The sequence below is a fragment of the Onthophagus taurus genome, chromosome 1 (genome assembly GCF_036711975.1).
Source record: "Onthophagus taurus isolate NC chromosome 1, IU_Otau_3.0, whole genome shotgun sequence".
Classification (NCBI taxonomy): domain Eukaryota; kingdom Metazoa; phylum Arthropoda; class Insecta; order Coleoptera; family Scarabaeidae; genus Onthophagus; species Onthophagus taurus.
This window is the reverse complement of record NC_091966.1, coordinates 10,436,035-10,508,123: the sequence shown is the minus strand read 5'-3', so window position 1 is coordinate 10,508,123 and position 72,089 is coordinate 10,436,035. Positions and strand designations below refer to the sequence as shown.

General features: G+C 34.3%; 2 protein-coding genes across 3 annotated transcripts in view; one reads left to right on the top strand and one right to left on the bottom strand.

The window, feature by feature from the left end:
- The window catches only part of LOC111420477 (scratch), a 23,849-nt gene extending 22,167 nt beyond the window's left edge, over positions 1–1,682 (bottom strand). The window contains exon 1 of the mRNA XM_023053479.2: positions 898–1,682. Within this exon, the coding sequence (XP_022909247.1) occupies positions 898–1,120 (223 nt within the window). The 5' untranslated portion in view covers positions 1,121–1,682. The remainder of the gene's footprint in view (positions 1–897) is intronic.
- A 22,148-nt stretch (positions 1,683–23,830) lies between these two features.
- Positions 23,831–56,002, top strand: LOC111420525 (zinc finger protein 235-like). Of its 2 annotated transcripts, none has more exons than XM_023053541.2 (3): positions 23,831–24,648; positions 46,652–47,367; positions 47,515–56,002. In XM_023053541.2, exons 1-3 carry the CDS (start codon positions 24,501–24,503, stop codon positions 48,049–48,051), a joined length of 1,401 nt encoding a protein of 466 aa, XP_022909309.1. In that variant the 5' UTR covers positions 23,831–24,500; the 3' UTR covers positions 48,052–56,002. The 2 variants fall into 2 exon arrangements, with proteins under 2 accessions (XP_022909309.1, XP_022909308.1); XM_023053540.2 differs by having other exon boundaries at positions 47,512–56,002.
- The last annotated feature ends 16,087 nt before the right edge of the window (positions 56,003–72,089 follow it).

The window sequence follows — 72,089 nt, the reverse complement described above, 5'->3', positions numbered from 1 at the left end:
AATGCACGGCACATTATGGTTTTATTGAGGCTTTTGTATTTTTAAACTCCGAACGAAGTTTTCAACACCGGAAATAAATTCGAATCATCGGTTTTCGTCATACATATATAATATGCAGTGTTACTACATAATGTAAACTGTAGGGTAATAAAACATTGACACCTTTATTAATACTCTATGAGTTAATTTTGGTACCTCAAATATTCTCGTAATATAAAATAAATAATAAAATATTTATATGTAGTAATGGGAAAATTTATATATCAAAAATACAAATATAAATTTATAGTTTAACTACATATTTTATTATTATAATTTTACATATTAATTTTACTATAAAAATATTCCTTTCTGTAGTTTTGACGATTTATGATATAAATTACGCAAACCAAATTAAATTCAACTAATAAATATAAACATTTTTAACATTATTATGGCTAAATGTTAAAAACAAAATCAAGATTTATGCATTATTTTTTACAATTAAATAAATCAAAATAAAATTAATTATTGTAAAATTAATTAATATTAATCAAATAAATTAATTAATCTAATATTTGTGTTAATTAAAATAAATCTTAATAAACTGCTTAAGCTTTCAGTTAAACATAAATATAAATTTTTATTTCTTGACATACATAACAACGATATGGTGCTATAAACTTTCTGAACTTCCTTAATTTCCTTAAATTATTAACATTAAGTGTACCTATAAAGTTTTAAACTGTTGCTGTAATTCTCACAAATTTCTTGTATAGTTTCAAAGTTAAATAGCCACCATTACTTCCCAGATTCTACTTTTGTAACATTTTTATTTTAATGATTATACATTTTAATATTATTAACTTATTTCAAGGTTTTAACTTTCAAATTATTTATTATTTATTTTTGACTTACCATTATAGATTAAAGTGGTTCCGTGTGGTGATGTCGGTGGAGGGCTAGGTGCGGTGGCTCCTGCCGTCGGACTTGATGGTCCCCAGCAGGAAGTTCCAGGAGCCTCAGGTCCGGGAACGGAATCCCCCACAACGTCGATTTCTTCCTCATCCTCCTCCACCTGTTCAGGTCGTTCCGGCCATGGATAAGCCTTCCACTTCTTCGCCATGAGACAGCGAGGCATGTTGGAGCTGGTGCTATCGCGGCAGGACCACGACACTACCGCGACACTGTTTCTCTGTCCAGGGCGACCACAGAACCTTTTGAATCATAAGGAGCAAGAGGAGACCACACTTTGATCGTCTTCACTCGTTCGCGAGTAAAGAACGCGTTAGTGTTTAATGAGTGTTTTAGTGAGAGTGATTGCAGTGGCAGGAGCACTTGTTGTTCTTGTTGATATTGGCTGAAGAAGCCTCAAGATTCATTTTTCTTTTTCGTTTTTTATTACTTGCTTGTTTTAAGTTTTACGCGCGCACTTATCGAAGGTTTTAAGTTTTTAGTTTAGTTAAAAGTGTTTTGAAAGTGTTTAATGAACTCGTTGTTCTTCTTCGTCTTCTTATGTTAAATTTTTTTGTGTTTATTTTTCTTTTGTGATATCGGCGCGCGAGTGACGTTCTTCCTTGAAGTTTTAAAAGGAGATTGTGTTTCAATAGTATGTTAAAAAACGTTTGCAGTGTTGACAAGAGAGGAGAAGAAGACAGAACGAACACAACAAACTAAACTAAACAGACCCCTCGTGGCTTTGGTGGCGCTCTTCGAGCCCTCCGAGCTTTTATAGGGCGCGCGCTGGTGGGGGGTTGGTGAGCTTTCGGTGTTGCTTCTCTCCCTACTACTTCTACTACTCCACACACTACATGCGCACCCCTTCCCCACCCTCTCCTCTTCCCTCTCTCTACCAACCGTTTTGCATCCTTTTCTCGCGCCCATCGATTGAAGGGGTGAAAAGTTCGGCCGCCCAACGTCTCAACACGTGGCAGAACATTAGAGCGCGTGCCAGAGGATCATTACACCCCGAAACCAACCGGTCGCCCTTCGGTATGGCCCGTGCCGGTTTCGGGGGAGTCGTGTGTGTGTGTGGGTGTACGGGCAGGGTATACCTGGCCGGTCGACCACCTGATAGCGCCTCGGCCACGTGCCCGAGTACGACACCGGTGCCAACTGGTGCCCCTCGAGGAAGCAGACTTCCTCCTGCGGTGTTCAGTTGCAGCTTCCGCTAAGGGGACTTACCGTCATTGAACTAACAAACATATGGAAACCCTTCGATACCCTACTATGTTACCAAAATATACATTATATTATAATTAATGTAGAAAATTTAATAAAATAGATTCATTTGAAACATTCTATTGTTATCGATGAAGAAGTATATCAAAGAATTCTGATTACTTGTAAATGAATAATTAATGCTTAAGTCGATAAATAAATATAAATTATAATATGGGTAAAAGACCAAGGGATAATCTTCATTCGTTAATGCACCAAAACGTTTGCTCTTTTTTTTTCGATGATATTCTCCTCGGTTTGGTTTATGGGCTGAGACACTTTTATTCTAAATAATCAGTTTAGGGATTTGGTACAAGTCTTGTTTTATGCATACAGCTGAGCGGCTTATTATACAAAGACTGTATGGTGGTTAATATTGAATTACAATTTAGTTGCTAATTCATTACTATTCAGATGTCGAGCCATTAAAATATAACCTAGATATGGTCGTGATACCCTCTTGTCCTAAAAAGGGTGAGCGTGCATCAACTATGCACAATAAGAGTGAAATTTCTGAAGATGTAAAGAAGAAGCAACAAATAATTGATTGACTGCAATAGAATTAAGTCTGGTCTAGACACTATAAACCACCTTTTCCAAACATGTACTATAAAACGTAATCAAAAGGTGGTCAATGACGATTTATTTATAACATGATAAACATTAGTGCACTGAATGCGTATGCTCTATGGATTCATCTAAATGCAGATTGGAAAACTAAATAAGATGAGTAATTCCCAATCATCCACAGAAAAGAAAGTCGAAGCTTGAAACGATATAGATGTTGGCAATGCACCAGGAATTCTGACACAAAGTATTCGAAAAATTGTAATCGATTTATTTGTAATATTCATCAACAAGTCACTTACTGCATTAAATATAAAAACAATGATTAGTTGTTAGGAGATATAAAAAGTGATGACGATAATGATCAGGCAGACGAATTAAAAAGTCTCTAAAGTGTCTAAAGTAATGCACATAATAGGTGGAAAGCATCTGCTCATTCAAAATCAATGTATGACCCTTGAACCATCTATGAAACAGTCTATGGCTTTGCATTGAACTTTGCACCGAGTTAATAAAACTGGCATGATAATATATCTGTCAATAGCGTTTGGGGGATTACAGCCGTGAATGCTCACAACCCACTTCTTCGCTACACAAACCGAAGCAGAGACCAATTAGACACTAAAAATATCATTAGGACCCAAACCATACATTACAAATTTTCTAGAAATGTATCCTCAGACGAACAAGTTGTTTGTGAGATAAAGAGTAAGATCCTTGATGATCTGCGCTAGACGACCTTGTAGTTCTCGATGATTTTAATGTTGAACTATTGTCAGATTCTTAAAGTTGGTTGTTGGACCTGACTGTCTTCTCGTGTAATTGCTTATTTATACACATATTTATTTGATATGTATGTATAGTTTATAATGAGGGAAAGAAATGGAATCCATAGATCATTGCAACGGCATTGGGTATTATGTCTACTCCAAATTTTTATTTTAACAGTTATAAGAGATTATAAACAACTTCAGAATGCGTTTACAGCAACCCTGTACAGAGAAATGAAGGTATTCTTACAGTTTAGATTAGAGTCTCTCTGGATGATCAATTTGGATCATCATGCTTGCGCATGTTAAAATTAATAAGATTAAAAGATTTTAATATAGTATCTGATGACTTAAGTTATATTTTGCTTTTAGAACAAACTTAGTAAGGAGAAGAGATGACAACATGTATTATGATATTCCTTAAGTTTCTGTGTGGAGAATCTGTTTTCGTTCAATAAAAGTTTAAACTAAATCTACGAAATCCAATTGTTTTTTGTTATGAGCAGTGGATGGGAGTTTCCACGATATTAGATATGTTAGACAAAAAGGTTTAGCCCATATCGATGTTATCAAGCCAAAACGGCGTAAACAACATTTACCTGATTTCTCAGGAAACATAAAAAAGTTTCATCATGTCGTATTCAAATAGGCATTTGCTTAAACTTTAAACCAATATTGGAACGATTAAAGCTTATTAGCGGTTATGCCGGTACGGATGAAGATTTAAAAATCTTGTTGTATCGATGTTACATCGTTGTATCTAAGTAGAAAGTTACCATATTGGCGTTTATGCTGATTTGGCTTGGCAGCGACGAAATGTTATCTTCTAAACGTGAGTTGGTATGGATACGTATTCTTATATATGCTAAGAAATACCATTTTTATATGCTAAACAACATGTAATACCTTTTAAAGTTCAACAATTTGAAATGCAGGCATGCAGTTGGAAATTGGATTAATATAATTGGAGAAAATAATTTAATAGATACGATAATACGAGATAATAGCGTTAGAGGTTGCGATCTTCCTTGGATTGAACCAGATACAACTTGAGCCTGGCATCCACGCTTATAAAATATTTGTTTAGATAGTAACAGAAAGTAGTGGTAATAACTTCCGGCCAAAAATAATCCTTTTATTTCTTCTTAATTGTGGCATGTATTTTTAATAAATGTCAAAGATGATTACATAAATGTATAACCATGCTTGATTATTTTTTAATGATTATTTGACCATTAGGTATTATTTACAGGAATCGATCTTAATCCATAAATATTACATAGTTTAATAATATAGTTAACAGAAAATTAATTCTATAGTATAAATTTATTAAGAATACATACTACGGACACAGTTTCATATAAAATGAAGGACCTTATTTTTCTATTCTAACAACTTATTTACGAATAATTGTCAGCATGATATTAATATTTACAGTTCGTTTAAATTACAAAATAAGTGAGATAATTAGCGTTAGTGGGTGTGTATTATGGACTTTTAAGAGAGGTGTAGAAACAGAAAGTTCGAAAATAAAACAAAAACATTTTTAAAGTTAACGAACACGTTTCCGTTTTAATGTAGCCATTAATTAAAAGAAAATGCATAAAACCAATAAAACACATGGCGAATTACGTATGCACGAGCGGTCAACACGGTGGCAACCACATGTCTCTGCCATAATTTCCGAACGAGTAACGTACCCGGCGGCGGTGGCGCGGTGTACACTAATTTATTCAAGGAAAAGGCGGCAGCAGCACACGCCACGCGATATTTTACGTCGTGCTCGCTCATTATCGGCCTATTTACATAAATATCAAACGAAAAGCGGCCCGAAAAGTATGCCTAGTTAGGAGGACGGGTTCGCAGCTACCAACCAACCCCCTCAACTCACGGACGGTCGACGAAGAATTCTAACTTTTATTGTCCGCCGAGATTTATGTGCCCGTCCTCGACGCTATCTGGAAAATCTCCGGGAATGCACGCGGAATGTTTAATGAAATAAATACGGGAAAGAGGGTCGACCTGAGGTTTGCTCGTCTGCGTCGTTTGTCTGAAGTTTAGAGGTAATAGCGAGAGAGTGCGGCGGTGTCGGTGTCGGTTAAATTAACTTTTGACAGGCACACCACCTCCAACGTTAATTGCCGTAACTATTTACGAGCGTGCGTAAGAGTCATAACCCGAGACGATTTTTTCTGTTCTTTTTTATATTTAGATTAATAAAACCTATTTCTGTCGCTGCGAGGGTGGCGACTACGTTGAATGAAATGCGAAAATAGAAATACTTGCTTTTATTACGAGGGCTGAAATTTTATTATTTAAAATAACCGTTGACGTGCTTAAGTAGTGACGTGCTTGAAACAACCTTTTTTTAACCTTTTTTACACGTCAAGTGTTTTTTTATCGAATAGCCAAATTTTCAGTTGTATTATACATATAACTTTCAAGAAAATTTCATGTTCCATTCCAATCTTACTTTGAATGTAACTTGACGGAACTTAAAGTTGCTCCTTTTAACATTTAATTCAAAAAAAGTTAAAAAATAAATACTTTATATACCTTGCACGTTTTGAATAGGTTTCATCAACAACTAAAGCACCTGTCGCAATGAGTCATACGTTCCAAGCGACGAACGCGGATAAATCGATTTAACATCGACACGGAGTTAAAAAAAAGAAATAAGAAATTCCTCCGGGTCGATATCCAAAGCGACCTCGTGTAAAACCCGTTAGATGGCGCTGAAAGTTGTCGAGGATTTGCTCGTCAAACACTCGCCCGCGAAATAGGTAATACGGCCGGATGATTGACGATATCCATAAAAGGATTTTAATGGATGACGAAGTGCGTTCGGGATAAGGAACAGGCCTTCATCGAGGAAACCCGTTAGGGGAGCGACGCGAGTTTGCGAAGGGAGAGAAAAGGGCATGTGCCGAAGTGCGACAAGCGAGAACTTTTCAAAGCAGTCGAGGTGGCAACAGACAACTAAGGGGTCAATCGCCCCATGAATATAGTAGGATGATGAGAAGGTTCGATAGAAAATATGTTTTTACGAAGAGTTGTAAATCCACTGTAAGAATAGTGATATTATCTTAACAACAAGGAGGAATCATAAAAACAATTTCATTGTATTTAACAAAATAATTTCTTAAAATTCTTCTCCACACATATAGATTAACTGATATTGCATGTAAAGCATTCAATTTCAAGTTGTGTGATGTATTATTTTCAAGAGAATCGGCATCAAAGATTTTATCACAACTAAAAATTTCTTAAAGACTAAAATTAGGTATGAAAATTAATTTTAAATCAAATATAAGTAAAATAACTGTTCTAGCTAAAACTACTCAAATAAACTTAGAAATCAAAAAGTGCAAGTAATCGTCAAAATCTTAGTTAATATAAAACACAAGTTTCAGTTTAATTTCAATTCGATATAACCCATGACGTCCCATTTGGGAATATCTAAGGGGCAATTCTAGCAATTTCTACATATCTATCTATCGGGATCGATGGCTGAGAAATGCAAATTTAAAAAACAGTGATAATTGCTAAGATAACTTTTATAACCTGAATTTTAATGAAGAAATAGTACTAGAACCGAAAAAAGCTCTAATGAACTGATACTCAGATCATAGGGGAATTTAAAAAAACATAAAGTTCTGTCATTTAACCTTCTCTGATAGCTTTCTCTGCTGGTTTCAACCGCAAATAATTTATGTGGGAACTGTAAATGTGTAAACTCAATTAGGGTGAACATCTTCGATATTTTATATTGAAACGAATTCCTAAATTGTCTCAATTTAGTTTCTACCACCCGCATTAGCAGGCCATCTAGATTTAATTTTCGATTGTATAGCACAATTTTATTGATTGTATCTACGCAAAACATTGAGATCCATATACTATTATAATAGAAACCCATTATGGATCTTTGTATTTCCTTTGTATTTTTTATATGAGGATTTTTAGAACCCTACGGAAACGATTCTTAACAACTTTTGGGGATTAAATAGGTTGATTATAGAATCGTTGAGGGTTTGATAAGATTTGGCTCAAGATTGCAGTGAAATCAAAATTATGACAAGTTTGTTTAAAAAACTATGGCACGAAACGGAAATCACAAACAAATCGTCAGTAATATGATAAATGTCAAGAATAATGACATAAAGTAGAAGGGGTAGACATTTTTTGGAATTTGGCAGTAATATTGACTAGTAACACATAGCAACTGATTAACATTTCGTAGCTCCAGTGATAACGGATTATTTCACCTTTCTCAGTTTTTCTAACAATTTTATCAGGTGTTTGTTTTACGAAATTTTGTTCAAGATGTTATCATATCTAGAGGGCACCAACGTAGAAATTAGCTTCAATTAACCGAATTCGACAGAGGTTATACTTTATATTAACGTTGCAGAAGGGGAATCCGGGGAAACGTAGAACAAATGAGATGCAAGACAGCTATCTTCGACTTGTGTCAACAAGAGATCGATTCTTCAATAACAAATTACCTGTTGATCAATGGCTAAGTATGAAGGTTGTCCTGTAAACTGTCGAACGGTTTACAGTAGAATCAGAGCTTTCGGCTTGCCATCCTATCCTCCGTATCTTTTGTAACCATTAATGGCTCAACACCAAGAGCATTGTTTGGAATAACGTAGGTTGTAATTGCACTGAAACCTATAATGGCATACATACAGTCAGACGTGTACTAATCAGAAAAATAGATCATCGTACAACATGATAAGATAGCTTTACGGCAGTTAGCAAGTAGTAGAAAAATAACTCATCGATTTAGTTACTTCTGTTAGTTTGATAATAGACAATGCTGGATGTTCTAAATTGGTAATACTAAATCAGGAATTCTTGTTGCAATATTTCTAATTGCATTAATCTGCTTTCAACTCAAGATCCGTAAAGATACACGAATTAAGAGCTTTGAAACTATTATAGTTATTCAAAAACCTTAATGAATTGGTAGAAATCCCCAGAGATGAAACATGGGAAATGCAGATAATAATAATAATAAACATAATAATAGTATGTTATCCAGAGAACCAAATTTTTATCACAACAATCAGACCTACTAGTAACGATCAAATAATTTATCATTAGCCGAAAAACTATTTAATCATGTTTCAATAAGAAATGTTAAATCTAATAAACTCTACCGCTAATAATTGTCAGAATTCCTTTCCTTTATTTTGTAAATACATCAGATTTGCCATTAGAAACTTTTTTATATCGGATTTCACTGACCGATAAGGCCTTCTAAGCTACCATACTATCAGGTGAGATAGAAATGTGTTTATATTCAACTGATTTAAATTTTCACTTTTGGTAATCGAAGCAATTGATAAATGATTTAACAATCGAACTCTGATTGAATAACGAAGACCAGAATTAGTTGGCTCAAACTTGCCAAATCGAACGACGTTCAAACCATTATCAAACATCACCTCAAACTTGGAGAAAATGTCAACTATAGAATCTAGACCGGTTTGCTTTAGTTGTTTCATAAGTGTCTACTGAACAATTCTCTAAAAATTAAGCGACCAAGCAGGAGACAGACTATTACCGGAGCTTGCATACAGATCTATTACTTCTGCTAGTAAAGCTTATTAATTACAGAAAAGGATTACGGGCGAATAAGGAAAGGTAAATGAATTGTACATAAAGGTGGCAAAGGATTCCTCATACTTTACATAATTAGATGTTATCTTCCTCTTTTCTAAAGTATCTAAATGTTTGCTGATAAAAGCATCTTAACCATGTTATTTCAATTATTTTTGTTAACTACTTATTTCATAATCTTATACGAACATTATATTCTACACTTCTTTTACTTAATGTAATTCAAACTTAAAACAGCTTCTAAAGGTTACAAAAAATTTAAAGATCTTCCAAAAGCACTCTGATTCCCATTGTAGAAGAGAAGTGGAAAGGTATATTTTATATACTTGTTGAGTAGACGGCGGTTAACGTGCCGAGTACTTTGTAAAGTTTGTTTTGCAATTGAGATAAGGCCCCGGGACCGTTAGGTAACGGTGATTTATTGGTCTTATACGAGAGTAGCACTACTTCGTACTTCTACGAGGTAGACAGTCAATGATTTAAGGTATTTTAAAGTCGTTCAGACCATTATCTTGTGATTTTTACTGAAAAAGGCAATATACATTATTTCGAATATAATCGGTACTTGTAATTTGTATGAATAAATTAGTAAAATTATTTGGTAATTACTGTATCCGATATTCGTGCTTAAAATTAACAATAATTATTGAATTGAAAACATGTAATTTCAGCAATTAAAATTTGCAATATTAATACTGCGGTAGATTCGTTTGAATTCCAATAAGGATAAAGCAGAAAGACAACAATAACCATCGATGCACAAACAACTAATTAAACGTTATTAATTTGCCAATTCGTTAGGTAGCTTTTGTGATTTGTACAGAGCAGCGTATATATATGAATATTTTATTAATATAAAATAATTATTTAGAATATAAATTAATCAATGTGAATATTATAATATATATTATCAAATTAAAAACTAGTAATAAATAGTAACATTTTAAGGATGAAGTTTTTAAGTTCTTATCAAACACACAACAACTACTCCAGTAACTTTCCAGTTCGTGCCCTGCATCGAACATTTTCCGATAAAATCATTAGCAGTGAATTATTGCAGCTAACTCGAGCCTCCTTATCATTAGCTGGCAATTTCCCCGATGGCATCGCTTGCAATTCCACTACGGACAATTAGCGATCTTGCATTGGAAACCGACGTTGCTCGCACGGAAGCCCTCCTCGGAGGGCACTTTACTCATGGGAAGACGTTACTACCGCAACCTACCGTTATTCCCGCCAGCCACTAAGCAAGCCAACGAACGAGTGTTGGCTGAAAAAGAATAAAAAAGCTCTAACACTTCCAGGATTCTTATAAAACCCGGAGACTCTCCTTCCTGGATCGATAGATAAACCTGGAAAAGTTCGTTTCTGCTTCAACGACTTTCTGTTTGCAGAACTCAAAAATCCTGAAATAAGTTTTTGAGCATTAAATAAAAATAAAATTTGAACATAATGTTTAGATTAATTTGTGAATAGTGATGACAAGTCATCTTTATCTAATTTTGTATGTGGTGTCAATTTATAATGCGGATATCATGCGCCAGTCGGAAGTGTGCACACCGCCGCTCTGCTGTAGCATTTCGATCGACAAAACCGCACGTTTGTCGCTTTTAAATACGCGATTACGGGTCAGGGATAAAACCGCTTGCGCTGACATAGAACGCAAGGATAACGGCGGAATTTACGGCCCTAAAATTTCCTAAAATGCCGAGAACGAACCTTTTGTTCCATGTAGGTCTCCTGCCGAGAGCATGTATGTTGAATAGAAACTTTTAACAAAAACTGAAATGGTCCAAAGAAATCTCTAACGTATAGCAATTAAGTTGAGGTTTTAACAATCTTTTCTGTCCTTGTATTTGCTGGTGAAAACATTAATCTTCATAACATTTCTCTTTTTCTTCATAACCAATACATTTTCCGAGAACAAAAACGATTTTCAGATATTGCATTCAATGATTTTGTTCGTAGATAAATCGTTCAATACGACTCTTTTTTATAGTACCAGTTATAAATACCCTCCGCAAATCCGCTGACAATGATACAAATGCAGTGAGAGATAAAACGACGCGGAGGATAAGCAACAAAGAAAGAGAAAGCTTCGAAATGAAAAAGAGAAAAAAAGGTGGGTGTGCGGTAAATCCAAAATTGGCACGATCTCCGTAGTCGATATTCCGCATTTGACCCGCAGAGCTACGTGTTGCTTCCTCGTTCATCCAAGGGGATTCTCGATTTACGCCAACGCCAACGCCATCGGCATCACTACGATGCCAATGTTGCTAAAACAGAAATTCCCGAGCGTTTAGGGTCCCCTCGGAGAGTGAAATCCGACGGACGGTGAACGACTGGCGCATCTTTTCAGATCTTCCGGTAAAAACCGACCCGGAAGAGGGTAGAACCTAAAATGCATATTGACTAGTTGACGCGATCCGCGTTTTCCCTAGGGAGGAAGAGGATTTTGAACCACAATCCGGATAATGCTTCTTCTTTTCCTAGCCAACCGGTCTCTCAAGATAACGTTTTATCGCAACAACTTTAAAACTCTTAACGTGCTATTTCATCCACTATTTTTAACGTGTTGAATTTGACTATCGATCACATTTCAAAGAAACGATATTAACCGTATTAAATTGGTGATTATTTAAAAAAAAACATTTTTTAAAGTAAGTTCTGGGTAATACCCGGTATTTAAAACTTCAATAATTCAACAATACGGATTGAGCAAATGAAAGCCCAAAAAAAGCGGTGAAAAAAGAGGGGCATTCAGCAGTTCAAAAACTTTCTAAATTACTGGAACAACTTTTCCTTCCGAGAAAAATGTAATTACTTGAAATTAGGCAGAAGCCGGAAGTCCGCCGACAGAAATTATTTTAATCCGCTGACGGCAGGGAGCAGGAGGCCGCAGAAATATGATAATTTTATTCTGGTCTCCCTGCGACCCTCATTCAGCATTTTTTCTGTTTGCCCATAGCCTTTCCGTTCACCGAACCTCCAGCTCCCGTATTTTTATTGCCGTGTTTATGTTCGGGGAAACTCCATAAAAGACGAGTTTCATAAAATAAACAGGAATTATTTACCATAAAAGTGAGAATGGTCGCCGGGTCCGCGAATTTTTATTATTACCATAACTCTAAAATATTGACGGTTTGTAAAATGTGTGTATGCATTCAACAATTCGCGCTACATAAATTTTTTAAATCGATCTCGGTTATTCAACCTCCATAAACAACTTTAATTTAAAAAGTAATATTTCGGTTAAGTATCAACAACAGCCAGAAATACATGACTATTCCTAATCAACTATATGTAATGCTTTGTTGAGCCGTTTGTTGCCAACTAATGCAAGAATAAATAAGTATCTTTCATTGTATATTGGCAGATTGATATTATAGGATTTTATTGGTATTTGCTTTATTTTCTCTTTTAGCTGTATGGAAAACTAAAGTGCGACCGATTCGGTGTTGCAATTATTGTGATTGCTTATAAAAAAGAAAGGAAATGCAACATCTAATGTTTCAAAGTATTATGTAGGCTTTGAAGTGCCCAAATTAAATTGTTTGTTCCTCACTGCTTTTTGTAATATGATCGTTTTTTCCAATATCAGTAATTAAAGATATTCAACATTTTAAAATATTGATAATTATATGTTCAACTACGATATATAATCCTATTCTAGATTTGCATGCATATTTTATTTTCATGCATTATTTCTAACATAATTTCTTAATTAAAGTGTACAATCATAATGAAATTACACGCTGTTTAATATAATAATTCTGTTCGTCATTCCCGCATCATTCTAAACATGCTTTCATTTTGCTGCAAAACTTTTTCATGCTTTACTTACTTCAGTTATGTTCAAGATTTTATTACTGTCTTTGGTAGTGGCCCTGAGCTTTTCATTCATATAAGATAGTAATGTATCTACCTAAACATCTTATCTAGTGTGCCTTAGGGAATTACAGTCACCTTGGGCCTACATTATTTCTAATTTACATAAAAGACATTTCTTCTTGCTTTAAATTTTCTAAATTCCTGCTCTATGCGGATGATAATAAAATATCGTCTGCATGATTACTGTCGCGTTAACAAACTTTAATTGAACTATGACAAATGCCAAAAAATAACGTTTACATGAAAACGCTACCCTATTAATTTTAATTACAACTTTAATGATAGACCTACTTATCTCTACTGACAGAGTGAAGGATCTTGGCATTATACTTGATGCCAAATTGAGATATCACCTTCACATCGAATTCATGGTGACGAAAGCCCTGCGTAACTTAGGGTTTGTTATCAGAATAAGTAGATATTTTACCAATTTTACAAGCATTAAATCGCTTTGTATGGCATTTGTTAATTAGTGTGGAATCCTATGTACGCGGTCTATCGTGATCGCATCGAAGCGGTTCAACGACGCTTTGCACGCTATGTGGCACATAAATTTCATCTACTTTACTGCGATTACTATAGGCGTTGCGTAGTCTTCAACTTATTGTCTCTGCAGCAACGTCGAATTGTTTCTGACTTGATTTTCCTTTTCAAGCTTGTTAATGGCATGCTGGATGCCCTCGATTTTCTGCCTGAATTGAGCTTCAATGTACCACAACGGCTTACACGTTACAACGCCACATTTCGTCTTAACATAGCTAACACCAACCTTTATCAAAACTCGCCATTAGTTCGAATTCTTAATTCCTATGACCAGAGCTTCAACCATGTATCTCTCTTTGCGTTTCTTTACGCTCTTTCAGAGAATGTGTACTAGCTAACGTATAGCGGATGTTTTGTTGATCGCTTTATTGTAATTATGTTAGTTTATGTTACAATTTTTTTTTATGTTAATTTTTCGTTATCATGAGGATGCTTTGTTGGGGATATTCACCCTGTATGCATCCCGAACATGTAATAAATAAATTCATTCGGTTCATCTATCTATTCCAACCAATTCTTGAGTATCTTATTCTGATTAATTTGGTTTTTCATTTGTATGTAACATCCTAACATATAAGACTCGGACTCAATAATTAGAAAACACAATTTTTTTTTGAATTGCGTAGTAGAGAAAGTTAAAACATATTACTTGAAATTCATACTTGCCCTGTTTAAGTTTGAATTTCAATTTTGTTATTCCTCCTGGGAGCAATGGGACTTTGTTATTAGTAGGGGGCTCCTCTCTACATCCTTCAAAAATTAGCTTATCAGGGTGGAATTAGGGACTCTAGAGCCGAACAGGATTCACTAGTAAATACTTACAAGCCTAAGCGGATATTGATGCTAAACTTGTAAGTCGTACGCAGAATGACGTCGGCGATAGTCGAACCTCCAGTACCTTAACACCGGAACACCTAGGGTAAGATATGGTTACTCCGACAGGGGGGTCTAGAGCCCTCTCGGTTGTGGGTTAAGCGTGAGGTCAACGCTCCTACCTTGTAAAAAGAGTACTGTTACGAATAGCTCCAAAAATGAAACCGGACAGTCTTTTCGAAACGGAAATGATCAAAAATGCTAGATTGTATTTGCAATGTAGTACCTGGAATGTCCGAAGCATGTTGCGTTGCAGCTCTATGATCAAGATATGAGATGTTATGTAGGAGAAATTTGAAGAGGCCAGGAGTGAGTGTCGAAGAAGGTTAGAGGGAGGTAAAAATAAGATCAAGAGACATGAGGATTTTTATTAGAAGTTTCTCGTTCAAGATCTGCGACATCATTGTGGTTCTAGATGTAATAAGTCCTATTTGGCTACATAGCCCGGATGTTCGAGCTGCGGCCTACAGGAGGTACTCCAGAGTAACATGTGCCGAAGATTATAAATATAGAGTCAAGTCGCCGACTTGCTCTAACTGTAAGACCTGAAAGAGCGCTTGAGTAAAATAAGCAATCCTGGAGCCGTATGTGTGTGAAAGGAGTGTTAGAGTATTGGAAGCAAATTTAACGGTGTTGTGTACCCCGTTGGGTTGTGGTGGTGGCTTTTGACAAGAGTTGGACAGTGACATCAAAGACGGACGAGAATAGCGCGATGCGGATAGATTAATAGTAGATCCTCCACTTCGCTGCAAATAATCAGATACCATCTAGACATTAATTCATCAAATTGAGGGCATTCTGCAAGTCTACGTTAGCGAGAGGGTTTTGGTTGAGACAGACTCGAACGCACTATCATACCGGTTTGATAAAGTGCTGAATGATAACGGTATGCTTTTCCAGGAATTTGTGTTGAGAAACGATGTAAATGAAGTGGGACAACCGTTCATGTCTTTAATGGAGAATGGAGCCTCGAATATAGATCTTACCTTAACGAGTGGTAAGTGGGGGAATGATGATGTTCTTCTACGTTTGGCCTGTCGAACCTTATAACAAAAGCAAAACAAATATTTTACCACCTTAAATAAGCAGATTGGGCTGCATTCGGGGGAAGTTCCGGGAGTGGAGGGTTGATGGAGGTGGTGTGGAAGGTTATTTGGAGAAGGAAAATTATTTTGGATGTCGTGAGATGGCGGCGGAGGGAATTCAACAAGGAAAGGCAAGATTTAGGAAATTGATAGAAAATCAAGAATGGAGAACCTGCTAGGACAATTAAGGAGTTTCTCTTAAGGACATACGTAACACTATATCTATAATTTCCACAATATACAACATTTGAACTGTAAAGGTTAAAGCTGTTTATATGCCAAAGTTAATTAATCAAATATCTTTGCATCGCGATACCTTTGACTTTTGTTCCACATACTAAAAAGCACCCGATATATGTATATTGAAAACGTACAATGTTTTAGCACTTTCATTATGACCACTACAAGTATTGCCGTCATTGGATAGGGAAAGTTTGACGAAGATCATATAAAAGTACATGAACTCTTTCATCTTTACTTTATCTCTATTGTTCTATTGTTCATCTGATCTCTTATTGACTGATTCATGGATCGATTGTGTATACCGTTGAACTCGTCCTTCTACTACCCTTCAAAAAAATGCTATTTACAAAAATGTTTGTAATTGTTTTATATATGATTTTGTCAGTGTGTAACAAGAAATTGAATAATTTTAGTTTGTAGGGTCTCATCATGTTTTAACAATTTGTTTTTTTGCAGGAATATCTAACCAGTTCCGACAAAGAAAGTATTACTAAAACTGTTATCCATACATCGATCCTAACAAATTATTTCATCATTTGTATATAATACAAAGAGTGTTGAATTATTGGTGAATAAATGAAAAATAAAGTTAACACACGCGTACCTGTAATAACAAATTAGATATATAATAAAAGAATGTCTTGTATGAAAAATGTCAAGAAAATACATCTTCGTGGATATTACTAAAGATTAAAGACTGATGAAAACGAGCACTAGTTATATATCTATGAAATAATGGATCGATAATTGAATGGAATACTTGACGGATTCGTAGTAGAATTTTAATAAGGTGACACTATTTATATCTTCCCCGTTCCCCATTCACGTTACCTGCGTCACTGTCAAGATTATAGGCAACGTACAAACATACATCTTTTAGCATCAGTTGTATTTCACTCTACAAAGATTAATATTTTCTTCTTCATTATTTTTCTCACGAATAGTCAAGATAAATAGTGTGAAAGTTAATTAAGGTTTCAATCACTGCAATCAATGTAAAAACTGAAGACAAAAAATGACACGCAACGTTTAAATCGGAAGCGGAGCTCAATTTGCGAGGCCACATGGGGTGATGTTAGTGTACCATGCTCCCTGTGTCATGACGGGAACGGTAACGCTAATGCGAACAATGCACGAAAGTCTTCGGGGAATATGCGCTTGGAGCGTGGAATTAATTCAATTTTCACCTAGACCGTGTTCCATACTAACATTATTGAATTACCATAGCATCTAGTGCAGAAGGAGGAGTTCTGCGGCCATCCCATGTAATCAGATCTGGACGGACATCTTCAAAGATTTGTATATTAATACAAAATGATAATGTAAATTGCATTAAAAGTTTCACACAAAATTTTCATTCATTTACTTGTTAATTGATGTAACTTATAATAGTATTTGTTACACTTAAAGTTTCAAAGCTGAAAATAAGAGGGGACCAATTCTAATTTACAATCAGTCTCCGTGTCAAATTTGTCAGATAAGCATTTCGGTAAATTGTCGGAAAAAATCCGTTCAAACTTTTAGGGAGAAATTGATCTGAAAGTTTCAGAGGTCCTCAAACTTTTAGACAGCCGTCAGCGTAATGAAAGGTTTGAACCAGAAAAAAACGGGATGATTTATTGTGCGAAATTAATATAGGTCCCTATGGAACTCTGAAGGAAGCCTTGATTATTTTTTTCGCCCCTCAGCGACGTAACAAGCACTCTTAAGGGCTTAAGATAATCCAAGTGAAAGTTTTCCCTTGTTAAAACTCGTGAAATAAGTATTATTATTAGAAGTTTTTATAGATTAAACACTTTAAATATGAATGTCGTATAATTTACCGTATTTTCTCGAATCTAATCCGCACCCTTTTTACAAATTTTGTATGCTCTAAAATCAAATGCGGATTACAATCGGATGTGGATTACATAGGAAAGCCAACTTTATTTACCATCATTGCATTTTTAAAATCGAGGTGCGGATTAGATTTGAGTGCGGATAAGATTCGAGAAAATACGGTATATAAAAAAAATTATATTGTGCAATTTTGCCAAAAAAATTTTATTCTGGAAAACATAAATTTAAATATCTTACCCCAAGTAGTAAAATGAGATCTTATCACAACGTTATGAAATCTACTGTATCTCATTGCGAGCTTATGACGGTCTGCCTGCCGTGAAAAAAAGATCCACGAAGTTATGTGCTGTTTGTGAGGCAATCTCGCTCTCTATGTGTGAACTTTACTAAACTAATTTCGGGGGACAATAAAGAACAGAAGGTAAGTTGGACGTTATTTTTCCATAAAATCCCTTCCAAGCTCTCCGTCCGGTAGCACCATCGCGCGGTAAACTTTTTGACGTAGCGCCCGAGCGAAGTATAAAAAAACGCCGGAGGACATTTCGAGAAAGACCATTACACGGGAATACTTCCTGCGGGAGACTTTAATATAAGTTAGGACGCCATCACATAACTTTGTTAAGTACGGTGTGAAGTCCGCAATTATGACCATTCATTGGACCGTGACGGTATTGTGCGAAACTTTTTCCCCTGCCAACTTCTTCATCTGCCGGTGCGCTCTCGATTCGACCAAACCGGACGACTTCTCTATAATATACGTGTTCGGAATTTTAGGGGGAAAGGGCCACGTGGGACCGGACCACCTTCGCTAACCCCCCTAGGTACGACCCCGTGGACGAGGGTGTAAGTCGTACACGTCGGAAAACTTTGATTTGAAATCGACGAATGATTGGAAATTCATCACGAGAGCGTCGCACCAACTTCGACCCGCTGTCACGATGCTGAATGAAAAATGGTCTTCAGCTACGATTCTTTCACTACCTTTCTGAATAGAATGAACTGGAAAAATAGTTACACCGACTGACTAGTGGAAACCATTTTCCATCAAAGCAATCTTTTGTATAACTAAATCAATGTAACTTTTTTTAGAAGATTGTTTTAAACAAGTAATTTCATCGAAACACATTTACTAGCTGTGTTTGCTAGTTATCTGTAATTGAACATACATGGTATATGTTTAACCTTTTCACTCACAAGGGACATCGGCGCCCCAATTTAAATTTTATTATCTGCAACGTTATATTTGACCTCGAGATTTACCAGAAAACTTGCATTATTTTTTATTATTTCTATATTACCTAATTAATAAGTAATTCGAAAAGGTAATCAGTTACTCAAAAATACTTCTAATAATTTTATTTGTGAAACGAATATGTGAGATGACATCGAGGGTTTGCCCGGATCTCAGAATCTTCCAGCATACTCAGTAAAGCACCTTAGAAATCGAGCTTCCAATCACGATCACATTATCATAAAGTTAGCAGAACATCCTGATTTGGCTGTTGATCTTAATATAGTATATACATATTATTATAGTATATAATATAATTATAGTTATAGTTCATAGTTAACTTCCAAATAATGTTAATTTTGGCGTAACTGAATCAAATACAGGAAAGAAAGAGCGATTGGAATAGTTTGGTGAAAACGGCAAAAACTTCTAATAAAAAACATAGAGGTGCATTCAATTTTTCCGATTCAAGCAGAATGCAGTTTAACATGATTTGAAAATCAAACATGAACATTTATTCTTTTACAACGATACATCAATGCGCAGTTTATTCAGAAGTATTCAATCTGAAACCGAACTGCTTGATGTACTAGATAGGGCAAAAGCAGTTTCATAATGTAAATATGTCATAATTTTTACAAATAGTACCAAATATTATTGTGCTTTGCCATTTCTGATATAAATAGATAGGGAATTAGTTGATAACAAGCAATGGAACGATATACACCTCAAGAACACCGAATTATTGTTACTGTTTATTTCACCAATTTCTGGGTGTTGTTTTAACGCAGCGTGAACTTCGTCGTCGTTCTCCTCGTCGTCATGCACCATGTGTGCGAACAATTAAACGTTTCGCTGTGCGTCTCCTGCAAACTGGCTCCATTAGAGATGTCGCAAGAAGTTGTCGTAATCGACCACTTCTAATCGAATAATCGGAATGCTCATGGACTTTCTCTGCGGCTATTCGAAATTTCGCCATTACTGCATCAAACCACAAACCTTGCAAATTTTGAAAGCCAATATTGAAGTAGAAATCGCCAAATTTGAAGCGAGATGTTAAAATGGCAACTTTTGTGCATCTACTGAGGAGAGGGCATTTGACAAACTTCCACTTGACTTCAACTTAGCATAAACTTCCCGTGAAAACAAAGCCAATTTCTTCGATTGTCACAAAATGGGAGCCAATTCACATTACGACATTACTTTGCCCCAACTAGTATTATAAGAACCCGAATCGTGTTCAGACATTAGATCATAACACATACTGGAAGAAAGTGAGTTGATTTTCAAAAGTTTTGCTCTGCAACGAATAAGAGAAAGAAAATCTGGAAATTTAGTAGAACACAAATAACGAAATATATAGATTTTTTACGTCGTGACAGCCAACTGCGACATTAAAATCATATAATTGGCAAGTGCTTGCTACTAATAGTATTGCTTATTAACACCCATTGCAGGATTAAAAATTTAAATAACAATTCGGTAAGTTTTATATAGCTCATTGTAACATAAATACACAAAGTTAGGCAGAATTCAACAACTGCAGTTTTGATAACTTTGAGATCGTTTATTAGCTTCATGCATATGTTGGAAGTTTCTTAGTTGAACTAGCAAATATTTTAAGAAAAACACATTACAATATCAAAGAAGTATTGAAAGATGTACATTAAACTGCCACTCATCCAATATATCACAATAAAGTCATATTTTTATATTTATTACATTTCATATGAGATTGAAAAACAGTTATTTTAACTCTTAATCATAGATAGCCAGTGAGTAATCATATTTTAGTACATTTCTTTTATCAAATGGCAACATACATTTTAAGGTAAAATTCTGCTTATAACTTTTCCTGAACTGTTCAATTTCTGCACTTCGTCATATGTTGCATCTACTCCTCCATGATCATCAAATCATTTTGATAGCTTATCACTGCATCAAGATTTTTTGAAAAGACGCAAATTATAGATGCTACCAACAGATACTATAGACCTCTTACAGGAGTCTCTAAAATCGTCGATAGTCAACGAAAACCAAATTTAAATCCATCTGATGAATTAGTCAACTTAAGAGCCGACGAAGCAAGCATAGAATAAAAACTATTGGTATGAAATCTACCATCAGCGATCTATTACTGCTAAGAATAGAATATACGAACTGCTCAATATGTGTCAATAATGGATTAAAGGGACCTGCTTCTAGTTCCTCTCTTCGAAGAAACTAGAAGAGTGATTTCGATGAAAAACCCCGTTCTCTACTAAAATCATCGAAACCTTAGCTGCAGATAGCAGATGATTAAACCTCTTTTTCGACATCCTACACTGAAGTCAACGACAACGATCAATAGTGGGTTATTATTAATTACTTTTAAAAATTAATGGGTGTTCATTGTGGTAACTTTAAGAAATGCATAAAATTCTGAAAACTTTTATTTCGACGAACATCCGTTTAACTTCATTAAAACAAGAGTTTGTTTAAATTTATAATTGTTTTGTAATGTAAAACTTCCACAATAAAAAAAGGCATCGACCTAAATTCAAAATAACTATTTTCATTATTTTAGAATTGCTGTGCTAATTTTTGTGGTAGTTTTATAAGCTAAAATGATAATTATAAACCTATCTGAAAACAATTAGTTATACCACACATTTATGCTCCTTTATTCAACTTCATTATTACTTCATCGTCTTTTATTAAATTTTACTAATGTATTAAGTTATAACAATAACTGGCAGACGTATTCTAAAGTTGTGTATCAAACGATATTTCTCATCTTATAAACGATAAGCCTTATATTCTATAATATCATTAGATAAGAAGTTAATAAGTTGATACAGCTAAATAGCAAAGTTTGCCGAGCAAAACATGTTCCATCATATTTCCATAATGTATTAGCCCTTGCTTGTGTGTTTATAGCGACAATATTACAAAATTTTAGACAGAAATTAAGCGTAATATAATATTGTTTACGCGCTTCCGACCTCTCGACTAACATGCGACTATGGCGTTTTATTTGCGCGTGGGGGGGACTGAAACGAAATTAAAACATTCCACGGTTCGGTCGTTGTGCCCGGGTGCCCGGAGGGATATTAAACTGATATGAGTAAGCGATACTATGTCTGTGCTCGTTTGCAACCCCTGCGTCAGACCGCGTGTACCCCACGTATATGTATATCTACAGTAAATATATGGTGTATTATGGCACGTGCTCAGTCATATGCTATCGTCCACTATCCCCTTTCCACGATAGCCTGAAGGATTGTCGTGTCTACGATTTGACCGGAAAACGTATGAATGTCGTTCAAAGGAAACCATATGGGGTGCGTGAACGACCTCAACATTCTACAAGCATTTCCCACAAGAATTATTTAGTGACACCCTGTAAATGCAGACGCGATATAATACTTTTATTTCTATCAGCTATAAATTAAAAAGATTAAATTTGATCAAACTCTTGTCAAACCCCATTTTTGCAAACCCCACCTTCCCAAAGTGCAGCGGTCAATTATTATCCAAGTTTACAGGAAGTGACTTTAATTTAGTCCGTTGAAGTAGAGGTCAAGTGTCATTATGCGCGAGAACCTTCATCCCAAAATCGAGTTAGAAAGTGAATTGGCTCTAAGGAGCGAAACCAGGTCGTTGCGACGCGCCCCAAACGTGAGAGCTTCGATGGTTTCGCGAAGTGGGGCTTAATTGGGACTCGTCGCTCCTGTTCCGGTTCTCGTTCCATAGGCTTGTCGTAGTAGAGAATAGGGACCAAAACCGAAACCCAAATCCACTCTCGGTGCCCAAAACTCAGTTCAGCCTGGGGGCGGAGTGATGTGTGTGGATTGCAATAATAATTCAGCGACGTCGGCATTGCAGAATGCAGTCGTTGCGGACGTCCGTGTGCGTCTGCTGAAGCGATTGCAGCGTGGTGCCGTAGGTAGGTGGGGGAAAATGGCACTAGCTGTTGCGTTGTGTTGCCAATATTTTAACGCGAGATCGTAAAATGACAAGCAAGTACGTTAATGTTGAACGACGTAATGTTTACCCTGCAAATATACAGACACACATAGTTGTGAGTCATCTACAGTATGACACTAAAAGTTTTTGTTTACCATTAATAATTATTTTAATCATACTTTTCTAAGGTAATTATACCTAATCTATTTAGTTTTATATTTCACGTCTAATATTCATCGAATCGATAAAGTACACAGTCCATTCGATGAAGGTCTTAATACCATAAAAATAACGCTATAGTGATAACGTTTCCTTATTACTCAATAAAACGATCGTTTGATAGGCTATGCTTGTACATGAGGCCTTGTACGTGATAGCCAATGAATCGTATATGTGCACTACAGACTGATTACATCAACTCCGACGTTGGCCAAGTACTTATAAAGATTAATGACGTTTAAAGGAGAGATGTTTAACAGTTTACGAACTTCGTTAATTTTATGACGTTAACCTCATTCCAAAGATTCATAGATAAATTTAGCAAATATAATGGTATATGTTCACTTGTTCTTTAGGTTTATACCAACATGCAAAAAAAATTGCATGATATCGTTATCTAAATATAAATTAAAAAAAAGAAATGAAAGAGATAAAATGAATCGTTCGGCAATGCCAATTAAAGAGTAACGGACGAAATGAAAAATCCGAACGACTTCGACAGTGGCGGGTGTTAAAATTAAAGTGTTAGACCGAGCGCTTTACCAGTTGAAAACAAGAGGGCGCTTCACGCCCAACTTTTGCCGAAATGTAAATCGCCACGAGGGAACTTCAAGTCCCGTTCGCAAATATTTGACGACCACTGTACACCGAACTACATTCAATTAGACACCCTCGTCATCCCTCACCTCCGCCGTCTCTAACGCCGCCGAGACCGCCTCCGACGCTGCAACCCTCCACTGCAATTAGTACGACTCGAGTTGTTGCATCCCTAGCAACGTGCATACACGCGCATACATCATGCATCAACCGCAAGGTTGAGCCAGCACGCGACAAAGATAGGTTGTCGCATTCGAAGAGAGAAGGGTGTATGGTTTGGTAACAGGTGTCGGTGGCCGATCGATCGACCACGAGGACGACGCGCATGCTCTGAAAGAGGGGATGGTTCGCTTCCCCGCCCGTTCTCGGCGTCGGGACGCAAGTCCTCGCTCGTTACGACGGCCAAGGGAGTGGTGATCCAGACGGTAAACTGTGTTAGAACTTGAGTTTTTCGCGTGTGACATTTAACCTGAGTGACGAAAAACAAAAAAAGGAGAACCAATTATTAAACACCAAAACCAACCCCCGGACCCGAACGACAAACAACGGACCGTCGATACGCCGAAATTACCCGAAGGAGAGAACAACCGTACGAGTACTAGCTTGAAGCCAAAAGAACCAAACAACCGAAACCGTCCAAAACCAAATTTTGCTAGATACGACTTAAAAACCATGCGAATCGTACGTCACGCATGACGCCATGGTCCTTTCGGCCAGTTCGTTACCTGTTGGGCCACACTCCTCATCGCTACTTGTTGCATGAACCTCTCGGCCGTGTGATGGCGTAGTGGTGAAAGCTCAACCACCTGCTTCCTTCAAACGTTGAAACCTCGACCTCGTTAACATTATTGAAAAACGATAGCCATGCCGCGCTGCTACATGATGAAGAAGAAAGCCTCCAAGTACCAAACCATGATCGGGAAAGAATCCTCCAAGACAAAAGCTATACACGAACATTACCCGATCGAAAAGCATTCTCACGTAGTTTACACTCCGCTTACCAGTCGCCCAAGTAAGTATTCCATTGGACGTGTTTTAATCTGTTGTTTTGACATCGGTCGGCTACCCGTGACGATAACCCGAATTGAACAAACAGATCGATGCTCTTAAAATATTATCGCGGTGAATCAGATCGCTAGGGTTTACGACCACCTCGTCTACCTACTTTTCACCGGTCCTGTTTAATGGTTAAAACTTGTTGAATATTTACATCTACTTCATATAATAGTAAATTTTATATCTATTGATCAATTTTTATAAACAAAATAAAATACTAGCAGCTGTTATTGACACAATGTTTTTATTACCCAACAGATAATGCTTTTATCTATAAATTCTTTTCAGTCACGTTCTCATTTATTTTAACAGTGATAAATTTTCATATTTGTAGTGCTTCATAATCCCCTCGACCTTCATTGAAACCATCGATATCTCTCTTAGGGGGTCAGATTAGTTATTTTTTCCTCTATTTTTATATACATATGTAGAAATATAATTTTTTATCAATAAATCATAAGATATAAAATAGTTATTTCTATATGGATAAACACATAATGAAGAGATTCCGGACATATCAAAAATTCCCTTATATGTATACAAATATAATAAAAAAATTACAGTGCTACAATTATAATTTATCAATAATGTTGTAAATTTGGAGATTCACTGACATTTTGAAGTTGACATAACATCATAATAAATTCAAGGGTGATTTGATAATGGTTGTTGATCTATCAACATATGTCCGCTACTTATGTCAAGTTCGGAATCGTGCATGGTCATGATTTTATAAAATGAATATTTTATAAATTTCTTTTTTTTAAGTTCAAACAATTCCAAATTACTATAAAGTCGTTTTCTTCTAATAATTGAAGCATGAGGTCTTCCCCATAAAGTATTTTCGTGGTTTCTTTAACATAAGCTGAGGAATACATATAATTTTAGGAGGATAGTACATCATAAAGATGTTTCTATTGGCTGTATACAGGTGTTTCATAATATGTATATGCGCAGGATTTCAGGATGTGATAGCTTGTTAAAAAATTTGAAAAAAAATTTCTATCAACTTACCCCTAAAATGCACCATTTTCGAGATACAGGGTGTTGAAATTTATAAAAAAAATCGTTTTTTGCGAATATCTCCGGAACCGTTTATCGTACAGAAAACAGTGTTTGTAAGTAAATAAAATAATAAAAATAAATAAAAAATTTTTTAAAGTCATAATTGGTGAAGATTTTGAATGGGTAGTGGTTGTTTTTCTCCCCAAGTTCTACGCCGTTGAACCGTCAATGTTTTCTACACAAAAAGTTACTGTAGGTCATGAGCTTTAAAGTTGAGCGTTTTCTAGAAAAATCAACTTTTATGTTGAAAAACATGGTCAATTTTCTGAAATAAAAATTTTATTTTACTAAACGTTAGAACAAGTAACAAAAGCAAACGTTAACTTCATAATAGCATAATTAAAAAAAAACAATTACAAATCATACATAGTTAAATTAAATGTTGGAAATTCGCAAAAAACTATTTTTTTTAATTAAATTTCAACACCCTGTATCTCGAAAATGGTGCATTTTAGAGGGTAAGTTGATAGAAACTTTTTTTCAAATTTTTGGACAAGCTATCACATTAGTAACACTGCTTCAGGATGGGTCGATGCATTACCAAATGTCAGATATCCTTGCACCCAATACTTGTACTTCATGTGGCTTTTTAAACCTGTGTTTTTTAACTATTCACCAATATTGAACTGAATTAGCACTCATAAAATTAAAACCTCCTCTCTTTTTTCTTACATTAATTGAGCATCGCTATTGCATTTCTGCGACATTTAGATAATTTTATTTTTTATGTAAATTATAGTAACGTTCGTATAGCTAAATATTGGCATATGATCTGCCTTATATAATGAATTTTAAACTTGTTTCCATTCTTTCCTATGTTTACATTCCTATGTTATTTGATGACGATTTGTTTCTTGCATGTTAATTCTGTTCTTTGACTCAGCTTTGACTTCCTTGCATATTTTTGGTTCCATACAATTGCATTGATACATGTTTGGAGTTATTGCATGTTGATTACAGTCCGGAATATATTGTGTCAAGATTGCAGTAATGAGAAATTTGCATGGAAAGTTAGATCTTTTTACTTAAATCTTGTATGTTGATATTCGTGTCTTAGCGCTTCGCACCCATCCTGATATTTCTACAAGAATTCCTCGTTTTGATATTCCTTTAGTTTAGGTTATAATATACCTTGTTTCATTTCTTACAAAGGTGTTAAAAGCTAGATTGAATATAACCCAATTCTGAGACTTACAGTAGTTTTTAATAACAAAACGTTATATCTCTATGTTTTACCAAACAATCTATTTAAGTGGTAGTCAATAAAATTTTTAATCAAACGTAATACCCAAATCAGAAGCAATACTATCTCTTTTAAAATCTTTATGCTTAGAATTGTGTAGCTGTTCATTTTAAACTAGTTAATTTGTAATAGTTTCTTCATAGCAATTTGAATAGCCTATTGCAACTATTGCATATGATCCTCAAGAGAAATGAGAATTGGAAGCTGAACTGAACAAAACTGCATCCAACAAATATCCTACGCTACATAGGCAGGATTTCTCATAATTTCTGCACAAGACTATTTTCTCGGCCATCAACCTGGTAAGAGCATACTACTAAATTTGTAGTTATAAACGACAAGGATGGTAAGATACCACTACCCAAGAAACCGAACGCTTCCCATTAGGACGACTATGACAATAATGTCAGTCTGATGTCTCATGTTCCCATGATATTTCTGCGCATCATTCACACTCGTAAATATGCAAAATACGGGAGACAGAATCAAGACTGGAATAGACGCTGCGGAAGTTAGGATAGGGAACACAACATCTAATGAAATAGAGATCGGTAGAGGCGTCAACCAGGGATACGTTCTATCTCCTCCCCTTTTTAATATTTACGCGGAAGCGATATTCCAGGAAGCACTAGTGAATGCTAAGGGGGGAATTAAGCTCAATGGAGTCCTCGTGAATAACATACGTTTTACCGATGGCACTGCCGTGTTGGTCGCCAGTGCTTCACATCTCCAGAACATGGTAAACTTCTTCACCACACACAGTGCACAATACGGCTTACATATGAATACTGCTAAGACTGAAATGATCGTGCTCTTCTATTCACCAAAAAATATTTTGGAGCTCTTGTGAATGAAATAAGTGAACCTAAACAAGAAATCCTCTCACGAATGGAGCAGTCCAGAAGAATGTTTATCTCTGAAGACTTTCTACACAAATCGTAACTAAGTTTGCAGCTCCGTGTATATTCGCTACGTTATGTATTTCGCGTTCTTCTCTACCGAGAGTCGCGTCAACACGCTTGAGATATATCTATACCGTTGTAATGACTAGGTAGTCAAACAGATGGGCAAAGGCAAAGGACGGAAGCTTCAGTATGTTAGACATATCATATGGGGGCAGCGCTACGAGATCTTCCGACTCATCATTAACGGAAAAATTGAAGGATAACGGTCAGTGGGAAACGACCAAATTCGTGTCTGAAAGATCTGCCCCGGTGGTTCGGACGTACATCTATTAAAACATTCATACAACATTCACGCACTATTAGAGCTAGTTGGATCCCCAACCGTCGTAAGGAGACAGAGGACTAAGAAGGAGGAAGATGCTTTGACCCAAGCAGTTTTGTTGATATATCCAGCTCCAATCGTTGGTAAAATGAAACAATAAATGAATGAATTTTTGCAGCTAGTTAGTACTATATCGTCGACACAAACGATCAATAAACACTAATTTAAGTAGAAAACTGAACGAATTATATTCATTTATTGACAATAATTCGGAGTTATATTGTTAGCATAAGAAAAATTCGGGCAATTGTTACCACGAGCACGAAATTAAATGCAAACACGAATCATGTACACAAATAAACGGTCCAGTTCAATAGTGTTAGAAGAACTTTTAACACAATTTGTTTTCTCCTACAAATTGCGTTTTAATCTTAGATTTTTAACGTTATTGCGATTGTAAATCGAATGATTTTTGATTGCATTGTTATTGTGACATTTTTAAGATAAACCCTTGAAATCCTTGAAAAGAAAATTAAATAAAGTAAATTTTTATTTTAGATAAGTTTAAAGAGTTATTACAATGTAAGAGCTGTGGGTATAAAGTTTAATCTATGACTCTATAGCATAAATCGTAAAAGTTTCACGTTTATCATAAATCAAAGTTATAACATTTGTAACTCATAGACAAAAACAAACTTGTTCAAAAGCGAGTTCGCTTGTCGCCGTATTTCCAATGCCAGCGAATTTATTCAGGGCGTCTGTATAGTTATCACCATTTTTTGATCTGTAAGATAGCCGGAGAACAATTAGATTAGTTTTTACTTTACAAGAATTAAGGAACAATATCGTTCGACAGATCCACATATCCAGTACGAAATAGGTGGAACACGAATCAATAGAAACTCCTTCCTATCATTTCAACAATAATATTTGAGCGGATATCAATCGTGCGTACCAACGAGATGGCGATTTTGAGAGCAATCACTGGAAACATTCAATGAGATCGGAGAAAAAGCAAGGAAATTCTGAAAAATGTAAGACGGAATATGTAGTAACGTAGATGTGCGCACGCAGGATACTCTGGAATGCGCACGTTTCAGGAATGGAGAGGAAGTGACTACCTGCCAAGGAATTCCAGAGATTGCAGGCCAGCATTCAAAAGGCCGCCAGAACAACCTTATACAAAAATGATAAGATAGCTGGTCCCAAGAAATGCAGGTTGTACAGAATGAATCGAACAGCCACTATGGCTTCCGCAAAGATGAAGCAGAAAATTTCATGGAATAAATCATGACAGAAAATATCCAAAGTTTTAAAGATTTACTTTTGGTAATATGTGGAGTTCATGTTAGATTTTGAAATACTCATTACTTTTCTTGATATTATTTGCTCCACATAATGTCATACAGTGAATTCCAAACTTTGTCTGCTATTTGTATTTTGGATTGATTTTGTTCAATTTTATATCTGGTTTCGCCAATGCTTCACTTAAACTTCTTCACCTGCACTTCGAATCTTAGTACATTCATAAGCTTCATTTTTTCTTCGTTGATCATGAATCCATGATCAATTTGGTGATTAACAGTTTTTATTGAATTCCAACCCAATAAGTTCTTATGCATTACACTTATTAAGTTTTGGTACGTGAATTTACATAAATTTATATTAAACATTTCATATTATTTTTCCTTTATAAAAATTTTTTTAATTCGGCGTTAATTAAAACTGGTAAAAACGTGTTGAAACGAAAATAAATAATCAATAAATAACCGCATTTCTCAATTTCGAGATTAAACCAATGCTGCACACGAACTCAACCACTGTTTTTTTTAAACTACTCCCGTTTCCCATATTTTTTGCCATCGGACCAGTGTGCGTTATTCAAAACTCAAGGGATGAATTAGTAATTGAGGCTCGTTTCGCACACGTCCGTTCCCATTCCGATTTTTGGCCCGTCTACCGATTCAATTCAAACATCGTCCATACGATCAAAAGGATTACTTTCTCATTACCGCGCCTGTCCGGATGCGCGTGCGGCCAAAATCAATTATAAGTACAAATAGGGATTTTTTTAGAAAAAGAGAATGGATTAATGGGCCCATCAAATATTAACCTAACGTAATGAAACAAAAATAAAAAAATGTGTGTGGAAATCTAATTTAAAGGATCGTGTCATATGTTTGAAATGTATGCTTAGTATTAAAATGATATAGGAAGTTAAATTAATGTATGTTAGGTTCGATTTAATCTGCACAGGGTTTATATAATGAATATTGATCAAAATGGAATCTAAAATCTAATGGATTTATTCATATTTATTCAACTTTAAATGTAACAAAGTCTACATATCGTTTTGTTCCATTTCATAACATAAAAATAAACGATTTCTGTTTCAATTATCTATCGAAATGAATATCAGTTGTAATCGGATTGAAATTTCATACGGTCGAATTGCAATGTACTTAAACAAAATTTTAAAATCTACGATAAATAATGTTTCACCTTTTTAGTACATATTTGAAAATGTAATTAGCTGTGTGCTTTACAATAATGCTTTATCCAATTATATGCCTTTATGAAAATTAAATTAATAATAAAATCAAATATGACATCGAATAATACAATTTAGGTATAAATTGCAAAATAAATTAAACCCTCTGTTTTTCAAAAGGGTATTTTTCTGATTCAAGATATAATATACAATAATTGAATTTACTCCGAAATTTGCTCAAATTCCATTGAACTCCAAATAACTACATGTAATTTACGAAGAATCATAAAAATGTTTTAAAGCAAACTGAAAGTTTTCAATTAAAAGGTAGGACCGTAAAGGATTCGAGATAGAACTCCAGTTCTTCGTTCATTCGCCCGCCCATCCATTAGAAATTGCTTTTATCCTTTTTACGTAACGAACCGTACTTTGGTATTAATGGTGGAGGCGCTCGGGTCCGCGTGGGTATCCCCCTTAAATATTACACGGGATATCATTTAAACGCCCTTCTGGCTACGATACTTTTCATGGAAACCGGTATGAATAAATTAAGGGAACCGATTGCGGGAAATGTCCAACGGCGTCACGTTTTGCGGACACCTGCCTGATTCGAAATTAGGATAATTATCCCCTTCGCAATCTGTGAAGGAGGGGACTTGTTACTATCCCAATCACGGTGTGTAACGAGCCCTAGTTAATTATTGAAATAAGGGTGGTAAGATCACCGTGACGTAACTAAATTATAGCTAGTTTAAAATTTGATTATAACCAATCTAATCAAGTAGTACAAAGTAAATGTCAGGTAAACACACAACCAACATGTTATGTACAACATTTTTGGGCACGATTCTCTGCAAGGATACGCTGAATTACTATGTAGAAAATGAAGAAAAGTGTCGATGAAAATTTGTATTAAAATAGGTTCAATATATACCATAAATTTTAGGTTAAAATATTAATGACTCATGTTATGTATTTATTTATATTGGTGCAATTATTGGAGATTCCGAGTTTTAATTACAATTAAAATGTATTTCATAAAAAATAAAATAGAAAATAATTATTTCACTAGAAAAAAATATAAAAACAATTCAACATTCGCAATGTGCTATTGTATTTATACATAATAAGATTTAACTAAAAACGTCGTTTTTTCTTTCCGCCTAAAAAGATAAGCAAATTGTATAAAAACATAGCTGTATCATTCAGAAAAAAATCATTTTCCAAACAGTTATGATCCAATTAAACTTTATGGCAAAGCAATCTGTACCCTTAGCATGCCCAACTAAATGAATACAGAAAAACCTTTAAGAAGAAAATCAAAAGGGTTTATGCAGGATTTGCTTACAGTGTCATTCCATTTGTCACAGAATGACAATATGACAGGGATTGGATAAACTGTCCCTAGCTGTGCTATTCACCAACTTATCCGTATGATTGTGGCCCATATTTCTTGGTTGACCTTACAACCATTTGTGTGTAATATAGATGTGATACCGCTATTGCACTCTTTATTAAAGTCGCTTAACGTATTATTAGCTATGTGAATAGCAGTTCAGTTTGTAAAAGCTTCAAGTAATTGGTACTGATCCATTACTCACAGTCAAAAGGGTCCTTTACGACAACCTCTTAGATAAATGTATCTAGAGACGATGTTCTCTATCGTAATTGCCGATGTCGAATTTCAGTTATTAGCACAATGCTATAGTTACAGTTGTTACAAATCTTGTCACGTTGGGCTAAGTCACAGTTGTGGGAATCTACATAGCTCTCAGATTCATATCCTATGGTCTTCCAATTCTTCTCCAACGTTCCATATCAAATCTATCTAAGGTTACACTGGGAGAGAAACTAACTCAGTCTTTTTAGGGTTAACTCATTACGAATGTTCTTCACATAATAACACGTGCCATCGTTTGCTGCATCCTGTAACACAGAATGGAATGTTATTATGTTAATAAGATCTCTGAATAAGATTGTTACATAGTTGCTGCAACTTGAACAAATGCTTATTGAAATTTCTGAATTCATAGAATAAAGCGTACTGCTGATCGAATTCTTTGTAATTGATACTCATGTAATTTAACGAATGTTAAGCGCAACATCGGATTACCATTAAATGGGCGCAATTTATCTCTATAATGTTTTTCATTAGTGTGCTGAATTAGCTAAATTGCGATTTCCTTTTATACTTTGCTTTATCTAGAAATGCATGATGTGGAGCAACTTCATTGAAGTCATCCCGTTGTTCTCGAATTTTTTTGTAAAATTCAAAATAAATAATTAAAAATAATTTCTATGCCTTGCTACGGTATTTTGCCCAATCTTCACAACAATAAAATCAGATTGAAGCGTTCTTGGTTTGCAGATAAGGTTGTATCGAAATAATGTGGTTTAGACATTGTTGTATTGCTTTTAAAGTTGAGTTGAGACATTGTTGGGTTGAAGATGGGGTGAGTTGACGTGTTGAGATGAATTTGCAATAATTCCGATGAAATGGATATCTTATAGAATGTCTAGATAAGCTGCGACGTTTTTTGATAAATGATGTTATTGTACTGATATGCTCTAGGAATAAAGATCATGTTGAGTTGTGACATTCTTATTCTTCAGAATAATTCAGTTCAAGATAAAGTTACATTTTACGAACAAATCTAATCGGATAAGGCAAGAATGAGATCGACTTGGTGTTTAATATATGTATTAGATTTCTAATCAAAGTGTAAGGTTCCACGACAGAAACATCAAAGAAGATCGACTCACAATTTGGAGCTAGTTCGAAAACTCTTCAATATTTCTATAAATAATAACAAAATTACCATCGAGTCCAAAATGTTGCTGTTGGTGAAATGTTTCCTTAGTTTTCGGAAACACATTCAAATAATATATTCCTCTGTAATAACAGATACCAAAATGACTTGAAAATTTACTGGTTTCACCTATTTGTCAAGGTCTGAAATCTGTATGATATATGCTAAGAAGTAAGTTGTCTTATGTTAGTAGGTCTTTTGAAAAATAAGGCCAAAATGAGAAGTAAGGGACACACCAACAATTAGTTTGCGTTTTAAGACATCAATGTTATAGGTTATTCAAATCAAATTTTCTTTTACTTGATATCTTCCCTCTTTGTGGTTTTATTCGCAATGACAGGCGAGTTTTCTATGATTTTCTCAGTTTTCTAGGATCAGTTTCCAATTTGCATCAATGGCATCTGCAATTTTTTATATCTTCTCCGAAATCGCCATTAAACATTCACGAATTACATTTATGGTTTTTTAATAAGGTTGGTCTCGGCATTTATATTATTATTCCCTATCAAAACCGCTATGAGAAATCATAAAGTAACCATCTTCTCCATAAAAAGAAATACGAATAAATAAGTAGATTTATTTATTTTTATATTAATTCAATGTTACGTATCTCATAAAAGTATCTTGTAACACGGCATTTCACGCCAACGACCTGTCTGGAACAACGCACATAGGATTAATTCAAAATCGTTGCGAAATATAAATGTTTCGTTCATTTAGACCAAAATCGGTAGAAATTAATAAAACATATAGGTTAAAGCTATTCTCACATTGGCAGTGGTTAAATATACAATTCAAATTTATTATTGAATTTAATAATACATAGATATACAATTAACAGGAATGTTATTTCAATCCCGACATTCGTATTAAAAAAGCAAGGTTTGTGGAAAAAAACTAAAATTGCTTGCACATTTGCTACATATCTCTGAATTTTAATTTTTAACATGTTTACGGTGTAAGCTAAAGGCACCGATGGGAATGGCATTGCCATTATGCAGCAATAGTGCAAGCTCGTTTTATTGCAGTCAATAAAAAGTCGCCACTCCTGTGAGTTATGTTGTACCCTTACTTGCACATTGAATTCTGCATGTCAAAATATTGAACGAAGGAAGTACCTCTTGATCTAAAACAAGAAATTTTTGTCCCAGGAGTTACAACGGAACCTTCTGTTGCAGTCTTGGCCCCAAGAGTTCTGTTTACGCATTCGAAAGTTTTAGATCGCGAACCAAATTGTTCAGTTCCTTTTGATTAAAGAGCTGAGGTGAAGTGTCAGGCAGCTGAGGGCAGTACTCTTCTACATGTGGAGCACCTTGATTCACTTGACGTTGAGTAACTTGCCGGGGCGTCCACGTTGCAGTCAGGAACAGGCAACCCTTCATTGTAGGCAACAGGCAAATGCACTGAAGATACGTTTGGGTACTTTATGTTATGTAGAGTTTTGCTAGAATGCCCTATAATATTTGTGAGGCAGAAGTAACAGTCGTTAGGCTCACACCACAGGAGCACCGAATTTCATGGCTCGGGATTTGCCTTTCGATTAAAGTATTAATGCAGGCAATATGAGGCCCGAAATTTTCAACTTGATCAACAAGAGGATAATGATGCACTCTCATTACAAAGAAAGGAACCAAAATTAACATTCAAACAAAAAACAGCGAAACGCTAAAAATAAAAAGTAAAAAACTCAAAAATCTTACGCACTAGAACATTTTGAAAGGTATATTCGGATTCTACATACCAAAACACATACAAATTGATATATCACATCCCAAATGCAAAATAGCTGTTGACTAATGTTAGGATTAGGATTTATCTAGTTGGATAAATTTATCAACAGGTCTTAAAAATGGGCCTAAACTGTGTAGTCTCGTATAACACCGTAACATTTCAATTTCAATCCAATTTTCATTTCAATCCAATTAGTTTTAATTCATAATGTTTACTTCTAGTCTGACGTTGCAAATAGCTTTAACCTGAGTTCTGTGAGACACTAATTTATAAATTTTTATTTGACCGAGTTTTACGTCATCTTGACTATAACGTGCTAGCTGGCGCCGATGACCTAAAATTATTTACTCCCGTAACTCAAGTAGAAACTGTTTGACCTTACAGCGTAAGCTCAATACTGTAAATATCTGAACATGCACATGCAACTTTACGACGATACAAATACATCAAAGATGTAATAACCAAACTTGTAGTAATCTTATTCAGCCGTTATTGTTTCTAAAGTATCCAATTCAACGCTATCCTCATCCAAACATAATATTTCCAAAATGCTCAATCAATTTTTAAAACCTCAATGCAATTCCAAAAATCAAATTTAATCCCTAGCACAAATCATCAAACTTTAATCATCTTTTATTTCTAAAAACATAATATAATCCTCTATACCTGATCCACCAATGAAAGCGTTGCATCGGCTTTTTTTCTTTATACATAGACGAGGACGTGGTTCTCTCTCATTCTACTCTTTGCTTATCCTTCATGAAAAGCTTGATCGCTGCTTTATTACTATGTCTTGCTATACAACATTAGGTGTCCCTACATCTTCCCTACAAATGTTTATGCGTTTTTTACATTATTCTTCTCTTTAAAAGTATGCTCTTTAGATAAAAAGGATTTTAAAATGGAAATGACAAAAATAATAAATAAAAAATTAAAATGTTTACCTCATTTTTAATATAAATATATAATTCGTCAAGTTAGCAATTGGTAACATAAAATATCGAATACTTTAAAGTTATAGCATCATATAACAACGAGGTAAACGCCTTACAGCGTAGAAAGATGAAACCTTATGGGATGTGCTCAATGTTGATGTTTTCGATGATCACGTTTTAAGTAGGGCATGAAACTCGGCAGTAAATTTTACTCGTCGCCGTTAGTGACCGTTAAAAATTGACGGCATTTCAATTTAAAGTATACCATGAACTGAACCTGATCTTCGTATCGACTATAACCGGCTAAGCCATAAAGAGAAACGTTTTTATATATAAAGAGGTTTACAGTCTGAAATTTACGAGTGAGACATTGATGGCAATTGATTTCTAATACCATTAAAAAAAGAACGGACAGAAAAGATTTTTATATTTACAAAATCTTTGTTTACTCATGATTTAAAACATTTTAATTTTTTATCCATTATAATTTTTCCCGCATTATTATTATTCTTCAGTTTGGATCGGCGGATTTAAGAGGCAAGCGGATAAACAAAAGGGGTTCGAGCATCCAATCAATCCGACCCCGGTTTGCCTCTTTCAAGTCTGCTCGTTAATTAAATCAACAATTTCCCCTGTTGGAAAAGATAAACATTTAAATTGCGCGCCAGCCGCCGCAGCGACCTCTTTCTCCCTCTCGTTACCTTCTATCGTTACAACTTCGGACAAAGGGCGTTTGTCGCCCTCGTACGAACGAAAAATCTAATACTACGACTACTACTACGTCGAGTTTCTCTCCCTTTCGCCTTAATTCCGAAACGTTTAATTAAATTTGTTACTTGGTAAACGAATCCTTTGATAGGTTAAAATAGATTATGTTAAAGGAAATACGATGATTATCAGCATTTAAGTTAATGATTTAAATTAAGTTAAAATCAATAACGCTTTGTAGTATAAATAAAAAAGTATTCTTTTCGTAATTTGTGTAGTTTTATATTATTGTTTGAACATTATTTATGTTATAATGACAATAATAGTAATTTGATACCATATGTTACCTTTTGACAAATTAACAAATAATGCGATATAATGCAACATGTAATACTACAAATGATTGAAAACGAAATAAATAAGCAGAGTGGAGGAGAGTTACCGTCGCATTGTAAATGGATTAGTCATTAACTAAATTATGCATTGACATTGCGTATGTAATTGATTATTCATTATAGATACCGGTGATGGTTGGATATTAGCGTTGCTTTGTTTACAGAATTCAATTGATTTGTATAGAAATGTACAATTCGGCTATTAAATATTGAAATTTACATTGTTTTCTACCAGTTCTCATTTATATCTAGTTCTCATGTAAATCCAAATTTAATACACATAAATTCTAAATTCCACCCCCCTCTTTTATAATCGCGAAAGTAAATGCGATTAAATATTACACTCTCGTACTTATAAAGCACACCATATATTTTATATTACACGTTACCTTAACGAGGACTTAATTTTATAGAGAAAACCTATAATTTTTATGAACTTGTCTGATATACAGTTGGTTTAAAGATTTTGCGTGAAAACGAAACACGCTATAAAACTTACACGAACACTCTTTGTAAGAAAATGCAGTTGTAATTTGCATGAACGTGAATGAGTTGATAATATTACATCCATGTCATTATAAAATTTTTAGTTACTACTTCTAAACTTAAAAATATTGGTTTAAAAATATATATATAGAATTCAACAACATATTTATGTCTTATAAAAACTATTAATTGATGATAGAGCTCCATTTTCTTATAAGCGCATTACTTGTTTGAAACAATCATAGTTCGATATTTTACAAAAATGACGCATATTTATAAACAGAAAACTGACTGTCAACTGTATCAACAATAACATTAGTGTTGAGTAGGGATGGCAAAAATACCAAATATATATCGATGTACTTCATGTATTCTTTGGAAAACGTCAATGTTTTTAATTGGTTTATTTGTTTCATGTAAAAAATACCATGTTGACTTGACGTATAATTAAAACTATACCATATTTAAAATGGTACATGCGATCTGCATGGTATTAACCATTAAACTTGTTTTAGTTTGTGAGAGTTCTGTAGTTCCGAACAGTTCTCAATCATTCCGTGCATATATGTTGTATGGAATAGATATAGTACAGAACGGTTTAGAAATATAAAATTACTGAATACCCCACGAATGTGATCAAGTAGAAACATGATAGCAAATGGAAGTTGTAAATGCCAGAGGATTGATAGCCAATTGAAAACAACTTTTGTATGTTGATTTCGATATAAAAGTTTCTTAAGGTGTTCTAAAAGATCTAATGGTAAAATTACACAAAACTAGCTTTAGGGTTACGGTCTGATTGTGTTGTTTCTTTGTTTAACAGTTATTATAAGACTGATTGTATTCTGATTCTACTAAATTTTCTATCTCATTTACAATCTATACCAGTAATTACGTTGTAAACAAACCTTTATTATCTAAAACTACGAATATCATGTAAAATATATAGATAAAATGAAATTCCATTACATGATTATTTTGTTTGTTAAACAGAAAGATACGAAATTCAACTCTGTCTACTTGTTGCATTCAGTTTTCGGAAAATATGGCGAACGACGTCGACTTGGTTAGGGAACGGCGACGAGGGCGCTTGCACAGAAGCGTAACGAACCGAATCGCGCCGGAATGGCTTTAGCGTGTTTTAATGGATTCGAGTTTGGTGAATATGGCTGTGCCCAGGAAAGTAAAGGGAAAAAGAAACAAAGGCAAAAGCGAATACCGGCGCGGAATAGCTTTGATGTGAGCGGAAATGTACTTAATTAAGCAACTCGAAAGAATCCACGCTGAAGTTTCGACCAAGTTCGAGGCTACGCCGTCGGAATTCTCTCAATATTTTGCTTCTTTATCACTAATACAGTTGATTGAGTTGAGAGTTCATTACGGAATTTCTCTCGACTTCGGGTTTCTATGAACGAGAACTCGGTCTGATCTGATTTCGTTTATTGTTGTTCTGAGCTTTAACGGTGAATAACGTTCAACGATTCAAATTAAAGATTACAAAGATACTTTTATAAGATTATCTTCTAAATTTCATTTTTATCAAAAATAATTTATCTACAATAAGACTTTTTCGTTCTGATAATATAAAGATAAGGGTTGATATGGGTTTTCAGAGCGAAATTGTTATGATTTCTTCTTGATTTAAGGCACTTTAGTTTTTATGGTCAATATGATTCACTACTATTATTTTAGATAAATTTATAAAAATTTAAGAAAATTACACAAAAACAATCAACTAGTAAAAATTAGCATAAGACTCCCATTGATCTATAATAATTGGTTTAGAAAATCCGTGTTTATTCTAACGCTACCTAGATAGAATTGCACATATCTGAGAAATTTGCATAGAAATTAATACGAGACGAGCGCTTAGCGTATTTACATTCGCACATTTCAACGAGGCGTTTGCAATTGCAAACGGACAGCGCTAGGCGTCGCGTCGGTTGCCATTTCATGAAACGAGCTGAACCGAGGACGACGACGATGCCGACGGCGCTCTGGATACTGTTGGCTGAATCGTCGTCAGACACCACCAGAGGATCCAGAACTACTCTATTTATTTGCGAAACAGCTCCTCGGGGAAGCTCAACTTTGGAATGATCGAATTGTAAAGAAGTTATCTTTGTGGGCTTCCGATCACGGTGAAACTGAATCCACGTCGTTTGCAAATACAAAAAACTTACTTCACGTCGTGTACATGATCAAATATTGGAACAAAAATTAGAATATACTTCTGGTATTTATTTTGTAAAATTCAAGTTATATTAAAATGCTAAATTATTGGTGCGCTTTGATAAAATGAAATGAAATTATATTTGTTTTGGAATAAATTTTAAATTCAGAGATTGTAATAATAAATTTTCCGATTTTATGAATTCGAAATTGATTCAATATAACTTTTCTTCGTCTATTTTTACAAGAATTTAGTTTAATTTTATTTACTTTGTCCTAAAAGGTACCTAAAAATATTAGTATTAATCATTCGCGTCCACCTGTTAATCAATGTTTTGTAGAATTTGAAAAATCGTTTGAATTTCGCCTAAAAATATTGAAGAATTGTCCAAGTTGTAATTCTTATTAGCATACTCTAAACACACTGGGCATTTAACATAAGAATTGCATTTGAAGTAGCTTGCTCCTCGTAAATTTAAATGTTCTTGTTCAGCATGGTTTTCAAAATACAAAATGAAATAAGGGTGTTGTTACACCCATTATCTCCATTGCTTCGTCAGGATGGCTGCCATTAAATTTAGAGTTATTTCAGACAGCTATATTTGTAATTCACCATTTAGTGCATCATATCTGAAATTGCCCCTCGGGCATAATCTTCTGGTAGGTCCTCGCAGACTTCTTCACTAACATGATGACTTTCTTGAAATGGCTGATCTTGTGCCGAATGAACATACCACCTATTCCGGCTTGAATCAATGTTCGTTCGTAACCACTAAATGGATCCATAGGAGATGTTCCCTGTGCTCGTGGAGAAGGCAATTGGCCTAGAGATAAAGCGAATCTTTTCGGAAATACCCTTGGTTGGGTAAGAGGTAGAAATTGCCTTTGTGGATTAACATATGGTATTATTGAATCATTGGTCTTTGTCGGGAATTAAAATGCTCCGTAGGGTTGGAAGTTCACAACAGTGATCCTTGTTGGAAATTAAGTGTTAAAGCACGCTGGAATGGCAAAGCAGGCTTTAAATTTTGAGAGACGAGCTACCTATGCGTCTATATATGTCTTTCTTTTGCAAATTGTAGTTTTCTACATCAAAGGCATAACATTCAGCAGCTTCTATATCTTTTGGTCTTCTAATTTTTTAAAAAGCAAAGTGTTCAAATTGGCTTTAATCTTAAGCATTGGATTCGTTTTTTGATAGTAGAATATTATGAAGAACATGCGCAAGGAGGTCTTGTGGTTGGTGTCCACAGCTTCTCTAGCTTATCCTTCTAACTTACCCATAAAGATCATTAGTAATCGACGGCCCATTTTGGCATTATTAGGATTTGTCGTGAAAAATTCTTCTATCCAATACCCACATGAATTAACATTACTTCTTAGTGTCGTTTTATCGTCGTTAAAGGTTGGAATTAAATTTTTGGTCAGCGGGTTTGATCTCCCAGTCGACTTTTCTTTGCGCATTGGTCGCTAATTCATCGCCGATCTCTTCCAGAGCGTTTTGTAGTTCTCACTAGCTTCTCAACTTTGAATACAACACTTACTTTACTACCAGGAAAAAAACATTGCGAGAAGGGAACCGATAATAACAAAATCAGATACTTATAATAAAAGTATCACTCTGCAAATTCACATGTAGTCTCTTTGTCTATTGAATTCCATTGGTCGTATCCGTCGTTAGAGAATCAATAAATAAAGGACTGCCATTTATAACAACCTACACCAAAAATTTCACTTAATTATTGTATAAAGCTTTATTTACTTGCACCTATGTAAGATGACATTGGTCCGGGTGCTAATAACAGTTTCCTGCGAACCGGTGTCTTTATTATGCAATATGTTGTTTCGAGATATATTGTAATTGTTCCAAGGACATAGCTTTAGCCGTCAAAGGCAAAAGTTTACCACTACCTTTTAGGGAACTATAAAAATTCTTTCTAGATAATCGATTTTAGTGGTTGGGTTAACGTTGCCATTATCCTATTAGATCCATCAATCAGATTAGAAAAAAATAATATCATTACTTATGTAGAAATTAAAAATTTCTTTCCATTATTTTTTAAGTTAATAATAAAAATGTAATAAAAATGTCGTTTGCACGTAATAGTCGCATTACTAACAATGTTGTCAAACGCAAATAATGACCCATAAAAACGTTTTTCGTCTCAAAAACCGTTTACTTTCACAATGAAAAAAGAGTGTAAATACTGTTACCGTAGCATTGATTCGAGCACGCTCTGCTATAATAAAAACCCTTTTAAAGAGTAATAGGGTGGTCTGGTAATGGTACGTGATAAAATGTTGCGTATGTCAGGATCAATATGTCACTAGGAGCTATTTAAGTAGGTGTTTTATAAATTACCTTATAAAAGAATCTAAAAGTATTCATAGGAAAATAAACATATGCTTACATAATTGGTCATAAGTTTGTGCTAAAAAGTATGAAAGTTAAAAGTGAATTTAAAAAGAAAATGAATAATTCATAAAATAAAATAGTACAATGAACCTATTTTTAAAGTAGATTAGTAACTGATATGCTTCCAAGAAACTTCAATGTCGTCGAAAAGATCGATTTTGTTATTACCGTCATGAGTTCAGGCAATAGTATAAGTATGATTCACATAAAAGACTCATGAATATGCAAATGACTTTCAATAAAAATAGAAATAAACTTTACCCGAGAACAGTTTTTGCTGATGTTAAAACTGGCGACGTGGTGCGTCATGCGTTAAAAATTGCTATTACACTGCCTGTAATTAATTTTATAATATAATATTACCAAGGGGTAATTACTAATTCCACGTTTTCATTAATAATTTTGCTTCGAAAACGGTATCGATGAAATTGAAACATGTGCGTTAATGTATGTAACCGGTGAACTGGTGTGCTTAATTTCGATCGGTATTCCGCTACTATTCTGTGAAAATCTAATAAAAGTACGGTAACAAAGATAGAGTATGCAGCGCTTCCACCAAATTTTCGAGCAATAAATTTTGCAAACGGCCTAGTAAATAAGGGACGCGAAAAATTACCGGACCATTCTACAGTCCATACGAAGAGAGTAATTGCATAAAATTTCAATTACGTTTTATTTACCCGGCTGAGGTCCTACCATCCACCTGAAACGACCACAGAACTGAAAAAAATTTCGTACTGTGGGAATTGCCATGTGAATATTTCACTAGACACCGGTTGAAATCGACGACCAGAAACTTTCGCACACGTTTATACATTCACGTTTACAGCTTTTATATTTTTTTCGCTTTGATTACAAGCTTGGTTGTTTATTTTCTTTATTTATTAATAATATATTAAAAGTTAAGTACTATTCTATCATCAAAACAAAATTTCGTCCTTGGGGAAATCGCTTTCTTCCTTGTACTAAAAAAGTTTAATAACGTTTCGGTGTCCTTTTTCTAATATCCCTATTAACGTAAAAGTCTTTTTCGCTTTTTGCACTTATTGCTCTACTCCGGAAAATTACCTACTTAGTGGCCGACGTTGAAGTGAAAAGGAGGCGTTGTCATCAAATATTCACGACGGTATTTACAAATAGGAAATTAAACAGCGCCCTCATTGTCAACCAAAAGCTCTTTTAGTACGCATTTTGATTTATGTAGTGCAGCTATCGCCATCGATTCCATGTCCGGACTGGTCTTGCCTGGGAAATTTTTGCTTACTAATCATAATCGACAATTCGTTCTGACAGTTCCTGCAATGATCGGACGATGAAATCGATTCTTTCAAATATTTCATGATGTTTATACAAAACGAAACAGTTCCAAAAATTGTTCTTTAAAAATATTTACGTTAATTAAAAAAATAAACACACAAAAGTTTTCTTTTTAACGAAGAAAAAGACAAATCTGTCTAATAGTCTTCAAGCGTTCACGGACGGCGAGTCGTTTCGAACACAAGGAAAAAAACGAATTAAACCAGGACATCAAAGGATTCCCACTCCTTTGCTAAGATGAAAGAAGCTACCAGCATTTCCGCCCTTACCCGTCGCGCGTTTCCGTTTCGGTCCGGGGGTTGGTGGTCACGTGACCCCCGGCGTTTCTTATGTGTATAAATTGCCGGGGATTATGCAGCCGATTGGAAAGAAATCGGACGAATAATTCCCGGTCGACCAACAACACCGTTTACAAAGGCACCAAAATAGGAGGAAATGAAAAGGACGCTGATCATTCTGTTTTCTCGATATAAATTGAGCATTAGTTAAAACTGTTCAATATAATTTTTCTTCTTTTCTACCTACCATAAGTTGTTTTATTCATTTAGAATACACCAAAACAATAGCTATTCTTTCAATTTGAAATTATAAACGTAGCGAGACCCGTATGTGAAATATGTTCTGAGGCATAAGGAGTATCTTCTGTATGAAAAATTACTTGAAATTAATTTAAGAAGCTTTCATCGTATTTTTGCAATGTGTTTTTCTCTCTTCTGTGAAGATGGTCAATACATGACCGAACCAACTTGTTATTGTTGATGTAAAAGAATCTAATATATCCCTGCTTTTTAAGTTGCTGCAATAGTTCCTATGTGCTTCTCAAAGTAAAGAAAATTCATGCTATCATCTTGATGAGCATTGATGACAGGCTCTCTGCTCGTACTATACTATTTTTTGATTGCTAATATGTCGTAGCGTAATGAGCTGTCGCTCTTGTAGCAGCGTTCTACATTTTGGATTCATAAGAAGGCGAAGACCATAAGATCGCCACAAAAAGGTGAACCCAATCCAACCTAACTTTTTTGAATGCCTGAGTCAGACTAGCGTTAAGGGGTTTGCCTTGAGATGCTTCATTTTAATTTTTTGTTACATACCCGTTTTTTTTCCAACCACTATTACATATCCATCAAACCCAAAACTTATTAGATTTTCCAAGTTCATTCGCAAATTAAATAAAACCTAAACACACCAAGTTTAGGTTCGCGACACTTATCGTTCAAGCATAAAACTTTTCTAATGGTTGATATTAGAGTTCTTCTTTGATCGCATAGTTTTGGTCAACGTACCGAATATCGATGGATAACTACCCTTTTCCTGATATGTCAGGCATTTCGTCATCCCAAATAGAAAAACCATTTCACCAACTATTTGTTTTCTTAGATTTTGGCTGCCGATATCAGCTCATTTTGAATTGAAGTATAGTTTATGGTACCGGACAGAATCAAAAATTATCTTGCAACACATTTCTGACAAAGAATCCTTCCTGCAAACAACGACACCATATATTCTACAAAGTATTATTATTGAAACGATAGGAAGGAATTTCTTCTAATTCTCTTCCACATGTTTCTCAGTGGACATATCGATTTGTTCAATAACATCCTTCTGTGTCCCTTCCATTACAGATTTAAAAATTGCTGCCACAACACTCGACTCTGTGTACCATCCATATGCTACATCTTTCTTGCGCACTCATGCATATTTATAAAGTTTCTGAAAGGTGAAACAAGGAACGCGACCACAATTCTCCTTTACTTGTTATTTATCATAATCCTTCTTTCTAATTCGTTGGCATACTCCAAATGGAGTCAATTTATTTGTTGCTGTAATACTGTTATTATAAATTGTTCCAGTATCGTTGAATGGAAACATTTAACATCACCTTGGAAATTCAACAACCTTATCTATGTCTCCTTTGATTACAAATACTTCGATCATCACTATTTACTCTTACTTAATATTTTTTATTCTTACTATCTAACACTAAAGAAAAGAATTAATATAACGGCATTGCATAATTAATCTCAACCACAAATAGTTAATTTTATAACTAACTGCACTAGGATAGTATATCCAGTTGAATAACTTTGATCTGCTATATTTGATATTGTGTTTCTTGGAATTCTGTCCCTTGTTAGGTGTTAGAAACATGTATACGAAATATTTACTGTATATAATATATATTTATTATGTACAAATTGATATTTATTACCTATTACGTACTTACAAATCGATATTTATTACATAGTACGTAATAAGGAGACATATATTTGCAATGTACTTATACAACATTAGAATTTCTTGAATATTGTGCTTAATACTTTTTCCTTAAAGGTGGATGCTCTGCGTACACTACCTGTTTGATCTGTGTTCGTAACAAAATCAAGATAACAACTTCGTATTGTTTTCACAAATACGATGAAAACACGTTCTAAAATACGTGAGCTATGGTTCTGTCAAACGAAATATAAGAAAAATAAATATAATATATGTTAAGGTGAATGTTTTTCCTTTCACATTTTCAGAATGAAACTTCGTTAGTAAAAAAATAGTTATTGTAATAAAATGAGGTTGAAAAAGAATGTAATGACTTTAGAATCGGAACGCGGATCTCCCTTCTCGGCAAACCAATGGCATTTGGCCCTTTGCTCGATTAAAGGCATTGCGAAATTTCCGTTCAATTTAGTTTCTTGTTGTGCTCATCCTATCGAGCGGAGCCAACTTTCCAACTCTGCCGCCGTGTTGCGTTGTAGCATTTGGCTTTAGCAATTGTTGATCGCCGCCGGTGATGTGTTTCTGGGGCATTTACTACCACCATCGCCGCCACTGGTTGTCGTTTAATCGATCGCTAATTTTAGAACTTTAGTTTCTCGTTATCAACCCAATATCGAAGTAGAGATTACTAATAAGATAAAGTTTTGCTGCCCAATCAGTTAAACTTCTTTATTTTTGTTTAATTCCAGATCTACCGGAAACAGAAGAAAACAATCAATTAAAATCAGAACAAGATACAGTAAATCAAAACTCGGATGTTTCGTTATTTACAAGAACTCGTAGTGCCGAAGAAACGGAAGCAGCACATGATCTTCTGTCGTTATCACAAAGTTTACCACCTCTTCAAGCGCCAGGAGTCGTAACTGTACCAGTTATAAATGACCATCCACCATCACCAACATCAAATTACCGACCTTTATCGCCAGAAACGTCCAAACCTTCATACATTAAAAATATTTCAACAACTCCAATAACAACATCAGTCAATTCACCTTTGTCATCTACAATAACATTACCACATATCCTATACGTAGTTCAACTTCCGAACACCAACGAGCCGACTCCACCATCATCAGATTGTTCTATGGATAGCGATGATCCGTTATTTATCGCCGAAACAGCGCCGATTGAAATGAAATCGATGGCAACCACAACCGAAGATATTATTATATTACCTCTATCACCAGAACCTGAGAAAAGAACTTGCGAAATCGAAACGCAAACTGATAATCCAATTTTAATGACAGTTCCGGTTGATGAAACATCGGAAAGGTTGAGAGATTCGTCGAAAAATGAAAGGAGATGTAAAACAATACATAAAAAGAAAAAGAAAAATCAAAAACAAGATGAAAATTCTAATAGTAGTAATTTTGAAGTTGAAGCTATGTTAAAGAAAATTAAAACGGTAAGTTTTTTGTAATTAGAGCATTTAATATCGATATACAGATAGAGTACATTAGATAAAGTACATTACTAATAAATTTTAGAACATTAAAGCTATAAACAATAATTGCTTTGAAATCCGTGAAAGAACAAAACTTGTTTTCAGAAGTTCTACTCAGTAGTTGAAGATGATCGTACCGCAATTTCACCAACCGAAGAAACCGATGGAAAAACTCGATTTACCTGTACAGTTTGCGGTAAAAAATATGCAACATCAAGTAACTTATCGCGTCACAAACAGACTCATCGATCGTTAGATTCCCATTCCGCGAAAAAATGTATGACCTGCGGCAAAGCGTACGTTAGTATGCCAGCGTTGGCGATGCACGTGCTCACCCATAAACTGAACCATAGTTGCGGCATCTGCGGCAAACAGTTCAGCAGACCGTGGTTGCTCCAGGGTCATCTAAGATCGCACACTGGGGAAAAGCCCTACGGATGCGCCCATTGCGGCAAGGCGTTCGCTGATCGTTCCAATTTGCGAGCTCACATGCAAACGCATTCATCCGACAAGAACTACAAGTGCAACTTTTGCAAAAAGACGTTTGCCCTTAAGTCATACTTGAATAAACATCAGGAGGCCACGTGTCAGAATGGAAGTTGTGATGAGAAAGAACCAGATGAACCCGAGGTTATCATCAATTAGGATTTATTATAAATTTCAAATTAAAATTTAGGGGATGAAAAATTTTTGGATTAAGTTTTATTAAAAAATTATTTCTAATATTACTTTATGGATCTCAACTTCAAAGAACACCAGTATATTTTTCTAGTCAAAAAAGCTGTGTTTTAAATAATTTTACAGAGTAATTCTTAAAATTATAAGTACAAACGGTGTAACCTTATTTCTTGGATTATTTTGAAAAGAAAAGTTTATATAAACGTAATTCATAAAGTCTTTCCCAAAACGTTATAACCTCTTGTTGTTTCAGTTAGAAAATGAACTATGATAAAATTAGATTTTAGAGTGGATCTTTAAAAAATTGTAACTTTTAGTGGGATGATTTTTGATGACATGTTTAAATAAATTAACTTCTCAAATTCATGTAAGGAATCAGATGGACTATGTACCTGTAATTTCAGATTACCGCATACTTATATATTTAATTGAATCCTCTTAACACTTTAAATATGTATTTATTTATTTAAATGATTTCTTATTTATTTTACGTTAGTCAAGCACTTTAATAACACAGGTTTATTAAATATAGGTCAACATTTGGATACATGAGAAAGAAGGTACTCCTTTAAATGAATATGAAACATCAGTACTATTTTTATTATTAAGTCTGGTTTCGAGATAAATGCTTCAATTCTATGCTTTTGTTGAAAATTAACTGCAAAAAGATGGTTTGAGGGAAATAATTAATAATTTTGTCAAAATAAGTCTTAACCATTAATCATGGAGGTGCGATATGCGGAACATAAATCCTGAGGTGCCGTCTGGCAAACTACTGCCGATATTAGGGCATAAAACTTTAAAGGACTTATATATTTATTCAACAATATTTCTAGATGACAACGTTATTGGCGTAACAACAAAGTTTGAAAACAGAGCATATCACTACAAATTAGTAATATAAAAAAATACATAAAGGTCAGAAAAAACACATATTATAAAGCAATTGTAATCGTTGAATTAAGTAATAGATATCTATATAAAGATCAAAAACTAAAAATCGCACATACAAACCAGGGTTGAGCATAGTAACAATTACCAGAAATAATTCTTAATCTATCTTTTCAGTAAAAGATAAAGAAAAACTGATACATAGAAGCAGCCGTCCATAAACTCCAATTTCTGACGTTGGATATCAGAAGATTGAAAAAAGTTGTAGTCGTATATTGCAATAAATTACTTTCAAACACGCGAAAAATAAAAGAATGTGTAAAATTTTTTAGATCCAACTCCACAGATCAGATTTAAAAATGGAGAAATGTAATTGGAAGTCTACTACCTAATATAGGGAAAAATATATTCTTCCTTTTAAGATAGACTCATCAGTTTTACTCTCATCTATATGCTGTCGTTATATCTTTTCTTTAGACGTTTAATACTTCAGGTGATTTGTCTCTTGTTACTCGCACAAGTCTGTGGTTGCCATTCTGTTGATCCCATTCTTGTTTCCTGTTTAGTACCCATTCGTTAATATTTTCTATATTTACATTTCTTTCTTATATCTTCACTTCGCTCCAAAGCATTTTGATCTCAGTTGTCTCAAGAAGTCTTCTTGTTTTTGATGTGCCTGATATCGTTTTCGCTAAATAAGTCATTGGCCTTATCGTTGTTTTGTATATTCTTGTTTTTGTGGTTCGATTAATATGTTTGCTTCATGTATATAGTAAAAAATGAAAGTTTTGTTTAGTTTAACAGATCCTCAATTCAGAAGCTCGATTTTCCCAACCCCAAAGAACTCAAGAGCATATATCGTTCCAAATATTTTACCAAAAGAAAACGGCATAAAAGTCTGACAACCCGCTTCGTGCGACGTTAGATGATTGATGTTTATCTTGGGAAGAAATGGCTGCATTACAAGACTTTTGTTAGACGAAGGCCGTGGAGATGTTGACGATTTTTATACATTATAGAGTTATTTACGGCATAATAAAAATATATAAAACTTTAGCCACTATCTCCTAGATTTTTGTGCTACATTATATGATGCGAATAATTGATCCAAACGATCAGCGCTGCCCGATGTTATCATGTGATGCTTCAAAACGGAAAATTTCCTCATCTAAGAAATCGTTGCGATTGTAATGGTACTCGTACGTACATACGCATGAGTATGATGTAAGCTATTCATCCGCATAAAGATTGTAGTACCGCTTGACAGAATCATAAATTTCTATGGTTGCAGACTGTAAGAGATGTTGGATGGGAAATCAAAAAGAACTATACCGTTATTTTTACAATAGATGAAAACAGGAATTGATAAATATGACATATACATATAGTCTATGGTTGGTTTAATAATACAGAATTGTGTTTACTGCATCTAAAAAATGTTGAATAAACAGTAAAAAAATTCTAGGTCATCCAACTAAGATGATGAGGTACCATGCAACTTACAAATACAGGTGTTCTTAACTTACCTCATTTTCTTATGTGTAATTTTATCATTTGTGGTATATACTCACCGTTAGCGTTTACAGCAAAAGTTATTATTACTAATAACTCCCTTTCAGCAAATGTTGTGTGTCTAACCTACCTTGCTGTGCGTTTTATATTTCTTATTCATTGAGCTGATATTACCAAAATATTATTATTCGTTGGTACGGTTAAATCTACTCTTAACATACTTGTCGATTCTGGTGAACGAACTGACTAATGTAGATATTGCTTTCCAAGAACTCCTTTTTGAGAATTTTGATGCGTTTAACGTATGGTTTATACCTCATAACGTATTACGGATTATAGTTATGGCCAAATTGACAATTTAGTAGCAGAAATTGTCAATTTGATCATAATCGCTGATCCACTAAATTAATTAATTCACTAATAAATGACGGCACAAATTAATAACCAATTATGAAACAGAATCAAAACCATTAAATTACAGTGTTTGATGAAGAATAGAAGTATATTACATAACGTTAATATATTTTAAATGCTATTACAGATACCTATTTCAGTTTTCTAAAAATCACTAATATTTTTACTTCCACGAAATAAGTAATAAAAATGTTTCAAAATATAGTATAGGTCAAGGTGTTATACCATAAAAAATAGTATATGAAATGATTATAAAAATCGTAGTTTGTTGATTGTAAAGATATTTCACTATTAAGTACGACAAATAATGGCATAGAAGAGTGGGCATAAACCACAATAAGAACTCCATCCAATGAATCCAATTAATAGGAGAAATATTAATGGTCTCGCGCTAATATTCTGTGGGAAATCAACATTTTAGTGGAATGCAGCCGATTCTTGTGACAACCCTGACTACGTGGAGAAAGAAATGTTTGTCAAATAAACAAGCAGGTAGCAGCAATATAAATGCCTTTAAAAAATGTAAGAATACATCCTGTCAAGTGCCATATCCATGTTGTTTGTCAAGGCTATGGAAATACTGAGCTCTAAGAATCTGCAGGTCTTTCTGCATAGTTATAAGCCATCATATTAAGTCCTGTACCTTTTTACCAGCTGCTGAAAGGTCGGCGAAAAGAGGCATGTCAATTTACAATTTGCTTTACTAGCTGATAATCATTTATAAATAAACCACAGCACCAAGGTGTCAAATAAAAGTGCGACACAAATCGTGAAAAATTTCTCCAGTAGGTTTCTACACTCGTTTCTCCAATCTATAATAAACTTTTATCTGTTTATTATAGAGTGGAATCACGCTAGTAGTCCAAGAGAAGATCATAAGATCAGAGCCAAGCTACATAACACAAGCTAAATAACTGAAGATGCGCAAACCTTCCATAAGTCTGAGAATAAACTTTTATAGGTGAAGTGACTATAAAGAAACGATTGAAATAAAATGATATTTCAAAAGACACTGAAATTGCAATTTATTCTCAGGTTATTTAAAATCATGAAATATTTATCATTTATTTTCATAATCACTTACCGCCGAGACTGTAATGTAATAATAAATGAACGTATTTACTACAAAAAAAACCTCAACAAGGTTACGTTAAGAGGTACGTAAAATTTACTAGACAACTACTTAGACAACCCAAAACTGATTTATACAGCACGAGGATTTATTAAACTTACATTTTTTAGGCTTTTCGTGATTGAGAAAATTTCGTGCTGGTCCATAAGACTAAAAAGGAAATTTTTGCTCACCAAATGTGTGTCAAATAAGGTACAACAAGGGGACTAAATTGGCTCAAATAGATGAAATCACCTGTTTAAAACTACAGAGGAGAAATAGCTACCAAATTCTCCATAAAAGTAATCTGTTCTATTCAAGTTTACAACTTATGATTTATCGAATAATGTTCATTGTACTAATATTGACCCAGCTCAGAAATATGAGTATTATTTTATTTACTAACCTTAAGAATACAGCAGATACCGTAACAATACTAGAAACCTATACAGTTCCTACTTCCAAATCCATAGTTTGATCTGCAAAAATCGAAATATGGAGAAACTAACTTGAATATTTTATTCTTTGTTGGATATTACACATATACTTTAAATTTTTGAAAATATAGAATTTTATATTAACATAAATTGGTTATAAATTTGTAATTTCGATACAGTTAACCACATGTTTGCAGTATATTTAAAGAGAGTTCATGCATCTCGCTCTTACGGAATAGGTAGTTATAAAACTAAAAATATCTAACATAAGAGGGACATCAAAACGTTGCAAGCCTTTCATTTAAAAAAAGCATGTATGTGACATCTTGTGTCGCCAGTAATGTGAACGAAATTAATAAGGTCACGTGAAATTCATGACTCGCTGATGTTTGCATCTACATTTAGATAACTCCAAAATAATCTCATCAAACGCGCGAAATGGGCGTCTATATTCACATACACAAGACTGACAATTACACCAAAACCTGACGAACCTGAATTCATACGAAGACAAGGATTTCAAATTCCACAAAGAGATTTCGTCGGTAAAGGCGGTAAATTGCCTTATTCACAAACTTTATAATTAAAACGTTAATATTATACCCCGGAGTTAAAAATTAACATATTTAGGGTCAGTTTCTTGAAACCATACTCCACTAACCACGCTGATTAAAGCAAAACAAGGAAAAAACCTTTTTAACTCTTTGAATGAGGACGTAATGAGGAGTTAAAGTGAACACTATTTAATAAATGAATGCAATCAATATCTGATACTGAAATCCACAAAACTTTTATCTTGATTAAAACCTAGAAAACTACTGAAGCATTTATCGCAGAAACCTGAGTTAATGATACCTTTTAAGCTGTTAGTTCTAAAAGCTTTATAAACTTGTGTTATTTTTGAATAAGTGTAATAACTAATAACACAGTTTATCTAGTCATTGTCTATAAGATAATTTATGTTATTTAATCTATTTTAAATTATTTATGAATCAAATTTAATTGTAAATAAATCAACTCAGAATGAATTATAAAATAAAAGCCCAAAGAAACGTAGTTAAAAGATACGTAATGTTTAAAAAAGATTTAAAAAGTTCTTTAGTAGATACTCTAGAGTCAGGCAATAAAAAGCAATATATCTGCACTGATAATGCGCTTAGAGATTTAAAAAGTAATTCAAGAGAAGAAATACCCGTAAAAAGTCGTATAAATAAACCAAATGAATTTATTAAGAGCAACGAATCCTATAATTAGATATAGTCAATACTCAAAATTAACCTTGATTTATTTCTACCCGGAGTTATTAACACAAAAAAACAAATCTAGTCAACACAAAAGAAATGACTAAAACTAAAATAGTATTTATGTACCGGAGTTTATTTCAGATTTTAGAATTAGATGAAGTTGTACAACGAAATTTTCATGTACCGTAAACTGTATAAATAAGTATTATTACTTTCGTTGATTTGAAAACCGCGAAAATGAATCATACAAACACAAAGATATTTGCATGTGAGTGTTGTCCGTTTTTGTCGCTGTTGTTGAGGTGAAATGTTAATCTTCCCAACCGGAATTTTGTACAGAATGAATTATTAACAAAGGTTTTGCCGAGAATGAAAATGATGAAAATAAAAACAAGATTTTGTCAATTTTTACATCGATAAAAATGGGGATCAATTTTTTATATCGTAGGCTATTTAAGTGAAGGTGCCTAGTTTTTGCAAAAAAAAAACACGCTTTTATGCGTGATAACATTTAAGTGAAATCACTAAAAACCTCAATTTCATGCCAAATAATTTGGGGTTATTCTAAATTTCTATTAACTGCTGTCTTCTGATGTCACTCTTTAAAACAAAAATGCTGAAACCTCGATTAAAATTTTTCTAAATTTGTTTAACATTTTCTATGAAAATTCTTCAACACTTTCTATGCTATCTTACGTTTACTAATGAGCTATACTAATTGCATAAAAATAAGAGGTATAAAATGCATAATGCGTCATACGCATAATTTATGACGTCTGCATAAACTATTTATCAATGTGAAACGATCACAGTGATATGGTGACCTGCTAACTCGAAAATTTGAAGACTGACAACATATTTATTTTTTAGAAAAGTGTAATCATCGTCGTGTTAAATGTTTTGTGACGTCTTAAATGTGTAATTGATTAAAATATCTTTTTTGTATGTAGATGCGACAATATCGAAATGGATTGTAAATCCGATTTAAGATTATTAACGTTTCACCTCCAAACACACAAAAAAATTACCAATTAAAAGTAAGTTTGTACGAAAACTAAATAATTAATTGTGTATTTTTACAACAATTTATTATTGTGTAATTGTGGTTAACGTTTTGTGTCGTGACAACCTGTAGATGACTCTATTACATATGTACTTTTATGGTAAGAAAAGTTTTTTGAACAAAACTGTTTTTTCTTTTTTTTTTACAAAAAGAAACGTAAACATAAAGCCTGTAACTTTTAATGAGTAGCAAAAAAATACAAGAAAAAATAGTTTCGGTAGAACGTTACAGTTTGTAACCTGTTCAATTATTAGCTTTAGTTACCTAGATAGTTTGGAGTGGTGATAAAAAGCGTTGAAAGACTTGGGAAAAGCAATATACTCAATTTGTGAAACGTAAAAAAGGTTCATGTAAACTTTTATAATACGCCCTTAATAAGTTTCTCTTATTATTTTAATATAATTGTTTTAAATATAGTATACAAATTAATAGTGATAATATTAATTATAGAAATGTTTTTAATTAATGTCATTGTGGTATTAAAGAAATTGATTGTTATATTTGTAGAGAATGCGATGAATGAGTTTTAAAAATTGATTGACACCTAAACATTTCATTGCATTTACTACATTATTTGTGTTAAAAAGAATTCAACAAAAAAAAATAAACGAAAAAGAATCGCGTATTTTTTACCACAACCGTGAAAAACGTTTGGAATATTTTTGAATACAAATTAAAAGTAAATTTTTACACGACATATATTTTATGAATTATTCAATTTTACTGTGTCAGTTCGGTTTAAAATTAAAAAAAATGAGAGGAAAAATGATATAAGAGGAAAATCAGGTCATTGTTCGAAATGTGTTCGACGACGTGTGCTGACATGTCGGAAAAGAAGTCGATAGCGTAGGAATTTCCGCTCTCCTATCTCGCGCACCTTCTGAAAACCAGTTGTTTTCACGTAGAAAAGTGGCTTTCAGGTTCTCCCACGCGAAGTGCTCCATCGTAACGGTGGCACAATATGACAAATATTGAACTAGGAAGCGAGCAATAAACAAATTTTCTATCCGTATACGCAAATACATAAGCGTTTACAAAAAAAGATACTAGAGACGTCAATAGAAGTTTTGCGTACGATTTATGTACGCATTATGGGGAACAGAGTAGGAATGCGTAATTATTACTAATATAGTCGTGCATGTGTACTTTAGTATACATTTATTAACTATTACCAGTGATTATTACGAATATATTATTATATTTCACATTAGCTCTGAAAAGCAATAAAAAAATATTTTTAATCCAATCCGTGTTTTATTCTTCCCACACAATACTTTAATATTCATTTAAAACACATAATCCCATCTAAATATGTTTTATTCTTCCCACACAATTTTTTAATATTAATATAAACCCCTAAGTATTTCATATTCAATTAGAATGAAAAAAAAGCAGTATTCCTGAGTAATCATCGAAACTAATTATTTTAAATAGTTTCTTTTGTGGCAAAAAATAATTCAGATAAGGTTGCTGTACCTTAAAAGAAATGATGCAAATTTTGCATTAACTCTATTAAATCTGTTAACTGTACAGTATCGGTCCTTCAAGGTTACATAAAATTGCATCCTTGCCCTTAGTAATTCTGCATGAAGTTTATGAATAGTGCATAAAATCTTTATCATGCCTATGTTGATAGTTACACTAAACCTAAAGGAAGTTTACTAACACTACTTTAAATCTCTATCATGCTTGCAAATCCCCGTCATATCTACATCCAAACTCTAGACGTGCAAAAATAAGTGGGTTTTCAAGATTCTTTTTCATGAAGATGCAATTAATTTCAAACATTTTGTTCATTCACTACTGTTTGTTCGTGCTTTATACTATAAAAATATATCTATATTCACAATTTCTAAAACTGTTTTACATGATGGGCAAATAGCAATCGTCTTAGGGAAGATTACGGCGCGAGTTGCTTTGTTTTGGACAGTTTAGGATTCGTTACGGTGGTTAGAATTACTTGGGAATACATTGAAATTGTTCCTAACATTGACATCTTCTATGTGAACATTCAAAATTTGAAGAAAATTAGTGACTAAAGAAAATACAATGTTTTTACGATGATGTTCTTGTTTTTTAAGAACATTTTGATGAATTATTCAACAACAAAGCACTTTTTTAAAATAATTTATATAATTTCTTAGGTTCAAATACAAAGCAACATCATTTATATCTATAAGAATGTTCAGGAGTGTTGGTCGAGTAGTTTTTGAGATATCGTGTCCAAGAGTTGTAAAAACGTAATTTTGAGAAAATTACGTTTAAAGTTTCGAGTAGTAAAAACTGATCTTTTACCATTTTCAATAACTTGCATGCTGGTCTGCAAATCCAGGACTATACAATAATCCTTCCTGTTCTTCATAGAATGAACTGTTCTTCCGTGCTTTCCGAGCTTCTATGGACAGCGATTCGTTACGTCGCTCTTGCCGAAGAATTCGGTGTTCATCCATTTTATCGGTGTATATAAAATTGTAAAGTTTTTAGGCATAATTGACATTACAAAAGAAACATATCCTAGAAACAGACCCAGCTCAACATTCCTTCACAGTATAATTGAAATCAAAAAAGAAAACTAACCTTGCCCAACATTCTGTCAAAATTCAGTCTGCATCAAAATAGTGTTTACGAGTGTACTAAAATCTATGACTAAAACTCCTTTAAAATCACAAAAAATCTCCTAACAATGCTTAATAAATTTGCAGAAGTTCTTGAACTTGGACAGGAATTCGCCGGTATGCCACTAACTCGATGGATGGATTATAACCCTATGAAGTCTACTTTAAATCCCTATCAATCCTGAATTAAGTCTTCATCATATCCACATCCTGAGATATGTGAGAGCATAGTATGATATGCAGCACTGGAAAGTATTGTAAGAATACAGCGATAGTGATAACCAGTACATTAGCTTTACTGGAAACAATTGGCGACCACCCGCACAACTAAAACAAAAACTGTTGAGAACGTTGCAAATCTGAATGAAGATAATTTTTCTGACGTGATACCCCCGGGTTTCAGATGTGGTGAGAAATATGCTGATGTCTACGAATGAGGTTACAACGACCACTATGGTGTTCTATGAGAATAAATAACACACGACGTTTTCTAAGACACAACCTTGGGTACAAACTTGGTGATGGCAACGCTTGTCAATGTCTTGCATCCAAACCTTCCAAATTTAAAGCAAAACAAAACAAAACGAAATCTACACACATTCTTCAATAAATCTGCATCAAGTTTTTGAACTCGGTAGCATAGATACACTATGCCGCGATAAGGTTTACTTTAAATCACTATCGTTACTGAATTAAGTCTGTATCCAGTCAATCCTTAACCTAACCCTTGCTTCGAGGAATTTAATGGGATATATGCAGCAATAGGTATTGGAAGAATACACAGCCAGTGGTGACTGATTTATTACCTTTATTGTATCATTCGGCGAACACTCGTAACAAGTAGCAAAAAAAACCATTGGAATGTTGCAAAATGAAAGTGAAGATGTGCTTTTCTGACGAGATAAACCCGAGTTTGAGATGCGGAGTTTGGTAAACCTAGCGAAAGGGGTAGCGACGAATACTATAGATCTTCTCTAAGACTAAGAAAAGTAATATGATAAAATTAGAAGTTGAAATAATATAAGGTCAAATATAGAACGCCATCCAAGGTTGAAATAACTTCACAGACTGTAGTAAATAGAAATAAGCACTGATAATAGTAGAAATATAGAGAATTCAGTGATAACTACGATAAACATGAAACCACCCAGTCCGGATGGTCCCCAAGGTTAGCTCGGTTCAGTTTCCAGAAATTTTCGTGATATGTGTAACTTTTACTTCAAGTTACTTATATTGCACACTTTTTAGACATTTAATCACGTTTAGGAATAGGTAAAAGGTCAGATTAAGTAACCCACAAATATTAAAATTACTGTAAAAATAAGTTCAGTCTGAGTTTAGTAACAAGTAAGAAAAGAAAAAATTACAACTATTACTTCAATATTTCTGAAACAATCGCAATTTAAACCAACACCTTGTATAATTCCGATGTTTAATTGCTGCTCGAACAGTTGCCAGAGATAAAAAAGGATTCATATAACAGTGCTTGCAAAATTTTTCATTTTAAACATCAAATTCGTGCAGACATTACAGGTCAATGTGATTTCAAAACAAAAGATTCATTTGTAGAGAGATGCAACACGTGGTTATATAAATCCTTATTGATTGCCACACTTACAAAAGATAAAAAATAATCGGATTATAGAATATTTTATATCTGAATAGCCATCTCCAATATTAATCATACCCAGAAATATCAATCAATAAGGTAATAAAATATAGAGGATAGTTATTGATTGATGATTATTAAATAGGCGATTAGGCAACAAATGACATTTTCGATTTCTTGTTGAGTGCAATGCACTTCTCACAATTAGATCTGAATTAAGGATTTTAACATGTAGAATTGGAGCAGTTTTAAATATTTTCGAACAATTATTTTTAAGTAGTTTCTTAAATAAACTTTTTGTTATCTATATCAAAAGTCGGTAGCACAAATTTAAAATAATTGTATGTATAGCTTAAGAAAAAGGTAATTTTTGAAATGTGTTCATTAAAGAAAAAAGAAAACGATAAAAGCATTATAATAGGCATAGGTAAAAACCTAAATTATAGACCAAAACAAAATACGTATGAAACCAATATACACGCAAATGGTCTAAAAATGAATTCATTTCAGAGTCAATTTAATGTAATTACATAGAAAGAAACTTTTCCTATTTCTTTTTTCAAATATAATTTTTTTAAGTAGGTGACATTAAATTAATGTTGTTAATAATTTATTAGTACCATTGCTTATTAATAAATTTCCGCCTAACAATGTATAAAATATTTTGCATTATTATAAATTAATTTAATAATGCCACGACCACAACGGAAAGTGGTCGTTCTCATTCCTCTTTTATTAAAATAAAGCATAAATCACGAACAAAGTACACAAAAGTTGGGGTATTCCACGAATACATTTATAAAACGTTAAATTTAATTTACTGCTGCTGTACGTGAACGTAAATAAATAAATCGTGGTACATTATAAAGTATACAAATCCCACGATTAACAAAATATTTTTGAGAAGCGAATTACAACGGGTCATCGTTAACGAGAAAACGAAGAGAAATTGGTCTCGTAAGCTGAAATGGCTCTTCGAGGATAACGAACGAAGGTAAATAAAGTGGCGAACAAACGAAATCACCAACCAGGCACAAGCTGGACACAAAAATAATCCAACTTAATCCACAGGTGAGTGGCGGCAACTCAAAGTTTCTTTCTTTCTCTCTCTCTGTGTATCGCCCAAAAAGCTTTTGGTTTGTTCTCCAAAAAACGGAGATGGAAGAGCTAGAGAGAGGGATTTTGACAACTTTTAATTAGGACGCATGTTTTATTGCCCCCCACTTGTCCAGTTTACGAACAACTGACGTTTATTGCCCTACACAGTAACTACGACTTTCTATACCAGTAAGCCTCAAACAATGATCAAATTTAATACTTTTTTAATTTAAATAGTGTATTTTATTCAATATTATACTCTATTTAATCTATTAATGTGCTACCAGTATATATTAACATTTTCCGAATTTGTATAGATTTCAATTATTTAAGTAAAATTTGTAATTTAATTTTTTATATAAACAAGTGTGTTACACTTAAATAATTTTATTATTGGCTATTGAATATTATAGAAAAAAATGTTACATTCTAACCAGCTTTATTGATACATTCTGATATTTAGGACCTCTGGTAGTGAAGTGAAATAAGCGGTATCGTGCCTGAAAAGGGGAACAAGTCATCCGGTGCCGTCGCTAGCTCGAGGCAACCGAAACGAAGCACAGCGAACGGAAGCAACGGGTGGCATATCACGCCATTGCAGCAACGAACGAACGCAACACCACCGTCTGCGAACTGCTAATAACTTTGCCATACTCGTTTTCTATCCCCTACAAGCTTCCCGTTATGCGACTACCACGTCGACCTCATAAGCTCGCTCGTGCAACAAATATCAGGCTAATCGTGGAGAAAATCTAAGTTCCTTTTTGGTTGACTTTATTGTGTAAGAAAACAAATATCATACATGCAGAAAATGGCTTTCTAGTATGGTTCAGAATTTTTAATTTTCAAATGTATCATGCATTCTAAACATAAAAGGTGTGGTAATGGTAAATAGTGATGAAAAGATTAGGTTCTAATTAATAAAGGAATTGTAATTAATTCATAAATTAACTTACATAAGAATCTCGCAAGTGGTAATGATAATCATTTATTGTCTGAAACACTGAAATGTTTCTTAAATTTACTTTTATTGATTTACAGTTTTTAGGTATATTTTGCAGATTTTAATTAACTCTTCTAACTTAACGAACTAACCTATGAAACTTTTACATTAATTTATATCAAATATTAGTCGAGGGTCATTTATTTAGACCTAAGCCATGTCTTCACTTCCCTCAATGATCTAAACTTCTTTCAACGGAACAAATCGTTTATGGAAAGTAATGATAGCTTTAACTGCTGGTGGAACATTTTTTTCAAAAATCATAAAGTGTTAAATCTATTAAAACCATGTATTAGCTTCTTTTCGAAGGTTTTGTATAGAATAAAACTGTTTGGTAGATTGTAGTTTAGTCATTAAATATGGTCGATTGAAAGGGTGCTAAAAATTTTGGAAGTGGAAAAATCAAAGAATGCTAGCGACTCATTTTCTTCGAACTGACTTGTTTTAGATAATATAATAGAATATGTACTCCCCCGCAGAGTTGGTATCTATATTTAGATTTGATCATTACTTTGATGTTGGACTATACGCGGCATTTCAATTATTATCTACTATTTCTGTACTTGTCATTGCAAGCAGCTTACAAAATAAATTTATGGCTGACTTCTATGTTTATCAATGCCGACGTCACACACCACATGAAATCGGCTATTTCCTTGAAAACCCGACCAAATCCAAACCATTACAACAAATTTAGTAAAAAAGATCTTCTTCTTCTTCCATAGCCACTACTCGACATAGGCCTGTTCCAAATGTCTTATGCTATGCTTATCCATTCTTTCCCCGCCACACCCTGCACTTCATCGATTTATCTCTTTTGCGGTATTCCTGCACTTCTTTTAGTTTCTCGTAGTCTCCAAAATGTTATTCTTTGTGTCAATTTTTCTGCTTTTTTTCTTACCACATGACCGTCCCATTGCCACTAAGCCCCGCTACTCGACTCACAACATCTGTCGCTTGTGTTTTTTGTGAATGTCGCTATTTCGAATCTTGTCTCTCAGAGCGACTCCCAGCATTGCTCGATCCATTGCACTTTCGGTTACACTAAGCTGTTCTGCAGTTTTTCTACGTCAACGCTATTGTTTCAAGTCCGTATGTAGTTACTGGCAGGATGCAGCTATTATATACCTTTCGTTTTAGGCTTCTTGGTATTACTTTGTTTTTCAGTATAAAACCGAGTCTTCCAAATGCTGCTCTTGATAGTTGAATTCGTCGCTTTATTTCGACTGTTTGATTTTCTTTGTCAATTTTAGTAGTGTGACCAAGATATATGGACTGATTTACATTCTCTAAGGAGACGTTGTAAATTAGTAAGATGCGTGGAAGGAAATGGCAGAAAAAATGGATTAGGCCGTTAGTGAATTCAGAAAGCAATTGGATTACCTCTTCTCGGCTCTCGGGAGGAAGAAAATGAAAATTAAGAACAATACCTTTACTAGGAAAGGTAAGTCACGCAAAATTATTGAAATTTATCTCAAAAATACATTTGACTATACGTTTTCAGTTTACAAGATCCTCAAAGAATATTCAGTTACAAAGGTATACATATTTGTTATTTACAGACTAGTTTATTTATAGAAATCAAACATATCCTAAGCAAAAGCGTGAACTGTTAGTTATTTTGCAACATAATCGTCGCACTCGTCTAATCTTAACGCACTTTTCCCAGCGAGGCGCAAGCTTCAGTATACTTTCTTCGTAAAAGATGCGATCACCATTTTTAAAATACTGCCTAACTTTATCTTGAAATTCCTCGGCATCTTCAAACCTTTTACTTGACAAATGAACATTCAACGCCCTAAATAAATAACAATTAGAAGAGCCTGGTCTGAACTATTGGGCGGATGAATGTGTCGTTTGATTTCGGGTGTACGATCTTACATTGTTATGCAATAACATGATTCTTGTCGTCGTTATTCGTCTTCGGTTCATTTTTCGATAGTTTAACAAGAAACATTGCTGTTGGTTGTAGTTTTCAAAATTGGAGTAAGTTTCGATCGCAACTGATAGTATACACGTTGTACTGAACCTAAGACAATGAAGGCAATGCGTGCAAGTTTCAACCTGATTCGAGCGACACAGTGGGTGTACCACATAAACGTACATTTGGAACCTGACAACCCTCGTATTTCATTAATACAGTTTTAAAGTTGCTGATATTTCAGAAACTCTTTAATTTACAAAAAAAATAATATGTAATCTTTAGTGCTTTAACGAGATAACTGAAGGTGCACGTTCTGAAATGTTAATCAATAATTTATTTTAAACTTAGGTTCGGCGTGTTTTTACCGCACAAGTGCCTGGCTCAAAAAATATCAATCAGCATAAACTTTCTTAGGATTTTCCATCATAGCAAATTCTTCATCTCTCACAAAAAAAAGTACGGCACTGTTTTTTCTCTCTGTTGTAGTGGAGTAGGTTCTGGGAAATTCAACTGATTTTGATATCCTCCCTTGGCAACTCAAATTAACAAACATGAAATTATAGTTACTAGCAACCAAAGCAAACAACGTGATGAAATATTTTTTGTAATTGATTATGAGCCACTAATTATGACATTCAGTAACGTAGTATGTTATCCATCTATTAACAAAAAATACTCTTTTGCTACTTCCATTAACTCTTCTACTGTTTCCTATATATGCAACACAATAAGATTCGATATTTCCCTTTTTATATTATTAATATAAATGTTGGAAAAATTGAATGCTTAACATTGTTTTTGTCTGCAGTTGCCAGTATCAAGAAATGCTGAAAATACTTGGCTGGAGTAAAGGCTAGAGTAGGGAAACAAGAACAGGGAGAATATAGTATGGAGAGAATATCTAAAACCATAAAACATCTTGAGTCATCAGCAACCTCCAGTAGTATGCAAATAAAGAAACAGACAACGACAGATGAAAGCCTCGACTAATTCTTTGGAATACTAACATCATCAGCAAACACGTCAATAGACGATAGCTGGTTTGGCAATTTCGTAACATCAAAATTGCGTTGTCTCGATGAAGATGGTCGTTATGATTCAAATTAAAAGCATGAATACTTTTAATCGGTTTAATTGGGATGGTTTCAACAACGAAATCTTCTCTCCTCACTCTTCGCAATCTCCTATTCGCAATCATCAAGTACATATTCAGATACACTACCTTCTGGTCACTTCATTGAAGAATTAGTAATGTTAAGAAATAAAAAACTAGTATAACTTACCTGAATATAGTCTTTTAATACTTCCACAATAGTACCGCATACTTCTGGAACGATATCATTGATTGCTTGTTTTGATATTTTAAATAAATGTTAAAGACTGGAATAAGAATCATCAATAGTCAAAACTCATAAGATTAGAGCAAGTCTTTCTTGAACAGGAATTGCTTTTTGAAATGTAGTATTTTGTTTAGTAGTTTTGTGCTTTATGGGTGACAAAAATTAAAATCAGTGTGTTGCACTCTAACAGTAACTACCTTCACTTGCAAGCTAAGCCAAAAATAAAGTGTGCTAATGAAGAAATGAAAAAGTCAAAGTGAAGGAAAACTACTTGATATAGCTTCAAGAATATGTTGCAGTGTGGGGAAAAAATAATGGATACGGAGAAATTTTGGTTAGCAGAGGATTTGATTTCAATGAGATTCACTTTTTATGTTTCATGTTTTTTCTTTTCTTCCAAAGTTTTCTGAAAATCATGTCTACTTACATTCCCCATTCTATTTTAAGTCTATTTTACTAGACCCTTCTTTTCCTATCCATCGAAAAATATTAAATTTATCCAACCCATGTCAATTTTTATTCCCAACTCTACCAACGGCCAATACAAAATCGCATCAACCTCTTCGGCAACTTCGTCGCTACCCCCTTCCGCTCGTTCTACCACACCAGATGTATATTGACGGCTTCTGCAATCGCGGTTGTTGCGGTGGCCCCCTGGCCGTGTGCACTTCAGACACTCTCCGCGCGCCCACCAGGTCCGTAATCGAATATTTTGTGCACACCTGTGGATCATCCCGTCTCTGTCCCTTCGACGTCTCGCCCTCTTTCTGTCGATGGGTCGAGGGGATCGACGAAAGGGACCACGCTCTCTTCTCCGCCCCCAGCCATCCCGCAATCAATACAAAACGGCCGGGGCGATAAAGGGGCCTCGAGAAAGAGAGGAGGCGGAGGGCGTCTCGTGACACATCCTTATATTACACACTATCGCTTGGGGCGCCCCAGAAGTCGACGCCAGGGACGGACTTATCAGATTTACAGATATGGCACGTCGGGACCGGAGGGCGTGGAACTTTTTTTAAGACATGGGGGTGGAGGGTGTGTCATCTACGCGACTCGAATTCAATTTAGAAGATGACGTGCTTATGCGATTAGGATAGAAACATTTTCTAATTTAGACTTTACTTGTTTTTAAAAATATTCTTTTAAATACATTTTTTTATTTGTAAATGAAAATAAGTAGAGTATAAAAACCATAAATAATTGATGTAAAGACCTTTACCATTAATGCAAAATTAAGTTTTGAAATTGCTAAATCATTTATTACGTTTCGTTTTTTAAGCAAAGAGGATGTTATCTCAATAAAAAAGGAAGTATCCCATTACACACCCACAAAACTCCAGGGGAAGCTCTCGACACAAGAATATTTCACCGAATTATAATCAAATTGAAAGCTCAGAGATGGCACGACGGTCGCTGGGGCGGAACGGATTCCGGTTTTTACGATTTCGCCGTATCTCCCACTCGCAGAAGGCTTTTCCATTTGACCCAGGCTATATTTCGATAAATTTATGCCGCACCTTAATTGAAGTATTAAAACGATGTTCTTATACAAAAGTACATAACATAAAATATGTAATCTTTTTATGTTTGAGGAAGATCATGACAAATTTCAATTTAAGTTGTATAGAAAAAAGATAAATCCTGGCAAAGTTGATGGTAAGTTGAAACGAAATGGAAATAGCAGTGGTAGAAAAACCGGTAGACCATAAGCGACCTGAGGTTGGAGAGTTGACTGTCAGCGGTCTGAATATGAGTTTTTGTTTCGATCGTAAAGTGTCATTAAGGATAAAAAGCTTCTGCACGCGGCAATATCTTAGCGGCGAAATATATTTCCCACGACAATAGCGCGCTCTCGAGCTTCGTCTCCAGCCGTGGATTTATCATAAGTAGTCTGGGTTTAATGGAATTTAAATAAGTCGCATAAATTTCAAAATAAAACTTAAACAACCCGAAAAGAGATTTCATAAATGGCAAAAATGTAATGAGAAAGAAAAGGTAATTTTTGAAGATAAATTTAATCATTTTATATATGTGTATAGAGTGGTCCATTTAACGTGAGACTCGTGAGTTTCTCGAAAACGGTTCATTTTACATAAAAATGGACCAAATGAAAGTTGTTCTGTGCAAAGGGGGAAACCATATCTGAATCTGTGGATAAAAGTAACGTAATTAAAAAAAAAATAAAAAATTTTACTGTGTGGTTTTGCCAGTACAATGGCAAAACATCTTTTGAAAAAAATTTAAACTTCTGCAGAAACAATTAACTAACGTTTATAATCTAGCAAGAACTAAGATTCTTTAGTTCTTAATTCTTAGGATACTAATTAAGAATGCTCAACAAAAAAAATCCATAAGCGGTACATCGGGTGACCTGGCTTGTCGGAAATACGTCGGAAATTGTAAAGAGGTCTAAAAGGTTCCGACATTTCTCCGCCTTTATCAATTTGATAATAGAATAACGCATAAAAAACAAGAGTCCGTGGAACTGCTTATGTCGGCATTTTCAGAATATCGCTTTCAGAGACTTAATTGGTTGAATTGTTTTAAAATGTAACAGGTAAAACTAAATTTTCATAAAAACTGCTTGGCAGCAAACTCTGAATTCATTCCATCGTTTTACATTAAGGCAAAGTGTTTAAAGGTAAGGTGGCAGAAAAAGTCGAAATGATTTTTATTTACGGAGGAAGTGGCAGAAAAATTGCTGATAGTATAGCTTTATATCGAGAACGTTTTCCTGATCGAAATACGCCTTCAAGTACCTTTGAAAGAGTTGTGAATGATTTCACTAACACTGGAAATGTGGAATCAAGAAAAAGAACTCGGCGAGCAACTGTAACTACGCAAGAAAAGGAAATTGCGGTATTAGCTAGCGTTGAGGTAAATCCTCAAGTTTGCATTCGACGACTTGCAATTGACGACGGAATATCGAAGATCAGCATTTTAACAATATTAAAGCGCAACAAGTATCATCCATACCATATTTTATTGCATCAATAGCTTTATGGAGGTGATTTTGAAAATCGATTAATATTTTGTCAATGGGTACAAGAACGAATGCGGTTGGACGTCAATTTCTTTGATAACGTGCTATTCTCGGATGAGTTTACTTTTACAAACAAAGGACAAGTCAATAGACATAACACTATATGCACTATTGGAGCGTTGAAAATCCGAGATGGTAGCGTGAAGTAGAACATCAACGACCTTGGTCAGTTAATGTTTGGTGTGGCATAATTTGTCATAAATTAATCGGTCCATAGTTTATTGATGGTGTGCTGAATGGGTAGAAGTACCGACATTTTTTAGATGACGTCTTACCAACGTTACGTGTAGATTTGAGCAGGAAAGAAAGACAAAATATGTGGCTACAAAATGATGGGTGTCCAGCACATTTATCACATATTGCATGTGAAGCTTTAGATTATGCTGGGCGATGGATTGCAAGGGGAGGTCCAATTTGCTGGCCTGCCAGATCACCTGATTTAACATCTCTTGATTTTTTTTTGTGGGGCGTCCTTAATTATAATGTTTATTGTGAAGTACCGACTACGCCAGAAAACATGAAAGAGCGGATAGAAATGCATGCAGAAATAGTAGCCAAGAAAACCTTTTAAGATGTAAAGAAAGTTTTAGTAGAAGGATTAATAAATGTATTGAAGTGGGTGGGGAGAAATTTGTACATTTATTATAAATTTTATACTTGTTGTTGATTAATAGTATAGTTTAATCAATTTTTTATAAATAAACAATATTTAAAACTATTTGAATAAAAAAATTATTTAGATTTTGTCTACAAAAGATGTTTCGCCGTCCCTCGCAGTGGCAAAACCAAACGGTAATTTTTTTTTTGTATTTCAATTATTTTATTTTTATCCATAGATTCAGATTTTGCAATCAAAAACATAGGGTGTCGTTTAAAAAAATTGGTCGTGACCTTCGTATGATCTTGAAAATAAGGTCAAAATCAAAAAATTTTATCGTCATATGGTTTCCCCCTTTGCAACTTTCATTTAGTTCATTTTTATGTAAAATGAACCGTTTTCCAGATAATCGGTTGTCTCACGTTAAATGGACCACTCTGTATATATATATGTAATGTTAGTTCCAGTTTTAGTTCAATGAAAAATATACAACAATCTATCACTGAATAACAATTAATACTAGAACTAACACTAACATTAGAACTAACACTAGACTTAGAACTAACACTAGACCTACAACTAGTAACATTCGGGATTAGTCGTCTTAAGAGACGTACGACGGCGACGTACGGCTAATCCCGAATGTTTCTAGTTTAAGGTCTAGTGTTAGTTCCACTTTTAGTTCAATAAAGGTATGTTCAACAATCTAACGCAGAATAACAATTAAAACTAGAACTAACATTAGAACTAGAAACGTTCGGGTTAACCGTGCGTCTTCTTCGGCTAAACCAGAAACTTTCTAGTTCCAGGTGTTAGTTCTAGTTTTCGTTCAATGACAAATAGAGTACAATCTAACGCTGAATAACAATTAAAACTAGATCTAACACCAACATTAGAACTAACACTAGACCTAGAACTAGAAACATTCGGGTTTAGCCGTCTTAAGAGACGTACGGCTAATCCCGAATGTTTCTAGTTCTAGGTCTAGTGTTAGTTCTAGTTTTAGTTCAATGACAAATGGAAAACAATCTAACGCTGAATAACAACTAAAACTAGAAGTAACATTAGATCTCGAACTAGAAACATTCGGGTTTAGTCCAAAAATTAAATCCATGTTCAAACAACGCAAGTCAAATTATAAAAGGATACTTATGTTGATAAAAACTTGAGTTGTATTCCACTCAACTCTACATTTCTCTTTTTTTCAAGTTTTAATCTTCAACGATACGATTCGTTTCAAAATATAAAAAGAACTCCTGGAAAGATCAACACAAATGCGACGCGCGACAACTTGTTGGTTTAAATAACAAGCCAGGGGCTTCTCTCTGGCTCCGCTAGCAAATCAACTCGCAAGTTTCTATTCATAAGTCGTATCGTCTGGCCACGAATAAAACTCTGCTGAATGAAAATAAACTGACCTAGACTCTTACTGCGCGCTTATCCTCGAGATAAGGCCGAACGAACGGGTACCCTGAGGGAAAACAGTCGAGGCATTCAGGTTGGGTCTCGTGATCTCTGCGTTGGAAAGGCGATATTTCGTAAAATTAAAAATTTTTATACAATGTTTCCTGACAAAAGGGAAAAGAGTCACGCGTGACCAGAATATAGTATTCAAAACATGAGGATTTTTTTTGAGTAATAAATGTTAAAATGTTACAATAATAGTAATCCTTAGCGTATTTTATATGGGTGTCCTCAAATGAAGCTTTAAAATAGCAAACCACACATGGAGGCCGAGTAAAGCCTGGTAGGTATTTACTAGACTCATAAATAAGTTTTATTTTAATTAGACCAGAGCGGAATAAATCCTCGGTAACAGTGAAGCGCATCCCGCGCGTACAGCGGGAAGGCCCTTTATTTCGAATTTCGAGCGTCGACCGCCCTCCTGGCCCCCAGTTTCCCATTGTTACGCTGCAATATCCATAAATTACGTAACCACACATGGGAAATACTTATAAAGTCTGCGGAACATGGCGAGGGCCGACGCTGTTGCGCGCCATTATCAGCGTCGGGATCGAAATCGGGGGGCGGCGTCGTCTGCTCTCCTTTCAGTCCGGGTCGGTGGGTACCTTTCCTCTTTCGCCCAAGCAAACGGTTCCACTCTACGAGTCTGACTCGTCGACGTCGGTGTCCCATTGTGTGCCTTTGTACGAGGCATTGTTTCGGACCGTTTCACGTTTCCATTTCCCGGTATAATTAAAGTTATATTACGGCGTTAATTTTTGCATTGTAGTGGGAACAACGACGCGACATCTCCGTTATCACCGCATCCACGTTTTATGATGTTTGCGATGAAGATAAAAGTGACTACCGTCGAAAGGGTAGAGAAAGGGGTGGCAATGGTGATGTAGTTCCACCACGGGACTTCTATAACGACCGTTATGATTTCCGTAGTAGATGCGGATGTATTGTCTCAAAAACAAATTGTCTTCGCTATACTTTTGTTGTAATTTTCCGTTTATTTTCGTGTAAAAATGTAAAAAAATTTAAATAGCTGTTAATCCTCTAACTTAATTTAGTTGATTTTGAAAGTTAGTTTTTTTTATAATTTTGGCAAAGTAAACTTAAGTTTCTGAGCTACATCTTTTACCTTTGCATGACCACAACCGTCACAACTGTAGAGTAACATGGGTGTCCAACTGCATTTTATTTTTGTCTGTGTCTGCACAAGCTTTCTGCTACTTCGGTCAGCAAATGAAGAAGTTCTGGCACTGTTTCACAATATACCCTACAGTGCAAAATAAATTACATTTATTGGTATTGCTCGTCACACATAGATTTAGAAACTTCTACTAAATCAAATCAATCACATAGTCTATGTACAAGAGAACTAATAAAATACAAAGGATCAATGTCTCGCTGGATCAAATTTCTTGTTGTTTTGGTGATTACAAGTGATTTATGAAGTTCATATAATTCAGTTTCATTTTTGTGATGATTATTCCCGTTGCCATGTTAAACTACAGTAAAATGTTATTCAATGGTAAGCAAGGTATGGCGAACATTCCATATTCCTCAAACTTGTTGTACAACTTGTTTAACAAATTACCTGTTGAGAATGTAATAAGCGCTGCCATCAAAGTTACCACTTGAAAACCTGTTGAGTTTTGTCAACGATAATGGGCGCATATTCTGTTGTAAACATATTACCCAAATTGGTATGATGTGAAAGAAACGAGCAACGAGAAAATCGATAATCTTAAATTATCATAACACATTTGGAAGAAATGTCATATACTGTAAATTCCCTTGGTTCTGAATAATACATTATGTATACTATCTCAAGGCAATCCATTAACATTAAAATGACAAAACAGAATGTGAGCTTATATAAAAGTCTCAATAAATGGAGCAAACAGCTTCTTGTATAGATGGTGGTACAAAAAAGGAATAACGTGAACATGTTGTACTAAAACAAAGATATTTTAAACCTAATTCTTAACGAAAACTTTGATATCGCTTGTATGTTTCTTACAATGTTTTTTATGAAGAGTGTAACGAAAGTCTGGAAACACTTACTTACTACACAATATTGATATATATATATATATGTATATATATCGTTTTTCTAACCCTCATATGTAATACTTTAGATTTGACATTAGAGATTTGATTAAGAATCTAGATATGAAGTAGTTACTTCTACCATATTGTCATTTGGTATTAATACATTATAAACTAAAATTATCAGTGGCAGTACGTGTTTTGAAGAGTTCTGCAAAATACATCGTTTCTCTAAGATGGATTTCAATAAAAAAGTACGAATTAAGTACTTAATAAGTATAGTAATTAATTGAAAGTAACTAATAAACCTTGACGGGAAGGGTACAGATCCGAAGGAGAAGTAGGTTAGCTAACAAAGCACATTTTGGACTTGCAATCATTGAATATGTAACAACATGCTACTGTCGTAACAATTACTGCGTCTTCTGGGTGATGAGTCGATTCTCCTTGTTTTTATGTTGAAGAATGTTACCTGCTGTTTTCTGAGAATTATAAATGTATGATGAGATGACGGTCATCAGTATATAGCCAGTAGATTTCAGTTGTAATTTTATTAAACATATATGCTTCTGGTTCTGATGTAGCAAATTTAAATGTTT

What these genes read in the sequence shown, in the direction of transcription:
- LOC111420525 (XM_023053540.2), top strand. Translation starts at nt 24,501, where the DNA reads ATGCCGCGCTGCTACATGATGAAGAAGAAAGCCTCCAAGTACCAAACC. An exon ending in TCCGCTTACCAGTCGCCCAA is followed by an intron (nt 24,649 to 46,651) that starts GTAAGTATTCCA and finishes GTTTAATTCCAG; the next exon opens with ATCTACCGGAAACAGAAGAA. An exon ending in TGTTAAAGAAAATTAAAACG is followed by an intron (nt 47,368 to 47,511) that starts GTAAGTTTTTTG and finishes ACTTGTTTTCAG; the next exon opens with AAGTTCTACTCAGTAGTTGA.